This window comes from Oreochromis niloticus, linkage group LG18 (assembly GCF_001858045.2).
Source record: "Oreochromis niloticus isolate F11D_XX linkage group LG18, O_niloticus_UMD_NMBU, whole genome shotgun sequence".
Lineage (NCBI taxonomy): Eukaryota > Metazoa > Chordata > Actinopteri > Cichliformes > Cichlidae > Oreochromis > Oreochromis niloticus.
Window position 1 is genome coordinate 37,166,382 of NC_031982.2, and position 60,031 is coordinate 37,226,412.

At 41.7% G+C, this 60,031-nt stretch overlaps 2 gene segments (V, D, J or C); both read right to left on the reverse strand.

Moving 5' to 3' along the window:
• Positions 1-35,609: 35,609 nt before the first annotated feature.
• Positions 35,610-36,370, reverse strand: LOC112842800 (T cell receptor alpha variable 3-like). The segment is given in 2 exon segments: positions 35,610-36,044; positions 36,129-36,370. Coding segments are annotated over 2 exon segments (435 nt in total).
• A 4,097-nt stretch (positions 36,371-40,467) lies between these two features.
• LOC109201760 (T cell receptor alpha variable 38-2/delta variable 8-like) lies at positions 40,468-41,208 on the reverse strand. The segment is given in 2 exon segments: positions 40,468-40,864; positions 40,955-41,208. Coding segments are annotated over 2 exon segments (429 nt in total).
• Between the last annotated feature and the right edge of the window lie 18,823 nt (positions 41,209-60,031).

Below are 60,031 nucleotides of genomic sequence, written 5' to 3' on the forward strand. Positions count from 1 at the left end.
GTCTGTACCAATAAAGCCAAGGATCACTGTAACTTGTCTCATAGCTACATGTGAGTTTGACAGATTCTCCTTCTGTTTCAGTGACTTCAGTTCGTTGAGGAGTGATTGAGTCTCCAGCTGTGAGTCCTGGAAAAAGAAAGAAGAAAAGTAGTGAAATGCAGTCTGTATATCTGCTTAATGCAGCAGCTTCAACTAAACTTTAATCCCTGTTCTTAAACTCACCTATAATGTGAGATAGAAGCAAAAAGAGGTGCAGCAACATGTCTTTGGAGTTATTAAAGCCAGACAGACAGCACATGAACAATGTTCTTCCACTGCAGCACAATGACCAACAAATAATGTCATTGGATGAGCTCAACTTCAGTGGGCGGGGCCAGTTTAGTAGCTCAGCCAATCAAATAGTTTTGTGCTTCCACAGCAGCTCTGTCTCTGTCTCTGATCTTTACTGCTTCATTTCTCTGTTGTCTTTGTCATCAGTCCAATGACACAAGAATCAGAGGTTTAACAGTGTGTGGCTCCCTCTAGTGGATGTTGTGGAGTATTCTGTTGTCTTTGCTCCAAAGGTTTTTGTACAGAGTTTTGGTGTTTCCTGTCACTGTGGGCCTCACAGCACAGTAGTACACAGCAGAGTCTGTCACTGCAGCAGAGGAGATCTGAAGAGTCATCAGTGTTTGATCAGCGTTCACTTTCACAGACAGTCTATTGACTGGATCTGATGTCAGCTGTCCTTTGTCTGAGTGAGAGATCAGGAACTCTGGAGATTTTCCAGGATATTGTCGATACTTGCTTCTCCAAGGGACGATAGTAACCGGGCGTGTCAGGTACTATTGTGCCCTCGGCCGCAGAACTTTCCTCCTCCTCAGTGTGGCGCAGGGCTGCAGAGGCCATACTTCTGTTTTTGAGCTAAAAAAGGTTTGAAGGAATGAGACGACGGTCTTCTTTTTTAAATAACAGAAGGGGGCGTGATCTGGAAGTGGGTTGATCTTAGAGGGCTGTTAGGAGTTGCAGCAATTTTCAAAAACCGTAGAGTTTCGGTCTAGCAGGAAAGATTTCAACATTTCAATATGAATGAAGGCTGAAAAACTGATTAGATTAATTTTCTGTGGTTCTTCAAGTTTGTAACACCGAATATATTAAAGGATGATTTAAGGCTGTTTTGGGCTTAAGGTTCACAGGAACAATTTAATTAGACAGCCGTTTACTATTTTTCTTTATTTTCTTGCTTTCATCACTGACATGTTCAATATGATAACTATATCAGATGAGAAAATAAATCCCTGTGTAGTTAAAAAAAACCTTTATTTTAATCAAACTGAAATGTTGCTAAACTCTAATGGACATGTCTTTTAATCTTGTCAACAAGACTACGGTACCAAATCAACTTGATGAAGATCTCCTTTGAAAAATACATACTCACGAGACAAAGTAAAAGCAGATCCCTCACAGCTGGTAGTACAAAACACAGTGACAACTTGTGTATTAGATGCCCTCACTCCAAAAGCATATATCTATATATATGGAATCTCCAAGAATATCATCCTAAAATGGCATTCAGAGGTTGTTACAGTAAAATAAAAAATTTTAAAAAGCAGAAAAACTTTCATCTGAAAAAGTTGAATTTTAGTAAAAACAATGCTATGTAGCTTGATACTGTCGTTACAGACAAAGTGGATGTTTAAAACTCTTTTGTATAAAGCGTTTGAAATGCAATACGTGTCCTTATCAGCTGGAAATATTAATGCCAGGACTTACAACACGATACTTTTTACTTCATGTACAGGGTTTCCAAAATAACTTTTATTTCAAGTAAACAAACTAATACATTTGATTCAGGTAAAACAGATCATCACATTTATTCTTGTAAAGGGTTTTCTAAAAAGTTTTATTTCATGTAAAGCGTTTCCAAGGCTGTTAGCCGCGTTGCCCTGTATTGAACTTATTTACAGTGTGTCAGTAAAGGGTGACATGCACTTCTGGCCCCTGTGTTGAAGGAGCCCATGTTGGGCTTGTGTATCTTTGATCTTCCAACTTTATCTTTCTGTTCTGGTTTTAGAGACTGTGTATATTGAGTCGTACTTTGGGAATCACCCTGTTGTGAGACAAGGGTACGCTGGGAGAGAATATGGCATTATACAAGCAGAGTGTTTTGGCTGTATCAGTAGATCTAAGAAATACACTTGTTATAGGTTATTAAAAAGAGTTAGCTGTGGTGCAGGTTTAATTTATAATTTTTGCATGAACTGTTAAAGAATTACAGACAGCTTTATACCGATAGTGCAGGCATTTTTTACTTAAGTAGAAGTATAGCTGCTAGTGTCAGAAATACTCAAGTAAAAGTTTGATAATGTATGGGCTCAGAAATGTGCTCAAAGTAAGAAAGTCAAAGTAGTAACCTAGCTGAATATTGTCCTGTAATAAAATAATATTAGTAGGTGAGATGAGACTACAAACTTAGTCTGGTGGTGAAAAGGCACAAGAGGCTCAGAGGCACATTTGGCAGCCGGGGTTAGAGCTCAGAGACCCTGAGCCTGGTGGTTGGGCTAGCAGCATGGTCTGGTGAAAGAGTCTAACATCCATGCATTACATGGTGTTGCGCCTGATAAAAAACAAAACAAACAAACAAGCAAAAAACCTATAAACTAACCCCCTTCTTTAGAGGTGATTGTCAGTTTGCTGGGTTTTTTTTAGAGACGCTGAGAGTGAGAGAGATCATGTTCTACATTACTTTAAAAGTGATTTTCAGAGCTGTTGATGTATGAAACAGTGTCCATAGAGACATGGATCAACTCTGTTTATGGCATTGAGTGTTAAATTGTGACAGTTTCAATAAATCCTGCAAAATTCTTGCATTTATACTGGGGAGCAAGGAAAAGTTAGACGTTGGTTGTACTATTGAAAATCAGTTTCATAAAAACCAATTAAACATATGAAGAAGAATGTGTTTGTAAAACTAGCGGTAAAGTATGGGAACTATAGGGCAGACTGTTTCTGCTATCAAAACAGTTTGTGTTGTTAATCCTGAATGATTCATGGGGACAGCATTTTACTCCACACACATTTGGAAAATTGCATAGTTTGACAATAAATATCCCAGTAAAGCTGCTTTATTTCTTAACAAATATGCAGACGGAGTGATCTTTATCAAAAGTAGAAGTTATATCTGTAGCTAAACCGTTGTACACAAGAACTTTAAAAATCTATAGTGTGTGTGAGACTGGTAGCTGTGTTGTCCAGCAGTAAACTTATCTACAATGTGTTAGTAAAGAGTGACGTGTACTTCTGTCACATTAAGCAACGGTTTAACAAATTTCACTGCAAACTATAAAAGGAATCTGAATTTTAATAGAACATAGTAGTGATGGATTAAGTGCAGGAAACACTAGTATAATGTGTCTATGGAACAAATCTCCTTCAATGTTCACAATGACCAAAGTGAGGACTACAGACATTTCTCTCAGTCAGCTGATTGTGTTTAGGAAAAAAGCAGCCAAATACACTGAGATTGGTCCACACTGTTAGTGAGTTAACTCTGGATGTCTGTGGGTTTTGTCAACTTTGGGTGAACAAAAGCAGAAAAACGGTAAAAGATTCAGACATTGAAAGTCTGGTTTATTTCATGAATACAATGAAACATTTTACAGTCCACAGAGCAAAGTAGCATACATGATAATGGATACTACAACATAACAGGCACAGTGAGAAGTAAAACTCATCGTCTTACCAGCTCTTATATTCTTTAAACTTAAAATAAACCTTTGAAATTAGAGTTTATTGTTTTAAGTCATGTATTTAAAAAAAAAATTAAAAAAATGAGTCAACACTTGTTTCTCCCAGCAGCATTACTGAAGTGACACTTTAACAATGCTTATTTTCACAGTCTTTATGATGAAAAACATGTTCTCTCATTAGCAGATGTAGCAGAATACATTTATTGCAATGTATGAGCTACACTTCTTGCAAAAAAAAAAAAGCTCCTGCCCTGCCTTGACCTTCCTTCTGCGAACACACACACACACACACACACACACACACACACACACAGAGAGAGAGAGAGAGAGAGAGATCATTAATACAAAGGATTGCAGCAGCTTTTGGATTTTCACTCTTTGATGGCTTTAATATGAACAGCCACATAAAATTCATTCAGATGTTTTGCCTTTGCTTCAATTAAGATGTGTCTTTAAATCTACAACACCTTTCTTGTTCAAAAAGTTTACTGACATAGTAAAGAAGTAGCTAGGGAACTCTGTAAGTATGAGCAGCAATAGCTTAGGGACACTTTCTCAAATAAAGAGGAATTCATCATCTGCAGTTCATGAAAAAAAGTGCCACATTAAAAACAGATCAATAGATCCACAAATTATGGATACAGACTCTTTTCAGCTATAGAGGTAAAGGTATACTTCATGCACTTATCAACATACAGTTTAAAGGCGTGCATTAGAGTGCATTGGTGCACATTTGGGTATCGTTTATGGTTATACCATTGTGAATTTTGCTATATAAATATGCTCAAGAGTCTATCATATGTTTGACATCCAACTAAAAATTCGAAAATATATATTTTTAAATCAGTAACTTTGCAAATTTAGAGGAAATGTTTTTTGGACAACAAATGAGTCACGTTTTAAAAACAGTTTGAATAATCTGCGCTGACAGACAGACATTTATGAAGCGCTGGCTATAACACACATGCTTACCGTGTGAAAGGACCACGGATGTCTTGGAGCAGAGAACCGCGTTGTATTGTTGCTTTTCTCTTATGCATAAGCAACGCCGGCTGGTCAGAAACGCTCTGTGTGGGTAGAAAATGGTCTGCACCGGCGCTGGTCCTGACGCGAAATGTCGAGGGTCTCACGCTCTGAGAAGCGGTTCATATAGGACCGGGTGCTTCCAAAAACAATAGATGCGGTGCCTATAAACCTGGGGTCGATACAGCTGCAGGGCATCACCTTGCTGTGCAAGTTTAAAACAATGAGGGTGGGGCACGCAGGTGCTGAGCTCCGGTGTAACTGGCCAAGATAGGCCTAAGGGTCCGCTGTTGCTGGCTACTTCAGAAAATAGGCGAGACCCTGCTCGACTGGTACATCTGCGGGGCTTTTACCTTCTCGAGGAATTACAAACGAGCCGATACCGGCCACTTTAAACAATAGGTCGGGTCCCCGCTCGACTGGTACACCTGTCGGCTTTTACCTTTTCCTAAGGAATTTCAAAAGAAACGATACTTCAGACAATAGGTTGGGCCCTTGTTCGCATGGTACTCTCAACAACTAAGTGATACACTTATCTTTGACTTCCTAAGGAATCACAACAATTAAATGATACCCTCAGTGGGCTTTTGCAATCCTGATGAAAATACGGAGCGGGTCTGTGCGAGTGGTTTTGGTAGTATCACTGCAGTGTTTATTTTCTAAAGGGCTGAATGTTATTTGCGACCATCTGTTGTGTTAAAAACTACTCTGAAACCATGAAACCCCTTACGGAAGAAAATGATCCGTTTTTAAATAAATAAAAGGCATGTATCGCTGCATGCTGTGACATCAGAATCACAAAATGAGTGTGATTAAAACAGGATTAGTTTGAAAAGAGCGATACTGGTTGCTTCGGGGGGAAAGGTGACATCATGTGCAACGTGTTTTAGAAGTAGGCCTATAGCATTTATTTTCTAAAGGGACTTTATGTTATTTGTAACCATTTACTGTGTTAAAAACTAGCTGGCTCTGTCTCCCTCTTAGTTCAACATTCCGAAATCCCGATTTTTAAATAAAATGATCGCATCAACCCGTCAAAGAAACCCCAGTACATGCGTAAAACTAGTTAAATTAAAACTAGTGGTTTGATTAAATGAAACGCTTGTGAACAAGCTGAAATTACCCGTACAGAAGAAATTCCCGTTTATACCGTTTTTAAAATAAAATGGCATGCATCACTGCATGAGGAGACATTGTCAGAATCACAAAATGAGTGTGATTAAAACACAATTAGTTTGAAAGAGTGATACTGCCTACTTATAGCATTTATTTTCTAAAAGGGCTGTATGTTATTTGTGACCATTTACTGTGTTAAAAACTAGCTGGCTCTGTCTCCCTCTTAGTTCAACATTCCGAAATCCCGATTTTTAAATAAAATGATCGCATCAACCCGTCAAAGAAACCCCAGTACATGCGTAAAACTAGTTAAATTAAAACTAGTGGTTTGATTAAATGAAACGCTTGTGAACAAGCTGAAATTACCCGTACAGAAGAAATTCCCGTTTATACCGTTTTTAAAATAAAAGGCATGCATCACTGCATGAGGAGACATTGTCAGAATCACAAAATGAGTGTGATTAAAACACAATTAGTTTGAAAGAGTGATACTGCCTACTTATAGCATTTATTTTCTAAAAGGGCTGTATGTTATTTGTGACCATTTACGGTGTTGAAAAAACTAGCTGGCTCTGTCTCCCTCTTGGATCAACATTCTGAAATCCCGATTTTTAAATAATGAAAGAAGCCCCAGTAGATGCGTAAAAACTAGTTAAATTAAAAACCCTATGGTTTGATTAAATGAAACGCTTGTGAACAGGCTGAAATTGCCCATTCAGAAGAAATTCCCATTTGAGCCGTTTTTAAAATAAAATGGTTGCATCGCTGCGAGCTGAGATATTGTCAGAATCACAAAATGAGTGTGATTAAAACACAATTAGTTTGAAAGAGTGATACTGCCTACTTATAGCATTTATTTTCTAAAAGGGCTGTATGTTATTTGTGACCATTTACCGTGTTGAAAAACTAGCTGGCTCCATCTCCCTCTTAGTTCAACATTCTGAAATTCCGATTTTTAAATAAAATGATCGCATCAACCCTTGAAAGAAACCCCTGTAGATGCGCAAAAACTAGTTAAATTAAAACTAGTGGTTTTATTAAATGAAATGCTTGTGAACAGGCTGAATTTACCTGTACAGAAGAAATTCCCATTTGAGCCGTTTTTTAAAATAAAATGGTTGCATCACTGCAAGCTGAGACATTGTCAGAATCACAAAATTAGTGTGATTAAAACACTATTACCAACACTTTTGACTAGATGTAAATAAAAAGCATTTGTTAATGCTCACTGTGAACAAAACGCCTTCCACCCCAACATGCCAAAACAAAGAATTGCTCTTAAGGACACATATGTCTGCATAAATGAATGTTGAGACACGCCAAAGTGACAAAAAATAGTTTAATTAAAAACCCTATGGTTTGATTAAATTAAGTTAAAAACACATGAACTCATATAACCTCTCTGACGCCCTGTGTGTTTCCACACATGAACTCGCATACCCCCCAGCACCTGAACGCGCATGCGCACACGCACGAAACCGGTCAAACCGGTTCTCAAACCGGTTTGGTTGGCCGCCATCTTGGATAGCTGCCATCGTATTACTACTCTGGTCTTTCTGTCTGCTCCAACCAGTCTGATTGTTCTCTCAGAGTTCTTTCATCATTAAAGAGAGCTCACTGGTTCTGTTTTCACATTACTGAATGATAGTCATGGTGAAAGTTCAGGAGATCAGCAGCTTCAGAAGCACTCAAATGCATTTCACTCTGTGTGTTAAGCAGTCCTGCAGTTGAGAAACACTCAGGCTGAGTTTTACTAGTCCTTCTAGCTGGCTTGGTTTAGGCTGGGATGAAGAAGAGTGAGAGATGCTCTGACTGGGTATGCCTGCTTTAAACTCAAACAGATGTGGCCCAGTGTGAGGAGGAGCAGAGGATGCTGCTGAGCCTCAGCTGGAACCAGAGCACATGAGAATTCACACAGGGGAAACTCTACATATGTAACACGCCCCAAACGATTGTATTATGGCTCTTCAGGACAGTTTTACTTTTCTATTAAGCAGACCTAACAACTGGCTTCCAGCACTTGGAGCACCACCGAAGCATCATTTCTGATGGGGAACACTAGAAGAAGATGTGTGGGAACATATCGTTTTCTAGTGTTCCCACCAGAAATGGTTCTTCAATAGTAAGATTGTCCTACTTAAACCAGGATGGCAAGAAAAGTTGGCACTATTGACCCATCTTATCACTGTGGCCCAAAACAACTCTGAAAACATCAATCCTACTCATACAATACACTGTAAAATCTAATTAGTTCCCAGAACTCAAAAAAATTATGGAAACTCGTTGCCTCAAAAGAATTGAGTAAAGCTTAGCTAAAAATGACTAAGTTAGGACAACTTATTTACTTTGAGTACTCTGTACAAGCTCATTTGTTCCCAGAACTCAAAAAAATTGGATCAAGTTTACGTAAGATGACCAAGTTAGGGCAACTTACCCATTTTGAGTACACTGTACAGCCTTGTTAGTTCCCAGAACTCAAAAAAATTATGGAAACTCGTTGCCTCAAAAAAACTAAGTAAAGCTTACTTAAGATGACTGTTAGGACAACTTATACATTGGAAGTCTGCAGTATTAACAATAACTTGATATTTCTGACTGTACAATACTAATTGTTTACCTACTGACAAACATGTTAAGTTCAACTAAATGAAAAAACAATTTGTGGTAACCTGAATATGATTAAAAATAATTAACAACAATTTTTGTAATGATGTTAAAATGAGCCCAACTGTTATTTTCAAACACAACAAAGTATAACAGCCAACATACTGGACACTGTTCTGCTGAACAACAAACAATTATAATCTTACAATGAAACAAAGTCTCAGATGTAATTATTCTGAAAATAAGTTTAGGCCTACCACAGTTTGTTTTGTACTACATTACTTATATAATCAAAATAAAATATTTGTTGTTCTGTCACAAGTGCAGTCTCTAATTTAAACAACACATTTGTTTTCCATTCCAACACAGGAGCTGGAATGTTGTATTATTTTAAGGATGCTTGTTTCCAGTCCAGGCATTACTGCCTGAATGACTGTCATGGATCGAGGTGATCCAAATGTAGGTGCAGAAGAAAGTCTTTAACTTCCCTTAAGTACAGTGGCAGTGGGTGTGGGTTGGAGATGCAATGAGCTTGAACCTGCAGGCGACCATCTTCACTGACCACACCATCTGTGACAGAGGACTCATCTCTCCTGTTGTCCTGCAAGCAAACAATCATATTTTTTGGAACATGAACTTAATTGCTTTCTTAAAACATTTTTTTCTGCATTTGGTATAAAACAGACTCCAATTTAGACGATCTCAGGCTCCCTCCCCACCGGAGAGGTGACATTCAATGTCCCACTTGTCAGTCTGGATAGCTGTGACCACCACCCAACACACAATAATGTCATGAAAGCATCATTTTAAAAAGGGCTATGCAAACATGGGCAATAACTTTCATTCTAATGATGTGCAAAATGATTTTGGGCACAAAACAGATTTTGCTGTTAGAAAACTTGCAGACTTCACTATATACAGTGTAGACCCTCTAAACTAAGTTTGGGGGATGTGATCTTTCAAGAAATGCAGACCAAACTGTTGTTGTTTGTTTACTTACACAGCATGTCTTGTAGAATTAACTGGAGTCACCAGCAACAGCATAGTGCAGTCACATCTCAAGTCTAATAACAGAAGACAGGAAAAGATCAGTAAAGAAACAACTTCCCCAAACCAAAGCACAAATAAAACAATAAGTAAAACAGGCTGATCTAAAGTATGATTAAAGTTCAGCCTGATTAATATAAATGTCACTGACAGTTGCTAATATATTGGAAAACCAAAATACTTACCACTGAGTTGATGTCTTTCTGTCCAACAACAGGAGTGCTGGTCCCGATCGGCCTCAAAGACAGTAAGAAGCAAGCAGAGGGAGAAAAAACAGAACATTTTTCAGAAACTGATTTGATCCTTAATGGCTGTGCAATCATTGTAACATAGAGTTTGCTTATGTTGTTAAATAAAGGCTAGATTTGACATTAATAGATGCCACAGATGTTCTAAAGCTGCCACAAAGCATGAAAAAAAAATAGACGTCTCCGAAAACGTCGGAGCATTTTTGCAAATATGTGATGTCTTGACAAATCGAGCAGATATTTGAAATTTACACAGCTACATTCTCGCCTGAAAATATCTTAAAAGTTTATTTTGTGACCCAGAAAAAGTAATAAGTTTTTCAGCAGCGCTCCTCCGCCATTGCCGCGCTTACAAGTACGCACAGGCTCCGACAACCGTGGCCGACAAATGCGATCAGACTACCCTTTCTGGGTCACAAAATAACCTTTTAAGATATTTTCAGGCGAGAATGTAGCTGTGTAATGCTCAAATATCTACTTAATTTATCAAAATATCACATATTTGCAAAAGTGCTTCCACGTTTTCGGAGAGCTCTGTTATCCACCCCCCACATCCCACACCTACCCCACCCCTAACGGCTGCACCTCCCGAAGAATTTTGTCTGGGCTCTTATCTCACTTATTTATTTCAAACAATCAACAGAAAATTTCACCACATATTTTTATATAAGGTTTTTAAGGCTGTGGTGTTAATTTTTAAGTAACATGAGCCCAGCGGCAGCAGCAACGCTAGGCTAACACTAGCTAGCAAGATTTTAAACCTGGTGCTAAACTAAGAGAAGCCACAAAATCAGTTTGAATAAGAGTAAACATTTACTCACCAAGTCAGTGTATCAGGTAAAGATCCACAGCAATGACAACAATAATATCTTGAGCTGACGCTTCTCCAGGTTTGCTCAACATATTCCATAAAAAATGCACCGTGAACATGCGGACTGATCCGAGAGTGAGGAGGACGGTAGTCACGCGGCATTTTCAAAACACATCTTTCATCCTTCCGCACTGAGAAGCAAAACTTCCAGCTTACTTAGTTTTTCTAAGTTAAGACAACTCAAATAAATGGAGTTTATCAGCGTTTTTGCATAAAAAGTACTGGTAACTTATTTAAATTGAGTTCTAATAACAAATTGATAAAAATTGAGTTCAGCCTATTTAATATTTTTAATTAAACACAATATTACATTTTACAGTGTAGCACAGTTAAAATAATTGTTTTATTCCAAAATATAGAGAGTATCAGTTTCACAGGTGTGTTACAGTATCACACCTGTGAGAAGAGTGATGATGTGCAGTGTTGGGAAGGTTACTTTTAAAATGTATCCCACTACAGATTACAGATTATATGCCCCAAAATGTATTTTGTAACGTATTCTGTTAAGTTACTCAATGAGAGTAACGTATTCTGATTACTTTGGATTATTTAATATATTATCATGCCTTTTTACAACTATATGAATGTACTATTGAGGTGTGATTATTACTGAAGGTTACTCGCCATACCAATACCGACTAGATGTTTAAATCTTAATATATAATGAGTAACAGTAGGTGGACATTAGGTAAGGCTGTGCTTTTTGCAGCGATCTCGCATAGAAAACTATTCCGCGCATATATAAAACAGGTCAGCGGCTCCGAACCGTAGTAAAGGGACCTCTGGCTAATACGTCGGGTTCGTGTCAGGCTCGTAGCTGAAAACTAGCTTTACTTTATTGTCTGGGGCAACTTTGCTAGCGAGAGACAGAGAGAGGCGTTGAAAGGCTGCTCCAACTGAACTTATTGTTTCGGAGGAAAACACGAACACAGGGTACAGTCGAGGCTTAATAGCTTACTTACAACTGGCTGCAGTGGTTATTATTATATTTACTTTTTGCCTCTTTCATCTCTATCTGAAGATGGCGCCGGATGTCAAGGCACGCCGTCTCTCGATTCTGCAATGTTTATGTTTTATGTTCTTAGTGGTGTCCCTGCTAGTTTTAAAAACCCACTCCCTGTTGGTGTATGAGCGACAGACGCTGCTTAATATCTGTGACTCACTACTGAAGCTCCCCAGCGTTAGCGAGCGATGTGGAGGACTCCCGCCGCCTCTGGCGTTGGTACCGGAGGAACTGCATCGCCGTGATCCCCCCTGGAATCCTTCGAAATGGATGCGCTGGAGAAGTGGACGAATGCGCGGCATGCGCTCTGGGAAGCGTGTTTGGGTCAGAACTTGGATGCGGCGGGTCCTTACCATCGGCGACCCTGGCTGTTTAGGACTTTATTTTCGCCTCAAACAGCGCAGCTTTCTTCCTGTTTACCCGACGTCATCTTAGCACGCTCACCCGAAGCTGCTTTATTGGTCGCCATGCCGACGGGATACGAGGGGAGGTGGAGCAAATATGAACAACCTACAAATACTGCCTGCTACCACGGATGGACAGAAAGTTAAATTAGCTCTCTTAAACGCAAGATCTGTATCAAATAAAACTTATGTTCTTCGGGACTTTTTTGGTACTCATAAGCTGGACGTCATGCTCCTAACTGAGACATGGCTGCGCTGGTGAAGTGGCACCTGCTGGAAATTTGCCCCACTGATGCCAGCTTCTTCACCTCCCCCAGGTTGTCTGGGAGGGGAGGCGGGGTAGCCTCTATCATTAAAGACTGTTTTAAATGCAAACAGATACAAAGTCCTGGTGTTTTTACCTCATTTGAGTCCCAACTCCTGACTTTAGGCTGTCCCGCGGTTCTAATTATAGTCATCTACCGTCCACCTAAATATAATGACTTGTTTATTTCGGAATTTTCAGACTTCTTGACATGTTTTATCGCTCACTATGAAAGGATTCTTATAGTGGGGGACTTTAATAATCATCTGTGTTGTGAGGATAAACCCCTGGTCAAAGATTTCTTAAATGTAACCGATTCCTTAAACTTCACACAATTTGTGTCTGGGCCAACACGTAAGGGCCACACCCTAGACCTTGTCTTGGGCTACGGGCTGAATGTATCAATGACTGAAAATTGTGTTTTACCTATTCTAGACCACTCCGCAATTTTAATCTGATATTTTAATCCCTAAATCTCCAGCTTCTGAGAGGGGAAACTTGCCCCTCAGATCACCTCGTTATATTAGCCCCGAAGCATTGCTTGGAGTTAAATTACATCTACCTGATGTGTTGGACCCTATTTTTACCCAGGAGTTATGTGTGGACAGTTGAAGTGTCAAAAAAGGAACCCTATGCCTTGGTTAAATGAGGAGCTCCTGAACTTGAGAAGAAATTGTAGAAAAGCAGAGCGTCACTGGAGATCTTCCAGACTACAAGTATTTCTCCAGGCTTGGAAGGACTCATTGTCTTCTCTTCAATCAGCGATGTCGACAGCGAAAGCAAATTTTGTCTCAAATCTCATCATGAGTCATAAACATAACTCAAAACTCCTTTTCAACACAGTGTCGCAACTTACAGAGAGTAAGTCAACTCTCTGCTGTTTTAATTTTATAGCTCACGACTTTCTTAAGCTTTTCAGAGACAGGGCTGAAACACTTAGAAATCAGATTACTCCCTCCTTAAGCTGTTCGTCAGACTACTCGGCTGCTTTGCCTGTTGGTGCTGATAAACTGTTCCGTGACTTCAAGGTTATTTCCCTCTCTGGATTAACTAAGGTTGTAAAAACAGCTCGATGTACAACCTGTTCTTTGGATCCTCTACCAGCCTGGGCTATAAAGGAACTGTGGTCAGCATTAGGACCCTACATTCTGTTTCTTTTAAATACTTCATTGACGACCGGAGTCTTCCCTGAATGTTTTAAATCAGCTGTGGTAGTGCCGATCTTGAAAAAGCCTGGACTCGATGTTGACATGGTCACAAACTATAGACCCATCTCACATCTGTCTTTTTTATCTAAGGTCTTTGAAAAAGTGGTTTTTAAGCAGCTCACTGAGTATTTGTCAACAAGCATCTGTTTGAAGCATTTCAGTCTGCTTTTAGACCAAACCACTCGACAGAAACAGCTTTAGTCAAAGTGGTAAATGATCTGCTGGTAAATGCAGACAACGATCGCACTTCAGTTTTATTACTGCTGGATCTAAGTGCTGCGTTTGACATTGTGGATCGCTGTATTTTAATGGATAGGCTTGAACATTTTATTAGAGTTACAGGAAATGTTTTATCGTGGCTGAGATCTTATCTGTTTGGGAGATCTGAGACTGTTAGTTTTAAAAATGATCTCTCCAAGACTTGTGCAGTGAGGCATGGGGTCCCTCAGGGCTCCGTACTTGGACCATTGCTGTTTTCTATGTATCTGTTGCCTCTTGGTGTCCTTTTACGTTCTTTTAATGTAACCTTTCATTGTTACGCTGATGACGCTGATTCCAAACCATTGGAAATCGTGCTGAAGTCTCTAAACTAGAATGTTGTTTATCTGCAATTAAGGGCTGGTTATCGGATAATTTTTTGCTCCTAAATACTGATAAGACAGAGTTGATGGTCATTGGACCACAAAAATTTCAGCACTTCATTATCATCTTGAAAATTGATCACAGTGTCATAAATTGCAGGAACAAGGTAAAAAACTTGGGTGTGTGGTTCGCAACACGTTCTCACTCCCTAAGCGTAATATTTTACGCCATGTGACAAATCGTCAACATATTACGCTTTCGGACACCCAACACGTTCCTAAATGACGAGATCGGCAAAATGAGAAAACATGAGAACCGTTTGGACTCAATCCATGGATGTTCGTTCTTTTTCCTAAAATCGCTTTGGAAAACACTATTTCATGTCATTTCTGTGATGGTTAAGGTTAGGAATAGGGTTATGGTTAGGGTTAGGGATAAGGTTAGGCTTAGGGCTGGAATACATGGCTGGAACGTATATTACCACGGGACCGTCATTCCACTGGAATTCAGCCATAACCCGGCGCGTACCATCAGAACGCAGAAGGTCACCTTTCGCGTTCCTGAGGAACGCCGCGGGACGTGACAAAACGTCGGCATGTTACGCCTCGGGAGTGAGAACGGGCTGGTGGTTCGACATGGTGCTCTCCTTTGAATCTCATGTAAAAGAGATAACAAAAACCGCCTTTTATCATTTGAGGGACATAGCCAGAATCAGACAAGTTTTGTCAAGCGACACTGCAGAGGTTCTTGTCCATGCATTTGTGTCTTCCCGTATTGATTATTGTAACGCTCTTCTTTCTGGGCTACCAAAGAAAAGTTTTAGAGGTCTACAGATGGTGCAAAATGCAGCTGCTCACATTTTAACAAGAACTGGGAAATTTGAGCACATTACCCCTGTACTGAACTCTCTGCATTGGCTACCTTGTCAGGTTCGAGCAGATTTTAAGGTCCTGCTGCTCACCTACAAGGCTTTAAAAGGATTGGCACCTACATACCTCTCCGACCTTTTACACCTTTATGTTCCATCCCGTGCTCTACGATCTCAGGACTCTGGCCTTCTAAAAGTTCCTAGAGCCAGAACAAAGAGAATTGGAGAGCGTGCTTTTTCTTTTCGTGCCCGGTTTCTGTGTTGTTCCACAGTGTCATGATCCTGGGTCTTTTGACCCAGCGTTTTAAGTTTATTTTGATATTTATGGTTTATGTTTAAGTTCATTAGGTTATCTAAGTTCATTTGTTTATTAGATTCCCCTTGTGTATCCAACCCCTGTTAAGTCTCCCTTGTTCTTCATGTGTTTCATGTCTGTGTTTCTTATGTTGTCATGTTTGCGCTTCATTATATTTACCATTTTATTTTGAAAGAGGTCCTGTGTTCCTGTATTTTGTTATGGCGTTGTTCTGTTCTTGTTGTGTCTACTGTGCCTTTCTGTCCCATGTTTCAAGTCCCTATGTTCTGTCTCCCCAGTCTGTTAAGTTTACAAAATCACAAAAAATAAAGAATCTGAAGCACTCAGTCCAAACACAAGGGCTTAAGAGTCCGAGACCCTGTTTCAGGAGGGCGACCATGATCTCGGCAGAAAAGGAGTTCATGGTGAAGTAGTTCAGGTGGCCGTCCTGGAGGCCGATGGCACAAGAGTCCAAAGTCAGGCAGATCAGGGGGCCGTCCTGGAGGTCGACAGCATAGCAGTTCATAGTTCAATGGTTCAGGGGGCCGACCACGTGGAAGGTGGCAGTGGCGAAGCAGGTATGGCTGGCCACACTCGGGCGGCTTGGCTGGCGGCCGGCGGCGACGTGGGCATGGACGAGACCTGTCGGGCGGCTTGGCTGGCGGTCGATGGCGTAGACAAGACCTCTCAGGTGGCTTGGCAGGTGGTCGACGGTAGTGTGGATGTGGACGTGACCCCTCGGGTGGTTTGGTGGGTTTTCGTGGACAGGCTGTTTTGACAGGGCCCGGAAACAGCCATGCTGGACGTGGCTTGGCAGGCGAGACGAGCAGAGGCGTGGCGTTGACCTCTGGCTGGGTCGTGGCAGGGCCAGGTGAGGCAGGACCAGGCGAGGCAGGACCAGGCGAGGCAGGACCAGATAATGGCGCTGCAGGCGACTGCATGGAAACTACTGGTGGTAGCGCTGCAGGCGACGGCGTGGAAGCCGCAGGCGGTGGACCAGGTGGTGGCTGAAAGGACTCACCAGAGCCGTTAGCGGAGATGGAGAGATACTGGACGGGCGCTCCAGAACCCTCAGCTGATGAGGCATGAGGCTGGACGGGGCTCCTCGGGCCCTCCAGCTGACGAGGCATGAGGCTGGACGGGCTCCTCGGGCCCTCCAGCTGACGAGGAATGAGGCTGGACGGGCTCCTCGGGCCCTCCAGCTGACGAGGCATGTCCCTGGAGGGGCTCTCCTGGGCCTCCAGCAGGAACAAGAACGGGTGCAGGCACCTGCCGGACACTAGCCGCTCCCACCCGAGGAGTAGGTACGGGTGCGGAGACGGGCTGTATCCTGGCTGACCTCACCCTGGGGACCGGCATGGGTGCAGGGGTTGACTGGTTCACAGCCCCCCTCACCCTGGAAGCCGGGACAGGCACCGGCAACAGCTGGGCAGCTGCCGTTCTCACCCGAGGAGCTGGTATGGGTGCAGAAACTGACAGAGCCTCAGCCGGCCTGGGAACCGGAGCACGGACCAGCTGGACCTCAGCCTCCCTCACCTGAGGAACTGATACGGGTGCAGGGGTACGCTGGGTCCAAGCTGCCCTAGGAGCAGGAACACAAGGAGGCAGAGGAGGTGGCTCAGAAAAAACAGTCTTTTGAGGTGTCATATGAGCAGTGTCAGTGGAGACTGGTACAAAAACATGGTGGGCTGGTTTGAACATAAATGGCTGTGGGACACAAAACTTAACTTGACTGATCAGATCCGGGGCACAAACTCCAAGTCTCTTAGCCAGCTTAAGTATGTATGATGGCACCTTGTCATTAACTGAGCATGAAACAGTCTTATTAGGTGTTGATGGTGGTGTTCTGTTGTCACTATCATTTACCAACTGAGGCAAAGATAAAGTCACGGACTGAGAAATTGGTGGAGAAACATAAGGTGTCTCTGCAGGCGATGGCATGGGAGTCGCAGGTGGTGGAGCAGTTGACGGCTGAATGGACTCACTAGAACCCCCAGCTGATGTGGCATGAGGCTGGACGGGCTCCTCGGGCCCCCCAGCTGACGTGGCATGAGGCTGGACGGGTTCCTCGGGCCCCCTAGCTGACGTGGCATGAGGCTGGATGGGCTCCTCAGCCCCTCCAGCTGACGTGGCATGGTGCTGGACGGGCTCCTCGGGCCCTCCAGCAATGGAAGAAAACTGCTCCGCTGCTCGGGATCGCTGACGGCGTGGACGCCGTTTTCTCCGGGAAGGAGGAGGAGACGTGCCAGCCCGCGAATCCTCCAGCGGACCGGGCTGAACCTCCTCCGAGTCTTCATATTGGAGAGGCAGATCCGGGCGGACGTGTACGGTGGAAACGAGGAAGTCCTGGATGGGAGGGTTTAGCGCGCCAAATAGCCAGGGAAGTCCAGAAACCATCCTCTGCAGACGGATGGCTAACTCCTCCTGGTATTCTTCAAATGGCAGCGCAAACCATTCCTGGCATAGAAACTCCACCGCATAGATCATGTCCTCCCGGAGCTCAGCAGAGGGATTATGAGCTGCTGGGTCCATTGTCTGGTTGCGTCCTTCTGTCACAATCCGGCTGTGTGCAGGCAAGAGTAGGACCCAAATGCAAACTCGCAGAGACAAAAAGTAAACTCAAAAAACACAGCTTTATTGCTGGCGTGGAAGGGAAACAAAAAATAAGATAAGATAAGATAAGATGGCCTTTATTAGTCCCACAGGTGGGAAATTTGTTTTGTTACAGCAAAAGTGCAAAGTTATGTAGCAGAAATTAGAAAACACTGGAATGCAATAAAATACAATAAAATAAAATAAAATACTATATACAATAGAATAAAATAGAATAGAATAATATATACAATAGAATAAAATAGAAATACAAATACTATATACAACTGAGTAGGAAAGAAATACAAATACTATATACAACTGAGTAGGAAATACAACTGAGTAGGAAATACAACTGAGTAGGAACTTGGGTGTGTGGTTCGCAACACGTTCTCACTCCCTAAGCGTAATATTTTACGCCATGTGACAAATCGTCAACATATTACGCTTTCGGACACCCAACACGTTCCTAAATGACGAGATCGGCAAAATGAGAAAACATGAGAACCGTTTGGACTCAATCCATGGATGTTCGTTCTTTTTCCTAAAATCGCTTTGGAAAACACTATTTCATGTCATTTCTGTGATGGTTAGAATAAAACTAAACTGGGAAAACTAATACTAAATCATACATGGAAACACAGGGAGAATCACACAGCTATGTTGGAGGACGCAACACTGACAAAGAGAAACATGGGGCTAAAATACACTGTGGGATAACGAGGGGGAATGAGCCACAGGAGGAGAGCACAGCTGGGAGTAATTAGGCAGGACGAGACAAGGGAAGCAAAACTAGAAACATTAACATAGGACACAGACTGTGAAAGTAAAACAGGAAACACACTGACTGAACTCAAGAAATGTAAACTTAACAGACTGGGGAGACAGAACATAGGGACTTGAAACATGGGACAGAAAGGCACAGTAGACACAACAAGAACATAACAACGCCATAACAAAATACAGGAACACAGGACCTCTTTCAAAATAAAATGGTAAATATAATGAAGCGCAAACATGACAACATAAGAAACACAGACATGAAACACATGAAGAACAAGGGAGACTTAACAGGGGTTGGATACACAAGGGGAATCTAATAAACAAATGAACTTAGATAACCTAATGAACTTAAACATAAACCATAAATATCAAAATAAACTTAAAACGCTGGGTCAAAAGACCCAGGATCATGACACTGTGGAACAACCTCCCTCAAGATATTCAGCAGGCATGCTCTGTGGAGGTTTTTAAAACTAAGTTGAAGACACATTTGTTCACCCCATCTTACATGTCTTAATTCTATGGCTTTTAGGTTTTAAATTTTTATTGTTTTTAACTTGTATTGTGTCTTTTACCTGTATTGCTATGTATCGCTTTTATTTTATTTATCTCTTTAGTTGTACACTTGTTTGAAAGCGCTTTATAAATAAAGTTATTATTATTATTATTATTATTATTATCATTATTATCATTATTATTATTATTATTATTACTACATGCTTCCAGCTCCCATTTCTGCTTGGTGACACCTCGTACTTTTCCTTTCTCTCCCTCCCTCGCTCACAGACACATAACGAGTATGGCAGTCCATTCTCCCTGCAGCACGGACTACACTGCCCATGATGCTACATTCTTTAGGGCTATGCCTGTAACACTCTGCCCATTGCCTTCATATTAAATAATGTTTTGAATAATAATTTTAAAAAATGTTTCTTCACATCATTATGTAGAGGTGACATGGGCCATGAGATTGAGACACAGGCATTAGAGCCTCTTAATGCATATTTTGTTTGGATTTCCACTAGAGATGGACCGATCCTATATTACGTATCGGTATCAATACTGACCCAAATTACTCGATCGGATATCGGAGAGAAATAAAACATGCAATCCGATCCATTAAATATAACACAAACATCTCACAAAACTTGCGACATGGCGTTGATAAGCTGTTGTTAGAATGTATTTAATATAACTTTCTACACCAGGATCCTTTTCTACGTATGTGATGTAAAATTTATAGAAATCCGTTATTGTATTTAGGAACTATTAAGTCTAAAATACCCTAAGCTATAGTACTTTTTCTTTGAGGGGGGTACCAACTGTGCAGTCTGCAATTCTGTTGAAGAAAGATGTTGAATCTATTTAATTATTGTTAAAAAAAAAAGAAGAAGATGAGGAAGATCGATTGCTGTGCATTTATTTTACATGTGCATTAAATTAAAGTCAATTATTTTCATTAAGCATTATAAGGTGGAGGGTGGGGGGTGGTTCCCTATGTTATTTGCTGGGAGGTGGCAACCCTGCTAGTTAGGTTGTTTAATATTTCCGCTAAGTATTGTTTAGAATGCCAGAATAGGGAGGATGGTTTCACGGGTTCAAAATATTGGGGATGGATACATGGAGGAAAACCAAAATAACCACGCTGGTCCGGCCGGGTCAAGTCAAACGATGATTTTAATGCACACGTGTGGGAGATCGGACACTGCGCGCAGGCAGCACCATGTCTCTCACCGAAAACCACACAACAGTAGTTTTTATGAAAATCAGGGTATTGGAACGCCCCCTCATGCGTAAAGTAGGTACAATACAATCAATGTTGACAACTTTTAACACATTAAAAGAACATCTTCTTCTTCCTGAGGCCAGATCCTTCCCAGTAATCTTCTAACTCTGCTTATCCCCTGGAACAAACAGTCTCTCCTGCAAGCATAATCAAACAGCTACAAGGCCTTGCAAACTATTATTTAAATATTTGAACTCTCCCCTACACATGAGTTTAACTACTGCTTGTGTGTGTGCGTGTGTGCCTCGACCTCAGCATTCACTCTGTCTATAAGGACAGAGGCCAACTCTGCATGTGTGCAATAACCTAACTGAAACCATACATGTAGTCTGTTGAATAAATGTTCTAATCAAATGCCACTACTCAAAGCTTAATAAAAAGAATATAAATGAATAAAGGATAATGATGAATAACATGATATATGTGTTTTGTAAGCATGTTCTTTCTATAGCTCAAGATCCTTAACACAATAGATTGTTCAGTCCTCGCGCCGAACAAAGTTTCCGACCCTCCACTAGTTGACCGAGCCCCCTCTTTAGCAAGAACAAAAATACAATGCATGTATATGAAAAGAATTATCACTGCACCTGTAATAGAAAATGTTAATATGGAATCATGACAATACGTGTAATACAAGTTGTAACATAAGGCCGACAGCCTAAAGAAATTCTCTAATGAAGTAACACTTAATGATGATGCATAAATGAACTAATGAGTAATTATTGCCAATACACACTACTTAAAGGTTAACAAAAGATATATCTAAATAAAGGATCATAAAATAACATGATGTAAGTGTTTTGTAAGCATGTGCGGCCTTCTACGCTCTGCGTCACTTCCCTCAATAGATCAGCCAGACATCCCGCTGACTGTAGCTTTTAACCCTTACTGACGTGAGCACAACTCCATAATAAGCACCAAGCGGCAATATGTATAAAGATGATCATGGTTACACCTGCAATGAAAGATTATATGATTATACCAACACCTGTAAATAGAAGATTAACATGAGGTTATAACAATCACTGTCATCCAAACGTTAATGTAATGTCAATAGCTTCAATAAATGCTTTAATGCAATGCTTATTATATGATTCTGATGTAATGATAAAATAACAGTAAAATTTCCCTTCTCATTTCCTCTCCTGACCTCTGGATAACATCCAGAGGTCACCACAGTTATCGCCGTGTCACACCCTCGACCTACACAGCCACTTCCGTGTCCATCACCGGCATCATGGACATCGGAGTAATCACTCCTGGGTCCACCGCCCTCATAATTACCTTTTCCAGCAAACCTCTGGTACAAGGAATGAGACAACAACCACATGTGACCAAAATACCCACCAGAACAGAGAAGGAAAGCATGACCGAGACCACAACCCCTTTCCACCGTCCGAACACCGAGGTCAGCCAGCCCTCCAGCGGATTATCAATCCCCAAGTGTTCATGCATGGTTGTAGACAGACTCTTCAGGGCCTCCAGAGCTCGAGTTACTGACCCATCTGGAGCAGTGTTCTGCTCCGCTAACCCCTCCATGGCGTCTCTGGTAAGGTTAGAGAGTCTCAGCACATTGTAATGAACATAATTTATCCTGTCTACGTTTTTGTTTGGGGTCACTGGAAAGAAGGCAGAGATTATTGGAAGATTCTCAAAACCGGCTGCTATCTGATCAGCAAGTTTATGTTCATTTGGAACTCCCCTGGGCACTCTAATGGAGTCGATCCAGGTGGGCGAATCCATCCTAGGGTCATAGGCGTGTGTTCCCTCGCCACCCCTTTTAACCAAAATGTGTCTCCTGCGCCTAGCTGTCAATGTGCGTGTGTTGTGCTGTGGAATCGCTTTTACCTGGTCTCCCATTAGCGTAAGAGGCGCTCCTAGTCTCACCATTGCGCACGTCCCCACGCTTCCCAGAGGAACACGAACCAAAAGAGTCCTGTGCCCACAATAATAATACCGCCCACTCCTAGCCCAGGTTCCAATTAGGGTGTTTGCATCACTTATATTGTTTGTGGTCCTCCCCGACCGGGTGACAGAACACCAACTTGGCTCGATATCTCCCCTTTTGCAATGTGTACTCACTGAATAGTCCCAACAGACCCACACGTTATATCCTCTCCAGCTACTGCTTGCTCCCTTACAATTAAAAATATCACACAGATCAAAGGTAAAGGAAGTTGTGGAACCGTTAACATAGTTCAATTCCAATCCACCATATGTGCTGAGACACTCATCCTTTTCACCTGAGACCTCGCGTTTTGTTCTTGCCCACGGTTCGACTCCACTAAGCGGTGTTTCGGATGGTGCTGGACTGGCATGACCTCCGTGCTCAGACAGTTTGCGTGGGCCGGTCTGCAACAAATAAACCAAAAAACATACAGCTGTGATTAATAGCATAACCGACATCAAACATATGATACTAAGTAATATCTTGATAATTTGTGTCCCATCACGGGTTTCTGATCGTTGTGATGGCATTGTGTTCTAATGAAAAAGTAAAAAGTAATCAAAGTGATAAAGTAAAAATCATAAAAGTTCAAAGCTCTTTTGTTAAAGCCTCTTTCTCAGATGTTCACTTTGGCCCCGCTCCTTTTTGCAGGCGCAACGATTTCCTCCTCGGCTGCTCTTCTTTCTTCGGCCTTCCGGGTAGACCACCGGTCGGCCCGTTGCACAGGTGAGAGGATTTATTCTGCCTCTGATTTTCACCTGTGATGGGTGGAGGTGGATTTTCCCCCACCAAGCTCTTGTGTGCCGCTGCGCACTGCGACCAGTGGTACCAGGTGTCGCCTTTCCCTTTCAGTTGGACCGCTGTAGCTGTCCGGGCCGTTACTTCATATGGATCTGTCCAGCGGGGTTCCTTCCACTTGCGTTTAATGACTGTCAGCCACACCGCCTTTGCGTCCGGGACCTCTCTTTCCCCCTTGGGCCTTTCGCAAGCCACCCGTTTGGTGAAACTGGACACAAGTGCTTTTAACTCGTTCCAGTAGTCTGCGTGGGACCTGTTCCCCCTTGTCTCCTGCTCCACCGAGACCCCCGTCCAAGGTGCCGGAAACTGTCTCCTTTGTTTCTCCACACCCCCTTTTCCTCTGGTGATGCCTCCTTACACTCGTCAGACCCGTCGTCCGGTGTCCATTCCTTTCTCTGTAAGAGACAGAAAACCAAAGCACCTCTCTGCCTAATCTTCACAATCTAATTTTATTGTTCATTGTTCTTCCAGTACTGCAAATTTGGTTTAGAATATCATATTCAGGGCTCTCTGACCCAGGGACTTATTCTAATCATAGTCTATGTGTGTGTAAGCGTGTTTGCCTTTAGCCCTCTGCACTCAAGGCATTTTCTACACTTTATCAATTCGGACATCACGCCGAATGAAGCTTATGACCTTCAAAAGACACCGAGTGCCAGCTCATTATGAGCACATTTGCAATGTGTGTATGAAAATTATTAACCACTCATTTTAATCAAAGACAGCAAAAACAAATTAACCATACCTGCATTATTAAACACACAAGTAAAGACATAGAAATGTTCATAAAAACATTGCTTGATGTTAAAACTCAACTTCCCCCCTTTTGACACACTCCCTTGTGTCAATTCATCCGAGCTGGAAAATTAAAAGAAAAGGTTAGTGACATCATATCTCAGAAAGCATCAGAAATTCTCCTCTCCAGTATCGTTGCTCCAGCCTTGTCATCCTGTGCTAGGGAATGAAATCAATTTAGTTATCATGTGAGATCTGTTACACTCTGGGCTCTGCCCAGAGCCTGCGTCTGCAGAATTACCTAGAAACAAAACCTGTATTAACATGAACTTCACATATAAAAACATCTTTTTTAAATTTTATTTTCCCCCTGGTTTTCCCTCACTGACCACAGCAGGGGAATCCATGTCTTAATTCAGCCATGAATCCAGCTCACCTGATTCATCACTGAGCCCCACCGTCACTGGCATCTGATAGTGTGACACCGCATATTCTTCTCTTAGTGTCACTATCTTCAATCTGTTAATTACAATTCTTGAACATGAAGTAGACTGTGTCTATAACAAGTCAGTACAGCTGTAAACGTGGCCAATTATCAATCAATTAACATTCAATACTGAAATGATAGCTTTCGATTTATGCATGTTTAAGTCAACCACCTACCCAGAGGGTTCTTCAATCCCAGAAAATTCCTTCTCCTCATTTAATAAAGTCTGTCATCCTCCCATGGCCTGGTAACTGGTCCATCCAGAGCTGTATCATTTTGAAATATACATACAACAAGCCAAACCATACCTTGGTCACACCAACCCTTCTCCACCCTGAGGATGTCCAACGCCATCCTAATCTGAACAGTGAAAGGTGACTTTAACGCCGACTGTTTTGACAATCCAGTTTACTGCATTCCCTGGTCAGATTAGCCAATGTCTGCACACTAGTATAAACATAATCAACATGGTCAACATTTTATTGCATGTTATTTCACAGTATTATAGACTCCAAACCTCCATCCTTCTGTGGTTCGCTAAATTATGTTTATCCAGAACTCCGTTCTGTCTCTAAATTTTGGAGAATCTTATGCTTGTTGTCAAGATTTGAAGAATCTTGAGACATGCACATTCTTTCTCTCACACGGCGCCTAAGTAGCGGCCTTGGCTCCCGTTTTATCTCCTCCTGATGAGATGGGGCAGAAGACCTCTCTGGTATATTCTGCTCTCTTCTAATCAGCCAAATAAGGTCATAACTCCCTGAAAACAGTATTTCTTATAACTCAGCCGTATAATGCATCATAAAACAATATCATTCATACACAATAAATCAGCAGTCCAATGTAATACAAATCTGTTTAACAAATGTAATAGTTATCACCTTCATCTAATTCATAAGAATAATGCAAACTAAAACTACATAATAGTTCCACAATCTCTAATTAGGGGTATAACGTGACATAAAACGATATAATAATCTTACAATTCCCCCTTTGATCTCTTTTTAAAAAAAAAAAAAAAAGAGATCACCTACACCTCATAATCCAGTTTAGCGAGGTCCATTGCTTCTTCCTAGTCCTAAGGCCCTCTGTCCCCCTTTAACGAGTGGACCCCATGTATAATGACTTCTATGTTAGCACATATCAGATGCCACACAAACTAAATTTACAACAACATCGCAGTTTTTAAGAAATGTTATGTTTGGTGTCAAATTATAAGAATTCAATTCAAATCTATGGTTTTATCACCCCCATCGGGGCTTACCTTTCTCACTTTTGATAATATTCCTCCCTCAAATATTCGCAATTACCCTCCTTTTGGTGGCGAAAAGCTGTTGGTGTGGTCAAGTGGGCGCTATAGGAAACAAAAGCTCAGGACAGAACAGTCACCAGTCATGTACTTCATACAGAATTTGCATATATCATGATTTCATATTAATCCTCTGAGTGTAGTGGTACCTTTTAATTCGAATTTATCCAAACTAAACACAATAGTTTTCTCTTTCTCTAGCTTGCTCTTGTTCTTATGCAGCACCACATCCTATCACATACCCCCGTCGGTTATATTCTACTTTTTAAAATTCTGACTATTTCATGGGTGAACCTAAATCACATGGACCAGTGTTTGTTATTCCATATCTCTATTCTGAATGTGAAGTTTTCCATTTCCCTGTTATTCATACATATTATTAAAGTTTTGGCTTTTTCTCTATAAAAGTTAATTGACTTTTTACAGTGGCCTGCTATGGTTAATAATAACATGTTCAGTCATTAGTAAAATCAAACCTTTTCTTCACTGTAGCCTTTGACATTCCCAACCATATAATGTGATACCCTTAATCAAAACACAGCTAATAAAACACAATTTTCTTAATGCAAACATCAGTAACTCAAAATTAGCAACCAAAGGGTTAAGTCTGCAGTTCCACACTCTCATGTGAAGCTACATTCTCCCCCTCTGCTCTCTCTTATCCTCCTGCTCCTGCAAAAACAAAACAAAACAAAGTATCCACCCATCTGTTGCAGGCTGGGTGAATTGTTGCTCCACATTTACTAATCCTAAAGTCTGTGTCGTTTTGTCTCAGTATCGAGTCAGTCAAAACTTTTAGTCGTCAGTCTATCACAGTCCAGTCACGTGCATACCATCACACACATTCATACCAGATGTTGCTGATAAGGGAGTCTCACGCGCGACCTATTCGAGCATCCATCACCAGCAAGATGACGTCATCATTTTAAAGGAAAACAATTCCTTGTTTTTTGGACTGGATTGACTCACGCAATCCTTTTAGACTCAGGACTATATGATGTAATCAGTGTCCCATATAAGTGAATTTCTCCAGAGCCCATTATAATCATGGAGAAGCACACTTTGCAACTGTTTCCAGTAAGAATATTTCATAGCGCTTTAAATTTCAATCTGTTAGGCCTGGTTTAAAGAGCTGATTGTTAAATCATGAACTCACAAAATATCAAAATATCACCACCGGTGGATCACACCTCCCCGATTTTCTTATCTCAGTGCACTGTAACAAAAGCAAAAACAAACATAACCAACAAAATACTAATAAAACAACACATACTAGGGCCCATTGCAGACATGTTCAAGCATAAAACCATCTTTCTCTCTCTTAGAGAAAGAAAACAATCCAAACCTCACTGATAAAATCAACCTAATGCTAAGCAAAACCCAAAAATCAACCAAAAAGTTTTTCTTCCTCCCGGAACAACATGGTGTGGGAATGAGAACCTCAGGTGCTGTAACACCTTTTGTTCCTCCTTGAATTAAATCTCAATCACAAAAAATGCGGCGCTCCAAAATAAAACTCACACCGTTACTTCATCATTTTCACTCTGTACCACTGCTCCTCATCAGGCTGTGTCAAGCACAGTAAACAATTCATTCAAGGCCTTGAGCCATAAACAGACATCACGCACAAACATTGTTTTCATAACCAAACTGTTTTAGACCTTGTCCCTTAAATCTACATACATGCAATCTGGGTGACATAAAACACATTTAACCAATAATAAAACACATTCTAAGTAATCGATGGCTTCTTATAACAAATTCTGTATTTGGATGTTTGTGTGCAGCATTTTGCGTATCAGCATAAACATTTGTTAGCAAAGCATTCTTCATTGCATCAGCGTGTGTGTGTGTATCACTCTTCATTGCACAAGCGTGTGCATGTGTATGTGTGTGGATCACTTCTCAGTGAATCAGCATTTCGATTTGTGTGTGTGTGTGTCATTTCTCACTCAATCAACGAGTGCACATGTGTTCATGTGTGTGTCCCTCTTCATTCTGAGTCAGTGTATGTAGGTGTGTGTGTGTGTGTGTGTGTGTGTGTGTGGGTTTGTGTGTGTTTGTGTTCATCACTTTCCTGTTCTGGTGTTCTGGGTAAACCACGGCCTGAAGCGTGCCCTGGGGTCCTGCCCTCCTCCTTTTCAGTCCGTTTTCGACCATTGCTGCTGCTGCTCAAAGTTCAGTCCGTCCTGGTTCTGGCCCCAATTGGGGAAGTCCTTTCTCCAGTGTCCATGTTCATCGCAGGTGAAACCTGCATCTTCCTCTGTGTTTTTGTCCATTCTGAGGTGCCTTTTGACCTCAGTTGCTCCTCCTGTCTCTGCCACGCCCTTTTTGCTGCCCGATCAGTCGTGTTGGTCCATCACTGCAAAAAGTTATCAAAGTCAGCATTATGTTGCTCAGTCTTACTTTTCCTCTGGGCTTATTGGGCGTCTCGTCACAGCTCCGTCAGCTGAAGCTGTCTGGAAATTTCCCCCGTGTAGTGAAACGGGCCTTGGGTTTAACGCTCTCCGTCTTCACTGCATGAGATCCTTTTCCTGCAGCACTGTTGACATTTTCAGATTGTTGTTATGGGTCCAGCTGTTGCAGCATTTGGTCAGGGTCACGTCAAAGATGGTAGAGGGGAGAGCAGGAGTCCAGGTCAGCCTCGACTTTCCAGGCTGGCAAAGCAGCCTGTAATTAAACATAAAGAGAAAAACAAAAACAAAAACAAAACAAAAACAGATGAGCAGGACAATGATGTTGTGTTGTCTGTGTGATTCAGAGAGGGGAGAAACACCGGGCCAGGCCCTGTGTCAGCCTTCTCTCCCCCTTTTTTTGTTTTTTTCTTACCATATAATCAACTCATAACCCACCAAGTTGACAGGACAACACAGGTACATATTAAAATTCTTAAGATCATGTTTAAAAGCCCAAAAAAGGAATTTTCCTTCATTCAGTAATCACTTGTATTAATCAATCAGCAGAAAACATCTCACAATTTGATTCTTAACCACTAAATTTGTTGTTTCATCGCTGGTTGGTCATACCAGTCTTTCTTTTTGAAGTTAAGTTGTTGTCCTGCAACCCAGAAAGTTTATTTGTTAGTAATGGATAAACTTAACATACACCTGTTGTTGAATGATGAAGTTTCGCTGCTTTAACCTGGCTGGAAAATCTTCACATGTTCATGAGTGTAAGCTGTTTCTTCATTGCGTGTGTGTGCATTTGTAGGCGGTTTATTTTTTTTACTTTCTTCTCAAGCAAGACATTTCTCTAACAGGTGCCTTTCTCTCACATTTCTCTGCTTGTGTGTGTTTTTGTTTCATCTTTTGTTGCGATGCTCCGGACGCCTTCCCAACCTCCACAAGTCTGTTGGCCCCAAAATCCAGCCCAATTTTATGTGCTCTTAAAACCTTCATTTCTCCTCTAATTCTCTCCTCGCTGCTGTCTTTTCCACAGCTGCTAATTCGTGCTGGGTGTGGTTCCCATTACTATAATTTTGCTTCGGCCGCTGTGCTTGTGGTGGGCAGTTGGTCCAGGTCCGTAGCCACCTGTATTAACACACTAAAACATACAATTAGTATTTCTTTTCTTAACACGTCCATTCGCTCCATCTGCCTAGATTTCACTCTCTGTCTCGCTGGGTTCACACTTCACACAGTCAGGCAGTTGCCTTTTATGGGCATGCAGAGTTCCGGTCATACACACACAGCTACTCACACCCAGCGGCTGCAAAACAGTCTTCACATTATCTATGCACACACTCAGCCACAATCATCCGCTCCTCAATATAAATGTATAAAACCAGTAGTCATTATCCCTAGAAACACACACATCCTCAAGAAAATTCACTGTATTTTAAATGTAAATGCTTATATTATTGAACTGAAAGAATAACCACTTAAAGATCTTATAAAATCATGCTTCACACCACAAAAATGAACCAAATCATTTTATGATTTTATCAATTTCAAATAAAATTTTCTTTAAAGTCTGTCTGTAGGTACAAATCAATTTAAACTTTTCACCAGACTTATGTTAAACTGCCCCTAACAAGTCCACTTTATTGCGTGCTCATAGATTTTATTTTATCAGAGTTATTCACCAAATGTACTTTGTTTAAGCTTATTGATCTGTCACACTTATTAGTGGCTCATGACTGCTCAAAGCCTATGTCTTAACTTGACCACAGAGGCAGAGCATCATTCAACCCTCCAGAATGACAAACTCTACTTTCTCTGTATCAAGATCGCTCATACTCTAAATACACCATACATTATACTAAAATCAAAAGGTAACTGCATTTTTCAAACATATCTATCTATGCGTTTTCAAACTGAAAGAAAAGAAGCTTAAACTCTTATAGCATCACGTATACATTGCTTGAATCAAAAGCATTTTCAAACTCTAAAACATCCAGCTTTGCATCACAAGAGAAATATGCCAACCACAGCCATCAATCATATATTCACAACAATAAATCAAAACTCATTTTTACTAATATGGTGAGCAAAATCAGCATCTTATTTACAGGCTTTTAACAATATTTGCAAATCATGATTATAAAATTCAGTAATACGCTAAACAGGAAGTACAAGCCCTCTGTGCGGCTCCCACCAACCACCTCATTTGCATGTTCACAGACATTCTAAAAATAGCTCACACAGAGCCTCCTTCCACACCAAACACTCTTATTCTATATTACAAAGACGTCTTTTATTTACAGCTGCAGAGATTATCAGGCCTTTTCATGCCTACACAATTTCGACAAATTTAAAATTAACGGTCCAACCGATAAACTCCCCGAGTTTTTTGCGACCAATTTTAGCCAGTATCCGCCCCCGACGGTGGCCCGATTGCTAGTGCCCTAACTGAATTTAAAAGCGTTAACCAACCCAAACTTTGCCTGAAGCTCTATTTTTGGCATTTCACAGCCAAGGCTTTCTCGAAGTTTTAAGTTAAAGCTTCACGCCCGAAACCGGGTTTCTGTCGACCAAAAAAGCGCAAAGAAAGAGCCTCAGACTCTTAGCTTGTTCCAGGCTGCCCTGTAATCTGCAGTCAAGCCAACTGTGTTATCCCTATTCGCCGATAGGTCGATGGTCCGCGTCCGAACCAAAGAGGGAGCACAACCTCCGGGCTTTGCGCTTCTTAGCAGCCCCGCTGCCGTTCTTAAAGAATTTATAATAGTTTGAAACAACAGTCAACACCTCAGAACAAGTGTATGACTGACGCAGGTCCGACCTTAAGACCAATGGGGACTCTAACCCACAAAATAACCAACTCCCTAACTTCTACGTGAGACTCTAACTCACTTTCACTGTTTTCCTTTTCCTTATTCACTTTACTCAATACTTGGGACTCTAACCCACTTTAAAACTTCCATTATTCTTATTTCAACTTCAACTTCTCATGAGATTTTCACCAAAATCAAAACAGACATTCACCAGTACTTTCAGTGAGCAGACTTTTAATTTTGTCAATGTCCAATTTGGCACACTTTGGAATAATTCAACAGGTCGTGCCTCACCTTTTAGATGTGCCGGCTTGCCCACTCACTTCAGACCACTGGCTCGCGCCTGTCCGTTCAACCACCTTGGACCGTCCAAGCCTCCAGATTCAATTTCCACCCCAATACCACAGGACGAGCCCCCAAAACTGTCACGGGTTCAAAATATTGGGGATGGATACATGGAGGAAAACCAAAATAACAACGCTGGTCCGGCCGGGTCAAGTCAAACGATGATTTTAATGCACACGTGTGGGAGATCGGACACTGCGCGCAGGCAGCACCATGTCTCTCACCGAAAACCACACAACAATAGTTTTTATGAAAATCAGGGTATTGGAACGCCCCCTCATGCGTAAAGTAGGTACAATACAATCAATGTTGACAACTTTTAACACATTAAAAGAACATCTTCTTCTTCCTGAGGCCAGATCCTTCCCAGTAATCTTCTAACTCTGCTTATCCCCTGGAACAAACAGTCTCTCCTGCAAGCATAATCAAACAGCTACAAGGCCTTGCAAACTATTATTTAAATATTTGAACTCTCCCCTACACATGAATTTAACTACTGCTTGTGTGTGTGCGTGTGTGCCTCGACCTGAGCATTCACTCTGTCTATAAAGACAGAGGCCAACTCTGCATGTGTGCAATAACCTAACTGAAACCATACATGTAGTCTGTTGAATAAATGTTCTAATCAAATGCCACTACTCAAAGCTTAATAAAAGAATATAAATGAATAAAGGATAATGATGAATAACATGATATATGTGTTTTGTAGGCGTGTTCTTTCTATAGCTCAAGATCCTTAACACAATAGATTGTTCAGTCCTCGCGCCGAACAAAGTTTCCGACCCTCCACTAGTTGACCGAGCCCCCTCTTTAGCAAGAACAAAAATACAATGCATGTATATGAAAAGAATTATCACTGCACCTGTAATAGAAAATGTTAATATGGAATCATGACAATACGTGTAATACAAGTTGTAACATAAGGCCGACAGCCTAAAGAAATTCTCTAATGAAGTAACACTTAATGATGATGCATAAATGAACTAATGAGTAATTATTGCCAATACACACTACTTAAAGGTTAACAAAAGATATATCTAAATAAAGGATCATAAAATAACATGATGTAAGTGTTTTGTAAGCATGTGCGGCCTTCTACGCTCTGCGTCACTTCCCTCAATAGATCAGCCAGACATCCCGCTGACTGTAGCTTTTAACCCTTACTGACATGAGCACAACTCCATAATAAGCACCAAGCGGCAATATGTATAAAGATGATTATGGTTACACCTGCAATGAAAGATTATATGATTATACCAACACCTGTAAATAGATTAACATGAGGTTATAACAATCACTGTAATACAAACGTTAATGTAATGTCAATAGCTTCAATAAATGCTTTAATGCAATGCTTATTATATGATTCTGATGTAATGATAAAATAACAGTAAAATTTCCCTTCTCAATGGCCATGTAATCCATTTATTTCAACAAAGTAACTGTATCTAAATACCACCTTTTTAAACTGTAACTGTAACAGAATACAGTTACTCATATTTTGTATTTTAAATACGTAACGCTGGTACATGTATTCTGTTCCTCCTCAACACTGATGAGGAGCATAGAAAGTGTAGAAGAGTCCAGTGACAGCATGTTGGAGGAGATGTTTCTGATTTCTGTTGAATATTTCAGTTTTTCTCTCGTCTGTAGTTCAGTAACAGCTCGGCTCCTCTCTGAATCTCTGAGAGTCCTTTATAAGCTTCATGTTCACGTCTCTGTTTCACTTCCTGTTGGTAGTTTCCATTTCAATTCTACTTGTGTAGGTTGAGCATAAAACACATCCTGAACATCATCCAAAAGTTTGGATTTGACATGAAATAAACCAGCAGTCCCATGTTTTACATTATAAAGTAATATGTTGTCAACTAAAAAGTAAAAATAGCTTATAAATAACTTCTTTAAAACAGAAGAGATTTCCCAGGATTGAAGCCTCTGATACACCACAAGAAATGAGAATCCCCTTAGACACTGAGTCTGCTAACAAACCAACAAAGAACAAAACAAAAATGAGCAAAAAATTATTTACACATGAAAAAATCACAAAGAAAGAACAATACAGTATCCACATCTGAACCAAATAGTAAAACAGTGAAATGTGGATTATTAAATATTAGGTCTCTCTCCTCCAAGTCTCTGTTAGTACATGACTTAATAATTGATCAACAAATCGATTTACTCTGCCTTACAGAAACCTGGTTGCAGCCGGATGATTATGTTAGTTTAAATGAATCAACACCCCCGAGTCATTCTAACTACCAGAAATCTCGAAGCACAGGCCGAGGGGGCGGTGTGGCAGCAATTTTTCACACCAGCCTATTAATCAACCAAAGACCCAGACAGACTTTTAATTCATTTGAAAGCCTGATGCTTAGCCTCGTCCACCCCAGCTGTAAAACTCAGAAACCAGTCTTACTTGTTACCATCTATCGTCCACCTGGACCTTACATCCATCTCACAGACGTAACATGTACAGCTACTTTCAATATAATTGATATTTATTTAGACTCTTATGCTCTAATTCAGGGGTGTCCAAACTCCGGCCCGCAAGTAATTTTATAAATAGAATAGAAAATGGCCCGCACTTCAACTTTTGCTTGAGTGTATTGCACTTCTTAGTTTTAACACCAGGGGGAGCTACTGTTGATCAAGGCAGTTGCTCCACCAAAAAGGACAATCACAGAAGAAATTTACCCCAAGTTACGAAACATGGCAGAACCAAAGAAGCGAAAGGTAGAAAGTGAGTGCAGAAAATTTCAGACAGGGTGGGAGAGTGAATATTTCTTCAAAGAATTCAAGGGGACGTGTCTGTTTGATCTGCACTGAAACTGTGGCAGTTATGAAAGAGTATAATGTACGACGTCATTATGAAACCAAACATCAGGCCTATGCATCCTGATGCTGAGCGAGAGCAGAAATTAAAGCAAAGGGTAGCTCTCCTGCAGGGTCAGCAACAGTATTTTTTTCGTGCTCGAAAAGGTCCAAGAAAAGGCTCCAATAGCAGCTATGAGGTCGCCCAACTCATCGCAAGACATGACGAGCTTTTTTCAGATGGAGACCTCATAAAACGCGGCCTCGTTAAAGTCACCGAAATAATGTGCCCGGAAAAGTGCAGGACTTCAACAACGTCAGCATGTCCAGAAATCCAGTTGTGCCACGCACTGAAGACTCGTCAGCCAACATTAAACTGCAGCTGTCCGATAAAGCTGTGCTTTTGATTTTTACTCCATCGCATGCGATCCGAGCACCGTTGCCACAGACACCGCACAGCTGCTAATTTTTCTTTGCAGGGAGTGGACGAGAGCACGAGCGCTTTAGGTTAGTAAAAATATATTCCACAGTACCCGTGTGTTAATGTGTAGGTACACATGCTTCAAATATCAATAATGCGCATCAATTCTGTCACTACCCTGCTTTTGCGCACCACTTTCTTATATGCGTTTTTCTTGTTAACACACAGAGTACACACCGCTGTGCACAGCGCACGCACACGCAAAGTCAGCTGATCTCATCTGATGCAGATCTGCTCCTTGATCAAGTGACATTTGTCCAGATTTTTGGCACGAGTGGCGTCAGACCAGCATCGCAGCTGGATGGCCCGATTTACATACCCAGCGCAGCTGATACTCACCAGAATAATTTACTAAAATTATATGGACTCATGTTATTAAGTCCAGTTCAGTCTGTTAATGTTGATAACCGTTTCAAACGAACGTTAATAGGTGTGTTGCTAAGCCTAAGAACTTAAATAACAAGCTTGAAATGTCCCCGTCCCATTTTCCCCTTTATTGTTTTTTCTCTGTGCTGTAAATCTTCTGTCCAAGAAGAAATCTGCTGCTGTTCTGAGAATGAGCTACCAAAGCTTTTTCTGAATAAATCAATAAAGATCCATTTATGGAAAGCTGTGATGAAGGCAGTTTTGTCTTTAATTATATTCAACAATATAACATATTTGACCACTTTTAAGTGATTTTTCTAACTTTAATACACTACAGTTAAGGTTATATACCTAATTTCTAGTAAGTGGCCCAGCCCCTCCTATATTTTTATGTATGTGGCCCTCAGTGAAAAAAGTTTGGACACCCCTGCTCTAATTGATCTGTTAACTTAAGTAATTTTGCTTTAAACATTAAATATTTTGATCTTTTATCTTGAAGCTTTTCTGCTGTCAGAATTTGACTGACATTTGTGTTTTTCCAGGTAACTAGGTTTACACTGATGTTTTCCTATGTTAAACTATTCAGAGTGGATTGTAAAGCGTCTTGAGGCGACTTTTGTTGTGATTTGGAGCTATATAAATTGAATTGAATTGAATTGAACTGATTGTATCCAAAAGAACGAGAGAGGTTTAACAGTGTGTGTCTCCCTCTAGTGGATGTTGTGGAGTATTCTGTTGTCTTTGCTCCAAAGGTTTTTGTACAGAGTTTTGGTGTTTCCTGTCACTGTGGGCCTCACAGCACAGTAGTACACAGCAGAGTCTGTCACTGCAGCAGAGGAGATATTGAGATCGATTTGTTTTTGATCATCCACAACTTGAACAGACAGTCCAGAGATTTCTTCTTTCATTACACTTCCTGATCCCAAATGATAGATCAGGAACTCTGGTGGTTTTCCAGGATATTGTCGATACCAGTAAAACTCGTCACTTCCAGTTGCCTTTTTGGAGTATCTATAGGACAGAGTAACTGTGCTGCCTTCTACACTGAACACTTCTTTGTTGGTTGGAGTGAGATCTTCACAGCTGACACCTAAAGGAACAGAAACATATTTGATACTTTTATAAATCATCACAATTCAAATGTATTTCTTGAAACACACAGATTGTAACGTACCTGTTAGAATGGTGAGAATCAGTAAAGAAAGTGCATAATAGTCCAAAGACAACATGTTGAATGAAGGTAAAGTTTATGGTTTGTGTGCTGAACTCTGTTGAATGTGGAGGTTTCTCTCTCTTCTAGTTCAGTAACAGCTCAGCTCCTCCCTGAATCTCTCCTCCTCCTCTCTGATCTGGGTTTGAACTTCTCTCACTTCCTCCTCTTTACACACTAGTAGCAGCATTTTCACTTTCAGGTGGAGCTCATATTTCATCTCTGTGCTGCTTCAGTCCACAGATGATTCATGCTGTAAATATAAATCAGTGAGGGGAGGCTCAAGACTTTCACTCAGTACTGTACAAAGTACTGACAGCCTCACATTAACCTGATCTCACATCTACACAGACACTAACCTCATGCCTGTAAGTCAGGCTGAAATGTCTGTATTAGGCAGTTAGTCTACTAACTAGAAGGTTGATGGTGCAATTCCCTGCTCCTTCAGTCTGAATATTTAGTTTAACTCAGTTTTATTTATAAAGCACTAAATCAAAAAGCACCCCGAGGTGTTTTATGTCATAAAGACTCGACAGCATTACAGGGAAAATTCCAACAGCTGATTCCCTGAGAGCAAACACTTGGCAACATTGGGAAGGAAGAACTCCCTCAACTCCTAGAAAAAACTACTAATACAGTTACAAATACTGGTACTACAATAATACTACAATTACTTCTGCAAAGAATAATGATTATTATTGACATGATGTGGAGCTGGAAACATTGAAGATTATGTCTATATGTTCATCGTCTATGACTGAATTTGAAAGTGGAATAATGTAATTGGTTGGTTTAATTTCAATGGGCGGGGCCAGTTACCTCTTAGTACCATTAGTTTTTGTAATTTCATCTCAGCCAATCAAATAGTTTTGTGCTTCCACAGCAGCTTAGTATGATTAACAGAGAATGGTACTCATGACCATTGATCAGTGGATGTTGATCAATGGTTGTGACAATTTGCATATTAATGATCATAAACTGACCTCACAGCCCATTGTTCATTCAGTGGTGCTGGTTTCAGTCATTGTGCAAAGGTCAGCTGAGACTGAAGACGTCACCTGATGATAACGAAACGTTTCTCCAACTGAAAACATCCAGATGAACAGAATCAGCTTTTTAGGATTTGCTTACCTGGATGACTGAGCGTGCATGTTGGTGTTCCAGGATATTGTTAATATCAGAAGATCATTTATACTCATTGAAGGGTTTTTTTTTTAGAGGTATTCATGAAATTGTTCACTTTGCCCCTTCATGTGGCAGCCCTGATATCACACCATCATCTTCACACAGGAAATATTCATATTAATTTCTCTCCACTACGACTAATACATGACTTAAATCACTGGAGCAACCTCTCAGTGTCATGATTACAGGAATGCATCGACTCTAAAGCAGCCCACATGAGGCTAAAGCTTTACATGCTTTTATTTTGAGAAGGTTCAAAGACAGAGGGGCAGGTAAGTAGGTTTCCTGCAGAGGGACAGAGCAGGGAGACACCAGAGAACTGCCCGAGAGAACGACTGCTGAGTGTCAGTGCAGTCAGAATTGCTTATATAGTATTTATTAGAGTCCTTTCTTGTGTTTCACTTTTAGAGTTTCTGTGTCAGGGAGGTAAGTGAAGGTTTCAGAAGGCTGAGTGGGTGGAGAGTGGATGGGCAGGTGAGTTTTCCAGGTGAGTTTTCCAGCTCTGTTACAAGTAAGTCCTTTCCAAACAGCAGACAATGAGAGAATCCTTCAGGTTTCAGGTAACTCAAGTCCACAGAGCTATGAGCAGACACAAGAGAACATGGTGAGGTAACAGAAGCTACAAGCACAAACTCATAAGTCATAAATTAAGAGCTGAATTTCCACCAGAATGAAGACAACAATCTGACAAAGAGTGGATGTTTCAGCTGGACCTTTCATTCCCCAAAACATGAGGAGTTAATGAGATCTGGTTAGGAGGTCACCAACACTACAAGCACCAACCAGCTTGCAGCCAAAGCTCTGCACAGCCCCATCAGCACTGAGTCCCCAGCCTCACTCAGACTGCTGCCAAAGCTCTGCTGGAGGTGGGAGTTGAAGATCACCTGAACCACTTTGATACGCCAGGCCTGTCCAGCATTCTCCCCCACCACCTGACTCAACTCACCCCCAGATGGTGATCAGATGACAGCTCAGCTCCTCTCTTCACCAGAGTGTCCAGAACATACTGCTGCAGACCTGATGATGCAATTACATGCTTTGGCTTTGTGGTTAGTGTCATGGTCCGGGCGAATCTGAGTAACTTTCCACAGCATCAGCTCTCCTCCTCTGGGTGGAGCCCTTCTTGCACCTCCCCGTTCCTCAGCTGCAGGCAATTATTCTGGCAGTATTTAGGAGCAGCGCACACAATGAGTCTTCGCCAGATTGTCTGCTAACCTGAGTTAGTTCACAGCCTCATGTTTTTGTGCATCTCTCAGTGTGTGTTACTTACCTCCCTTTTCCTGTCTCCTAGTCGGTACCTGGACTCATCATCCAAACCCTGCCATAGCCACGCTTCTGGATTCTGGTCAGCTGCTGCTTGATCCTTCTCAGGCAAAGGGCCATTCACACCTGCCTGCCTCCCTGCGCACCCGTAAAGGACTCAGTACTCGCCCGGACCTCGCCTCACCTCCAGCTTATCCCCGCCTGCGAACACGTAAGCCATCTCAGCCTATATACTGGGAAACTCCCACAACTCCCTGGACCGTTCTGATTATCCTCTCCTTCGTTTCAGTGACCCTGGTCTGCCACAGCTTCCACCTGCCCCACTCCAGCCCTCAGCAGTTTAGTGATCTGACAGTTCCATGCTTAGCCTAAGCCCAGCACTCACAGACACCACGCTTTTGCACAAAGTTAAATCTTGTTATTGTCTTGACAATCTCAGTTAGGAATTCTGGCAAATAAAAGTTTTTGTTTTTTGCAAATCACTTCAAGCCTCCGGTCTTTTGGTTCTGAGCATGAGTCCTTTCCACTTCACGGGCCTCTGAGCCATGACAGGTTAGCACACAAGTCCAGTAAAACAGAAACCACCATTCTGTCACTCTGACACATAAAGTCCTCAGAAGCACAATAGAGTTACCAGATGATGCAGCGTCCAGGATCCTGCTTAGAGACCTCAAGAAGGCCAGGCACAAAGTACCAGAGCAGGACAATGATGAAGGAGAGCATCATCATCTGATGTGATGAGTTCAAAGAGAATAAATGGAATAAGCATGAGATGGTCTTCCTGGTTGGACTGTTAGCTTCATGTGAGAGATTTTACCTTAAAGAGATAAACCTCTGTTACTCTGTTTATTTGGCTTCTGCTGCATTTTTGCATGTCCTCATCCACTAAATATAAAATAGTGTAAATGAGCAGCTTTGGATGTTTGACAGTTTTTATTGTGTCTGAAGGTTCCTACAGTTGGTTTGTGGTTGATGTGGATTTGCTGCTCATGTGAATCCTCCCACAGTGTTTCATTAGCAGCTGTAACCACAGTGACTCTGATAAAACAGGAATTAGCAGAATCCATCTGATATGAAGCTGTGCTTTGAATACCACTTCCCTCCTCTTTGAAGAGTAGTCAGATATCTGTGTTCAGGTTTTTGTACAGCCTCTTCTACACTTTGTATCACTGTGTTTGTAGAGCACAGTAGTAGAGAGCTGTGTCTGCCAGGGTTAGGGCTGTTATGGTCAGAGTAGTTGATGTATCTGATGTTGTGGACTGATATCGATTATCAGGAATATATTGAGCTGTCTGTAATTTTCCTCCTTTCCAGAGTATAAACTGAGGAGCCTGAAGGTCAGAATGATGTCTGTACCAATGAAGTAGAGGATAACTTGCACTTGTCTCATAGTTACATGTGAGTGTGACAGATTTTCCTTCTGTTTCTGTGACTTCAGTTTGTTGAGGAGTGATTGAGTCTCCAGCTGTGAGTCCTGGAAAAAGAAAGAAGAAAAGTAGTGAAATGCAGTCTGTATATCTGCTTAATGCAGCAGCTTCAACTAAACTTTAATCCCTGTTCTTAAACTCACCTATAATGTGAGATAGAAGCAAAAAGAGGTGCAGCAACATGTCTTTGGAGTTATTAAAGCCAGACAGACAGCACATGAACAATGTTCTTCCACTGCAGCACAATGACCAACAAATAATGTCATTGGATGAGCTCAACCTCAGTGGGCGGGGCCAGTTTAATAGCTCAGCCAATCAAATAGTTTTGTGCTTCCACAGCAGCTCTGTCTCTGTCTCTGATCTTTACTGCTTCATTTCTCTGTTGTCTTTGTCATCAGTCCAATGACACAAGAATCAGAGGTTTAACAGTGTGTGGCTCCCTCTAGTGGATGTTGTGGAGTATTCTGTTGTCTTTGCTCCAAAGGTTTTTGTACAGAGTTTTGGTGTTTCCTGTCACTGTGGGCTGCAGAGCACAGTAGTACACAGCAGAGTCAGACAGCTGAAGCTTCTGGATCTTCAGAGGAACTGATCTGATGCTGGAATCCAGTGTGGATGAAAATCTGTCTCCAGCCTCTGTTTTCCCTTCACCAACTTTAAAGCGGCTCAGGAGGAATTTGGGGCTGTTGTTTCCATCCTGTTTGTACCAGTAGAGATAATGATTTGATGAGCTGGTGTTATAGAGACAGTCAAGTGTTACTGTGCCTCCTGCAGCAGCAGTCTCTTCTCCTTTTGCTTGCAGCACGTTGTCTTTTTGTGCTCTGCATTCTGTAAAACACCAACAAACAGTATCAGTGTGCTGTTAAAGAATCATGTCAATGTTGGATTGATATCAAAGAAACAGAGTTGTGTTCATACCGAGGCACATAGCAGCCAGCAGCACTGAGATGAACAGAGGCGTCATATCTGCAGTGTAGAGTAACTGTGAGCTACAGCAAGTATAAAGAAGCTGTGATCTCTCTGTTTAGTCTTCATCAACACTAAGTTGGTGGATTAGAAGGAGGAGCCTGATCACAGTGACAGGACTCATTCACAGCCCTGTGTTATTCCCCCTGCTGACAGCTTTACACTCAGCACGTCTTTCTGCTGCTCTGCTTTCATTGGATATTTGCTCCTATTGCAGGAAGCAGGTTTAACTGACTGAACTGTGAGTCGAGAAACAAGCACAGGATAAATAAAGAGCAGAGGCTCAGTTTTAATCCAGTGAACCAAAGAATATGAATGTGTGTCAGTGTGGATCATGATGTTCATCTTTAAAAACTGAAGAAGAGAAAACAGTAGAAAAATCTTCTTGTATCTGCCAAAATGTTTCATGACTGAATTTTAACACTGGGAATTTGGAGAGTGAGGAGTCCTGATATCCGGTGTCGTGGTGCAGTGTGGGCAGAAGAATCACTAAGAAGTGAAACATTGTTGGTCTTTGCAGGTTAAAGTGAAGCTTTGAGACTTAAAGTGACTTCAGACTGAACTTCAACAACGTGTGAAATGGATCTGATACTATCAATGATGGCACTGCTTTAAATGTCCAATCAGAACACAGAGGAGAAACTGTACCTATGACATCATCGAGAAATCACACAAAGAGGTGATTTTTATAAAATAAAGGAAAAGTTTAAACCATGCAGGAGAAAATGTGAGAATACCAAAGTAAATATTTCAGCTGTAAAACATCATTAATGCACCAACAATGTTGGGAGTTTATTACTAGTTACTTTGACTTCTGATGCTTTTTTACACACATCATCACTAAATACAGGGAGTGCAGAATTATTAGGCAAGTTGTATTTTTGAGGAATAATTTTATCATTGAACAACAACCATGTTCTCAATGAACCCAAAAAACTCATTAATATCAAAGCTGAATGTTTTTGGAAGTAGTTTTTAGTTTGTTTTCAGTTTTAGCTATTTTAGGGGGATATCTGTGTGTGCAGGTGACTATTACTGTGCATAATTATTAGGCAACTTAACAAAAAACAAATATATACCCATTTCAATTATTTATTTTTACCAGTGAAACCAATATAACATCTCCACATTCACAAATATACATTTCTGACATTCAAAAACAAAACAAAAACAAATCAGCGACCAATATAGCCACCTTTCTTTGCAAGGACACTCAAAAGCCTGCCATCCATGGATTCTGTCAGTGTTTTCATCTGTTCACCATCAACATTGCGTGCAGCAGCAACCACAGCCTCCCAGACACTGTTCAGAGAGGTGTACTGTTTTCCCTCCTTGTAAATCTCACATTTGATGATGGACCACAGGTTCTCAATGGGGTTCAGATCAGGTGAACAAGGAGGCCATGTCATTAGTTTTTCTTCTTTTATACCCTTTCTTGCCAGCCACGCTGTGGAGTACTTGGACGCGTGTGATGGAGCATTGTCCTGCATGAAAATCATGTTTTTCTTGAAGGATGCAGACTTCTTCCTGTACCACTGCTTGAAGAAGGTGTCTTCCAGAAACTGGCAGTAGGACTGGGAGTTGAGCTTGACTCCATCCTCAACCCGAAAAGGCCCCACAAGCTCATCTTTGATGATACCAGCCCAAACCAGTACTCCACCTCCACCTTGCTGGCGTCTGAGTGGGACTGGTGCTCTCTGCCCTTTACCAATCCAGCCACGGGCCCATCCATCTGGCCCATCAAGACTCACTCTCATTTCATCAGTCCATAAAACCTTAGAAAAATCAGTCTTGAGATATTTCTTGGCCCAGTCTTGACGTTTCAGCTTGTGTGTCTTGTTCAGTGGTGGTCGTCTTTCAGCCTTTCTTACCTTGGCCATGTCTCTGAGTATTGCACACCTTGTGCTTTTGGGCACTCCAGTGATGTTGCAGCTCTGAAATATGGCCAAACTGGTGGCAAGTGGCATCTTGGCAGCTGCACGCTTGACTTTTCTCAGTTCATGGGCAGTTATTTTGCGCCTTGGTTTTTCCACACGCTTCTTGCGACCCTGTTGACTATTTTGAATGAAACGCTTGATTGTTCGATGATCACGCTTCAGAAGCTTTGCAATTTTAAGACTGCTGCATCCCTCTGCAAGATATCTCACTATTTTTGACTTTTCTGAGCCTGTCAAGTCCTTCTTTTGACCCATTTTGCCAAAGGAAAGGAAGTTGCCTAATAATTATGCACACCTGATATAGGGTGTTGATGTCATTAGACCACACCCCTTCTCATTACAGAGATGCACATCACCTAATATGCTTAATTGGTAGTAGGCTTTCGAGCCTATACAGCAGGGGTAGGCAACCTTTTTGATGGCGAGTGCCATCTAAAATTTCCTCAAAGGTCAAAGTGCCATATCAACCGTTGCATTAACAAGAAATTTATTTACAACAATAACAATTGCATTAACAATATGTAACAGCATATCAACAGTTACACACCATAGAATAACTTTATAGAACTATATTTGCTGACAGATGTTGGCAAAGTGCAGATCAGCTATTTTCAAAAAACACTTTTTATACATAACAAAAACACCATAACAGCAAAGGAACTGTACAACAGAAAATGCAAATCCTGTTTATGGTCTCCTCACAACAGTGAAAAGAAAAAATAAACTGGGCTAATATGACATTTGTTAATACAGGGATATGCATGTTAATGTGATCCCTGTCCCTGCTTTGTATTTGCCAGTTGTGTTATCTGGGGATCACATTTAGTAACTTTAAGGAGCACACAGGTCTCTGAGTGTCCAGCAGTCAGACGGCAACGGGAGGCGCTAAGGACACTCTTCATGTGAGAGAAAATTTGCTCACAGAGATAGGTAGAGCCAAATACTGTCAATAGGGCCTGTGCAATGTTCTTAAGACAGTTAAACTTGTCTGGTAGTGATGTCCAGCAAGTGTAGATGCAAGCTCCATGATCACGCGCAGCTGTGGATTCTAGCTGCGTTCGTAGTTCTGCGAACTTTGTCACCCACAGAGTCGAGCTTTTCAGTTCAATCAGCTGCATTTCCATGTCATCTGTGTCCAGCCATTTAAAAAGAGACAAATCCAGCTGCTCATTAAAGCTTTCTGGCTTGATAAGAAAAGAAAACATCGGTCCATACACCTGAAAGTCCCGAAAACGCGTTCTGAATTCTTTCTTGAGTCTTTGGACGTACCCGTGTATTTCCGTGGTGCTGATGCTGCGCTGTGCGGACAGCTCCCTGAGGCGTTTGAAGTAGCGGAACGTGGAAGTTTCAACATCGCTGGAAAAAACTGCCAGTTTTTGAACGAAAGCTTCCCACGTGTCGCGCATATCTAAAACAGTTTGTCCGGATCCCTGCAGTTTGAGATTAAGCTCGTTGAGGTGTCCCGTTATATCAGCGAGAAAGAAAAGTTTTTCAACCCACTTCTCGTCTTCGAGTTCGGGATGGCTTTGCCCCTTTTCTGCCAGGAATTTTTTTACCACATCAAAACAATCCACAAATCGTTCCAGAACCTTTCCACAGCTAAGCCATCTGACCGCACAGTGGAGCGGGATGTCTTTGCATGAGCTATCCATCTCCTCAAGCAGAGACTGGAATTGGCGGTGAGTCAAAGGAGATCGCTTAACTATAAAGTTCACGACTTTTGCCACTGTGGCCATGACTTCATGAAGATCTGAATTTGACATCTTGGCACACAGGTTTTCTTGGTGTATTATACAGTGTAGTTTCATGATGGGATGGCCGACTTGTTCCTCAATTAAGGTAACAGCGCCCCTGTGTTTCCCAACCATAGCGGGCGCACCATCAGTTGTCACAGCAAAAATCTTTGTAATGTCAATGCCTCGCTCATCAAAACACTCCTTAAAAACTTTGGCAATATCCTCACCTCGCGTTGTTTCAGGCATCGGGGTTAAACAGAAGAGTTCCTCTTGTACTGCCACATCACAGTATCTTACCATAACAGCCAAACGTGGAACGTCATTGATATCAACGCTTTCGTCCAAAGCTACACTAAACACCTGGGCTTCTTTCAAACCAGCTGTTTGTTGGGCTTTGACATTGTCACCCATTTCCTGGATGCGTCGTTCCACAGTTCTGGCTGATGCAGGTATGTCTTGTATCCTTTCTTTAATTGCATCTTTGTTTGGAAGCCCAGTAAATAACACTTCTGGGCTTGAGAGAAAAGCCTCCTTAACAAATTCTCCGTCTGTAAACGGCTTTCCATGTTTAGCAATACAGTGTGCAATACGATAACTTGCTTCAGTTCCATGATGTTTTGCAGCTGTTGTAACAACCCTTTTGGGTTATAGCACCACTAGGGGGGGTTGCCCTACTATTGTAGTAGTTGTGGGAGTCTCCTGGTGGGTGGGTGTTGTTAGCGGCAGCCATTCTATGCTGCTCATGTTCTTTTCTCTCTGAGAAACCTTACTGTTGTGACCAACTGGCGACGGCGACTACCGATCCCCGCACATGTATGTACGGACAGAGTAGAGCCGTGGAGACCTGGCTTATGAGGTGTAATGTTGCCACACCAAATAAAGGTCTGTTATTGGATTTAACCGACTGGCTTCGGGTTATTCGGCTAACCTCCACACCCCATGCCCGCTGGACCTGCTAGCCGCTCCCGCCTCGCCAGACTGCTGTTACAAAGTGGCGCCCGAACATTGTTCTCTGGATCTTCATCGTCATCCGGACCGACAGACGGTGGGCTCGGATATTTTTCCCGTGTTTTTCAACGATCGACACTTCGGCTGAGGTGGCGTGTTTTTTTTCTCTTCGTCTGGCTGTATTGGCCGGGCCGATAGGACGCCGTGAAGGAGCCGACTCCCGCGATTTCAACTATTTACAGGCACGGAGGAACACCGACTCATCGCTTGACACGCTCGCCCGCCGAAGGAGAGTACTCCGTGAGTAACTGTACGGTCCGTCGGGCCACCAACGCAGTGCTATTGGACCGTTACGACATCGGCGGCGCTAAAGCTAAGGCTAACGCTACAGTGACCTTGACTCAGTGTTCATTCAGAGGGACGTGTTGTCTTGTGTGACACATTGAAGCATCAGAGTGTGCATGGACGCTCTCTGTCTTACTGATATTAACGCTTAGGTACTGTGTCTGAACGCTCTTTCACTTCGCTATAACTTTTGTGAGAGAGAGTTGTTTCCACACTTAAAATGGCGTCCCGCGCAGACACGGGGAGTGAGGAAGATGGCTGCGACCCGGATGCTGAGGCGCCTGGCCTTACAAAGTACATCATCCCTCACTCTACGCCTCTTGACCTCAACCTTGCAGTGGGAAACTTGGAAGGAGATGTCGAGAAGCCACGAATTTGCTTACAGGATTCACTGGAGCCACAAAGGAGCCTGCTGGAGTGTTTGGATCATGGAGCTAGGGGAGAGCCGGGAGAGTGGCCATCTCCCCAACAAACCCCGCCGGTGCCCCGTAATGACCGCTGGTTGGACGGGTACCAGGTGGACTAACCGTTATCATACGGACAGACTCAATGTTGACTGAGGGTTGGTTTCATACATGTACGTGTTGTAATTATTCTGTTCATTAGGGATGATTACTTGTTCTGTTCCACTGAACCCTCCATCGCGGCCGTGAGAGGCTTTTGGTTTGATTTTCTATCGTACTGATTTAAGCAACGGGATGTGTTGTATTTTTGTCTGTTTTTCCCTTGTCTAGGACCATCTCCAGAGGATGACTAGCCAGTAACACTGCATATTCTGTATTGTTTGCTTCGATTACTCATTTTGTTTATTGCCTGTACCGAGGCTGGAAGGGTGTGTAATATTTCCTCCATAGCCTGCTTACTACCTTAAGTAGCTATGTATAGTGAAATGGGGTAGCGGGAGGAGGGTCACCTGAGGTCCGGCTGAGGACAGCCTTCTAATTGCCGCGAGCACTAATTTTGTTTATTGATTGTATTGACTGTACCAATGCTGTATAACAATTCCTCCACAGCCTGCTTACTACCTTAAGTAGCTATGTATAGTGAAAGGGGGTAGCGGGAGGAGGGTTGCCTGGGTCCGGCTGAGGACAGCCTTCTAATTGCCGGGGGGGTGATGTAACAACCCTTTTGGGTTATAGCACCACTAGAGGGGGTTGCCCTACTATTGTAGTAGTTGTGGGAGTCTCCTGGTGGGTGGGTGTTGTTAGCGGCAGCCATTCTATGCTGCTCATGTTCTTTTCTCTCTGAGAAACCTTACTGTTGTGACCAACTGGCGACGGCGACTACCGATCCCCGCACATGTATGTACGGACAGAGTAGAGCCGTGGAGACCTGGCTTATGAGGTGTAATGTTGCCACACCAAATAAAGGTCTGTTATTGGATTTAACCGACTGGCTTCGGGTTATTCGGCTAACCTCCACACCCCATGCCCGCTGGACCTGCTAGCCGCTCCCGCCTCGCCAGACTGCTGTTACACTGTAAAAATTTTTAGAGTACTTGCTTGTTTAGCATATCTTGACACAGCACGTGTAATTGATTCAACTTTCTCTGCGTCATCCTTGAAGGATTTTTGATGTTTCGTCTCAAAATGTCGTTTAACACTGGAAGTCCGGCAAACAACACTCTCGAGGCAAAGGGCACATACAGCACGATCTTTCTGTTGCACAAATCCCCAGTCTTCCGTCCAAATTGGCATAAAAGACCGGGAATCATCTTTTTTGGCTCGCTTCGAGGCCATAATTCACAGGACTGGCTAGCTAGCTACATCCCTCTCGTCTGTGTAATTTTTAGCCAGTTACAAGTAAAACAAGGAGGTGGGGCTTTACCGTTACCAAAAAAAAAAAAAAAAAAATCATTGGGCCACCGAGCAAATGCCCGATGGCCAGTCCAGCTATGGTTGTGCGTGCCATCAGTTAACCCTTCGCGTGCCAACGGTGGCACGCGTGCCTAGGGTTGCCGACCCCTGCTATACAGCTTGGAGTAAGACAAAATGCATGAAGAGGATGATGTGGACAAAATACTCATTTGCCTAATAATTCTGCACTCCCTGTAAGGAAGAAAATGTCTTTATGTGTGTGAACGTTCCTACAGTTGGTTTGTGGTTGATGTGGATTTGCTGCTCATGTGAATCCTCCCACAGTGTTTCATTAGCAGCTGTAACCACAGTGACTCTGATAAAACAGGAATTAGCAGAATCCATCTGATATGAAGCTGTGCTTTGAATACCACTTCCCTCCTCTTTGAAGAGTAGTCAGATATCTGTGTTCAGGTTTTTGTACAGCCTCTTCTACACTTTGTATCACTGTGTTTGTAGAGCACAGTAGTAGAGAGCTGTGTCTGCCAGGGTTAGGGCTGTTATGGTCAGATCAGTTGTTGTAGAAGATGTTTCTGATTCATATCGTTTATCAGGAATATATTCACCACTCAATGATCCTTCTGCTTTCCATAGTATAAACTGAGGAGCCTGAAGGTCAGAATCATGTCTGTACCAGTCAAGACTAAAACCATCTGCAGTTGTCTGATAGTTACATGTGAGTTTGACAGATTTTCCTTCTGTTTCAGTGACTTCAGTTTGTTGAGGAGTGATTGAGTCTCCAGCTGTTAGTCCTGGAAAAAGAAAGAAGAAAAGTAGTGAAATGCAGTCTGTATATCTGCTTCATGCAGCAGCTTCAACTAAACTTTAATCCCTGTTCTTAAACTCACCTATAATGTGAGATAGAAGCAAAAAGAGGTGCAGCAACATGTCTTTGGAGTTATTAAAGCCAGACAGACAGCACATGAACAATGTTCTTCCACTGCAGCACAATGACCAACAAATAATGTCATTGGATGAGCTCAATTTCAGTGGGCGGGGCTAGTTTAATGACTCAGCCAATCAAATAGTTTTGTGGAACAGCAACCCTTCTGGTTCACTATAAGAAATCTCTACCTAATAGAAAATCACAGAAGCTTCTTCCATAAAAATTACAATCAATTCCAACAAAATCTTATTTTACATTTACTATTTAATAACAATAATGTAACATAAGGTAAGACTGAGCACATGGAGGCCATTGTTCAGCACTCACAGCTCCCGTGTTCAGATGCTGCTCTGTGTCACATAATTCAACTTTGTCATGTTTACAGGATCATTGATGAGGAGTAAAAACTTTCCAGTTCTCGTTGGTGTAGCTGAGAATGATCTGATGCTCAAAGAAACAATAGATTTAACAAACTGTGTGCAGAACATCAGCTTCTGTCAGATCCAGGCTAGTTTCAAAAGACCCAAAAACAAAAGAAGTTTCTTATGAAACTCAGCAGAGTTTTTGTTCTGAACAAAGGCTGATGAAGGTTTAATACACCGATGAGAACTACCTTCTCCACAAACTAACTGGCTCTATGGGAATCTCCACTGATACACACTGAGCAAGAGGACACGTACACGAGAGTCTGTAGTTTGAGAAACAGACGCCTCACAGATCCTCTGCTGGAAGCTTCAGTAAAGGTGCCAGTAAGAGAAAGATTGTACTGGTTTAATGGGAGATTTACACACTTTTCATTTCTTTCAATATCCTATAAAAATACCTCCAGTTTCTTCAAACAGGAACACTCTGATGCTTCTTTACTGTTTCCTCTAAAACTCTTTCTTCATGACTGTCTGATGACTGAAAGCTCCCCTAACTCCATCCTAACAAACTACAGAAGTTTACAACCTCTGATTCACACAAGAATCAGAGGTTTAACAGTGTGTGGCTCCCTCTAGTGGATGTTGTGGAGTATTCTGTTGTCTTTGCTCCAAAGGTTTTTGTACAGAGTTTTGGTGTTTCCTGTCACTGTGGGCTGCAGAGCACAGTAGTACACAGCAGAGTCTGTCACTGCAGCAGAGGAGATTTTCATGTTGATTTTGGTTTTCCCACCACTTGAATCTTCAGTCCAAGAATTTTTTCTACTCCTACTGCTCCTGAAGGTGAGTGTGAGATCAGGAACTCTGGTGTTTTTCCTGGATGTTGTCGATACCAGAAGAAATAATTAGCACCTGTGGTGTATTTGTAGGACAGAGTAACTGTGCTGCCTTCTACACTGGACTCTTCATCTTTGACTGGAGTGAGTTGATCACATGTGACACCTGAAGGAAGAGAGAAGGTTTTTCAATAAATAATTGACATTAATGAATCGTTTGAATTGAACATAGTTTCCTGTGTAGGTGAGCATACCTGTGAGAGTGAGAAGAATCAGAGGAAACACACAGTGATGTAATGACAGCATGTTGAGGAACATAAAGTTTGTTTTGTGTTGAACTCTGTTGAATGTGGAGGTTTTTCTCTCTTCTATAGTTCAGTAACAGCTCAGCTCCTCCCTGAATCTCTGCTCCTCCTCTCTGCTCTCAGTCACTCCTCCTCCTGTGGTTAACACACTTTATAACCAAAATGACTTAAGGGAGCCGTGTGACACGTCACACAAGCAGAAGTCACATTAACGATGTAGACAGAGTCAGAGAGTCGGTGATACTCACACAGTTAAAAAGTCTGAAACTTGAGACATTTGGAGAAAAATGTGTAAGAAGTCCTGAATTCAAGAAACATCTCAGAATAGTTTGTGTATGTTGGGAAGGATTTTTGTTCACAACTGAGCATCATCTTATTTGACTGGATCTTAAAACACAAACCTGAGAGACGACATGTCTGTGGATACGACATGCAGGATTGTTGTGGTTTTTTGCAGTTTATGTAGTCTTGTGTTGATTGTCATGTGTCGCCTCAGGGTCTCAGAGGAACGATGTTTCTCTGTGTACTGGACCACTGCACATGGTTGGAATGACAATAAAGGGGCGATCATGGCTCAAGAGTTCGAAGTTCTTCTTGTAATTGGAATGTTGCCGGTTCGAGCCCCGGCTTGAACAGTCTCGGTCGTTGTGTCCTTGGGCAAGACACTTCACCCGTTATCTACTGGTGGTGGTCAGTGTCCGGCAGCCTCGCCTCTTTCAGTGCGCCTCAGGGCGTCTGTGGCTACAATGTAGCTTACCATCACCAGTGTGTGAATGACTGAATGTGTAAAGTGCTTTGGGGTCCTTAGGGACTAAGTAAAGGTCTATACAAATACAGGCCATTTACTGCAAGTAGTTTAGAAAATATGGGGCTTTCACATCTTTCACTTTGTCATTAAAGGTAGATAATAGTCCTTTTAAGCAGAGTTTATGAACATCAATTTTTGTGGCTTTCCACAGGAGCTCAGTTTTATGGCAAATTCGCATAAGATAAGATAAGATAACCTTTATTAGTCCCACACGTGGGAAATTTGTTTTGTCACAGCAGGAAGTGGACAGTGCAAAAGTTGTGAAGGAAAAATTAGAATAAAATAAGATAAGAATAAATACAGTACACAACTGTACAGAATAGAATAAAATAAAATAAAATATACAATAAGATAAAAATATAATACAAATGCTATATACAACTGAGTAAAAATACAACGATGCCAGAAAAGATTATTGCACATTAGTATTATTGCACATGTGTGGATGTGTGTGTTTGATCAGTCAAAGTCTTTGTTGTGGAGTCTGACAGCAGTGGGGAGGAAAGACCTGCGAAATCTCTCCGTCCCACACCGTGGGTGCCGCAGTCTCCCACTGAAGGAGCTGCTCAGTGCTGTCACAGTCTCATGCATGGGGTGGGAGATGTTGTCCATCAGTGATGACAGCTTAGCCACCATTCTCCTGTCACTCACCACCTCCACTGGGTCCAGAGGGCATCCTAGAACAGAGCTGGCCCTGCGGATCAGCCTGTTCAGTCTCTTCCTGTCCCCAGCAGAGATGCTGCCGCCCCAGCAGACCACACCGTAAAAGATGGCTGAGGCCACCACAGAGTCATAGAAGGTCTTCAGGAGTGGGCCCTCCACTCCAAACGACCTGAGTCTCCGCAGCAGGTACAGCCTGCTCTGCCCTTTCCTGTAGAGGGCGTCTGAGTTATGAGTCCAGTCCAGTTTGTTGTTCAGATGAACACCAAGGTACCTGTAGCTGTCCACAGCCTCGATGTCCATACCTTGGATGTTCAGTGGTTGCAGTGGAGGATGTTTGTGCCTGTGGAAGTCTACCACCAGCTCCTTGGTTTTACTGGCGTTGATCTGGAGGTAGTTCAGCTGGCACCAGTCTACAAAGTCCTGAGTCAGTCCTCTGTCCTCCTTTTCGTCCCCATCAGTGATGAGGCCGACTATTGCAGAGTCATCAGAGAACTTCTGCAGGAAGCACTGGGTGGAGTTGTGGGAGAAGTCTGCAGTGTAGATGGTGAAGAGGAACGGAGCCAGAACCGTTCCCTGTGGGGCTCCCGTACTGCAGACGACCCTGTCCGACACACAGCCCTGAGTCCTCACATACTGTGGTCGGTCGGTGAGGTAGTCCAAAATCCAGGTAGTGAGGTGATGGTCCACTCCAGAGTTCTCCAGCTTGTCCTTCAGAACCGAGGGAAGAATAGTGTTGAAGGCACTGGAGAAATCAAAGAACATGATTCTCACAGTGCTCCCAGCGGTCTCCAGGTGAGAGAGGGAGCGATGTAGGAGGTGAATGACGGCATCATCCGCTCCAATGCCAGGCTGGTAGGCAAACTGAAGTCGGTCCAGTGATGAGCTCACCAGGTGCCGAAGCTGAGCCAGGACCAGCCGCTCCAGGGTCTTCATCAGGTGGGATGTCAGAGCCACCGGCCTGTAGCTGTTGAGGTCCTTGGGCCGTGAAGTCTTTGGCACTGGTACAACACAGGAGGTTTTCCAGAGCTGTGGGACTCTCCCCAGCCTCAGGCTCAGGTTGAAGAGGTGCTCCATCACACCACACAGTTGGTCCGCGCAGGACCTGACGACCCTCGAGCTGATGCCATCTGGACCCGCTGCCTTCTTGGCTTTAATCCTCCTCAGTTCCCTCCTAACCTGGGTGGTTGAGAGAGACAGGCTGGAGCCTTGTGTTGAGTGTGTATTGGATGCTGTTGTTGGGGGTGGGGAGGAGTGAGCAGGGTGAGTAGAGGAGGTGTGAAGTGTCTGAGGTGTCAGAGGTGGAACAGCAGCAGTGGGGGTGGGTGAGTCTGCAGCCGATGTTGGAGACTGCCTCATGGCTGAATCAAATCTGTTGAAGAAATGATTCAGTTCATTTGCCCACCTCACATCCCTCCCAGGCAGAGAGTTCTGATGTTTGTGGCCTGAGATTGTTCTGAGGCCTCTCCAGACTTCACCAACGTTATTTTGCTGAAGCTGGTTCTCCATCTTCTGCCTGTAGCTGTCCTTCCCATTCCTTATCAGTCCCCTCAGCTCTCTCTGCACCCTTTTCAACTCCTCTTTGTCTTTGGATTTGAAGGCCCTCCTCTTCTGCCTGAGGACAGCTTTAATTTCTGGGGTAATCCAAGGTTTGTTGTTGGAGAAACACCGTACAGTCCTGGTAGGTACGGTGTTAGCCACACAGAAATTAATATAGTCAGTAATGCATGTAGTAAGGCTGTCGATGTCCTGTCGGTGGCATAAAGCTGCCACCGTTGTGTGTTGGCCCAGTCACATGTTAGGTAAGATTAAAAGAGTCTACGAGATTAAGACAGTCAGAAGCAGCGTGGCATGAACTGTCAGCCACATGGAAATGAAAATCCAGCAGCAGAAGGATTCTTTCCAGCTTGAAGGTGGAGGATAGAAAGTCCTCAAACTCCACTAAGAAACTCCGAGCTAATCCCGGTTGGTCCTATTTTTCCTGTTGGTGTTTGATCCAACAGGAAATAACTCACATTGATGTTACTTTAACTTACTTTGCAGTATATTGAAATGCTTCACGTATATTAAACTATATTATTGATAAGGCATATAGTATAGATAGATAGATAGATAGATAGATAGATAGAAAGAATTTAATTCGAACATGCAAATATAATTGAAATAACAACAGAAAAAAACAAAAGTTAGCAGTCATCAAGTTTTCATGTATATATCTGTCTACAGAATACGTGTGCTCGAAAAAGAGTAGGATGAAGTTTACACTTTTCTTGTTCCTACCCCCTTATTTCAAATGTCATTGCTTACAAATCCATATCCAGGATTCAACATTAATTGATCATTTATGTTTAACTGTGTACAAGTCTAACACATGAACATACACAAATAAAACCATTTCCAGCACGTAAACCAGAACAACAACAAACTACAGTTTTACATAATCTAATCACCCCGTGTTTAACACCAGCTTAATCTCTGAGTTTATTTTATATCTATGTGACAAACACCTTAATGAACACTTAAGCCCGGGTTACTCAGGCCTTGATCTATAAAAATGAGGACACAATGAGACGACTCAGTCACTGAGAGGAAGATTTCCTATATTCATGCACTTTATTATTTTTGAACAATCATGTGAGTTTTTGTATTGATGCACTTGTCTTGATTTCACCTGTACAGGTGTTCCACACACTGACTCCTCTGACTGTAATGCTGTGATATTTTACATTTGTCCTTACTACTGGCTGGCTGAACATTCCTCTCAGGTCAGGAGTATTTGGTCTTATTTGGAACAAGTTCTGAATGTTGTGGAACAAAGATTTATTTGCTGGTTTGTACATTGTTTGTTCAGTTCTGAGGTCGACTAAATCTTTAAATTTGAGAATATTTAATTTGATAAAAAGTGGATTTGATGGTTCTCTTGAAGTAGTTTTATTTATTATCCTTATTGCTCTTTTTTGCAGATTGTATATTGGATGGGTGTGTTTTATAAGTGTTTCCCCACACCTCCACACAGTATGTCATGTACAGCAGTACAATAGAACAACACAGAGTATATAATGATGTTTGATTTATGAGATCCTTAACCTTGTAGAGAATTGCCAGAGACGTCGATATTTAACCTTTGATATGAGTAATGTGGGGAATCCAGGATAGTTTGTGATGTATTATCACACCAATAAATTTGATCTCAGATACTCTTTTTTTTTTTGTTGTTGTTGTTTTTTTTTTTTTAACCTGTCCCGTTTGGTTCTTTTGCCATCAGAATTATTGTCTAAAGGTGAAGAAAGATGCCCAACGGATTTACTTTACCAAATGGACCATCCCAGCCTTGCCGTAATGGTCCATTTGATTCACCTTTTATTGTTTATTTTATTTTCACTTGCTGAATACGGGACAGACTTAACTGGGGGAAAGAAAGGGGAGAAAGAAAGAGGGAAAGAAAAACAGCGGGGAAGAGGGACGGGGAAAAAGGGCAAAAAACCAAAAACCAACAGAATAAGCAGACAAAAAAATACATATATCGATCATCTGGATCACCTGTTGAGAAAGAAAGAGAAAGCAAGCAGAAGAAAATGAGAGTAATAAACAACATCACAATGATATATGGGAATATGACAGTAAATACTAAATGTTAGATGTTATTGTGCAGCACGTAAGATCGACAGCGCACAGTGTGCTTTGAGGTAGGAGCCAAAAAGGGTGTAGTTTGTGTGTGTGATCACCTGTGTGTACACCTGTGAGCATGGACGCGCTTGTTTTTTTTGTTTGTTTGTTTTTTTTTTTTTTAAAGGTTCCTTCATGTAATGATCTGCTAGAGGGTGTGGGGGGCCACTGCCCCGTCCTCCAGGACATGATGATCTCAGATACTCTAATTCTGTGTTATTCATTGTCAGTTTACTGTTAATAGAATATGTGCGATTCCCAAATATTATGAATTTTATTTTGCTCAGGTTCAATGTTAATTTATTGTGGTCAAAGCAGGTCTTCTGATTATTTAATTCTTTAAACGCTGACCTAATTTAGCCTTTAAACCAGGGGTGGGCAACTCCAGGCCTCGAGGGCCGGTGTCCTGCAGGTTTTAGATGTTTCCTTGATCCAACACAGCTGATTTAAATGGCTAAATGACCTCAACATGTCTTGAAGTTCTCCAGAGGCCTGTGTAACCCAGTTCCTAAAATCATCTTAAACAAAAAGAGAAGAAAAAGTAAAACATTTAATGTTCATTGTTTCTACTCTTACTGTTCCTGTTTAATGAAAATGAAACGAGATCAAAATATTTATTTAAATAAAAAAGGGACACAGATTTATATATTTGCTCTGGTTAAACAAGGGTTAAGTTTCTCCGAGGGTTGATGAGCTCTGATGAAAGCCTATTGTTTTACTCCACTCCTCATTGTCAGCCAATCGGTGAAGCTCTAGGCAGCTCTTGTCCCTCCTTAATGCTAGCTCCCAAGTTTTCAGTCTCTTGCTCCTGCAGCCGAACAGAGCAGGCGGACTAAAACTTTGTTATCGGTAAGCTGGAGAAATTAACCTCTAACGAGTTTAACCCTAGAACACTATCGCTATAAATAGTAACACAATCACTAATGCCGGGTGATTTTTACCCGATATAATATAACCAATAAAAAGTAATCAAATATATCAAAATATGACAACACATGACAAATTAGAGTGGTCTTTTTTACTTTCAACTGTGCCATGTCTAACAAAATGAAAAAAAAACCTCCTAAAACAAAATAATGACTCTGGAAAGCTGGTCTTTGGTCCACCCATTCCTGGGAAATTTGAGACTTCCCTGGTGAAGGCACAGGCTCCTCGACACGCAAACAGCTGCAGGAGAGAGAAATCATGTAAATGTATTTGCTCGGGTGTAAATCACCCAGCGATAGTGTTCTAGGGTTAAAAAAAACCCCCAAAAACTTTAAACTGATATTGTTCACAAAATAAGGTTTTGCACTTGTTGTCGTAGAGGACAGAGCGAAACCGGAAGGTTTACTGAGCTGTGGCTTCACGTAAAAGCTGAGCATCCACTCAGACGGCGGTAAGCTAAATGTGGCTAATCAGACACGCGATGTGCGGAGCGTGGGTACAGTTGTTGGGTGTCTCTGAAACGCACTGTTGCTATGCTAGTTAGATCCTTAACCAAGTCATTAACATGTGAAAAGTGTAAATGGTTAAAGCAGCTGAAAATAAGTTTATGAGAGATAATTGTAAGCAGACTTTATGCTGCTTCCTGCTTAATTTTTTGATGTCAATCTGTTGTTTTACAATACTTAATATTGAATACTTGGAGGTAATTTTTAGTGTATTTCCACTTGTGCTAGTAGGCCTATTGTACAAGCGGGATTAAGCACATCTACTTTAATACTCCTATTCGTAGCCTGAGTCCTTGTGTTTACATGTTATTGAAATTGATTATTTGCACTTTGTTCAGTTCTGATAAGCATTTCTGTATTGCTCCATTTCTTAAAAGGGGTAATATACTTATTTATTTGTGATTTTATATATATGTACCGTGATATGTTGATGGATGTAATGAATGTTTACCATGAAAAGTGAATTATATGGTGACTATAATTCCTGAATGTTTGAAGACTTGTAGATAATCTTTAATCTTACTGCAAGTTACACACAAGTATTGAACCTTGATACTGTGAAATTTTGAACATTGATACTTTGAACTTTGAACCTTGACATTTTAACGTTGTACAACATGACTGAACTGATGATGATTGAACTGATTGAAAAGCTAATTTGTGAGAGTTATTCTTAAATTGTTCGTGACATATATTTGACCATTGTTTATAGGTCAGGTTTTTTATATGGGATGAATCCAAAGACCAGGTCAGCGATTCCAGAACCCAGAGTGTTCCTGGATGGCGAGCCAACCCAAGATCCGAGAAGATATATATATATATATATATATATATATATACACAAACTCATTTGCACACACTCCTCATTGGACGGACTCTATTGCAATACACCCGTTTGTCATGGGCTCCACCGGTACCATTTGGACTTAAAAAAGACTAATTCTTTTACTTGTGCACAATTTTATTTTTATTCTATTTTTTGCTACTTTTGGGGAAAATGTTATACTTGAAATTCTGTTAAAACCTGTTGTAATACTGTGTGGTTACAACATTCTTTTTAAAGTCTTAACATCACTAAAGTACTTTTAAGCCACACAACTGTGTTGTCTGGTTTCTCTGCCATTCATGTACCAAAGCTCTAAGAGTCGTTCTTAATCTTCTGACACTAGTCCAAATTACTCATTACTTTGGTAATTATCCATTGGTACTTTATATAACTCCACGTAAGTGCTACACCTGGTAATGAACTAATCATTTGATTCAGGTGTGCTGACCCAGGGTGACATCTAAAACCTGCAGGACACCGGCCCTCGAGGCCTGGAGTTGCCTACCCTTGCTAAAAATGCTAACCGTCACCGGTGACGGGTTAGGGTTTAAAGGGTTAATTCATTTTCTAGTTCATTCAGAAGTTGTTCCAAGTTACTTCCACAGCACAGTAAGTTTGTATCATCTGCAAATAACATTATTTTCTTTTTTTTTTTCTTTTTTTTTGTCTGTCCCATTTGGTTCTTAAGCCGTCAGAATTGTTGTCTGAAGACCAACAAGGATACCAAATGGCTTTATTTTGCCAAATGGATCATCATGGCATTGCCGTATTGGTCCATTTGATCAACCTTTGTTGTTATTATTTATTTTATTTTCAGTTGTTACAGATGGGACAGACATGACTGGGGGATAGGAAAGGGAGAAAGAAAGAGAGGAGGGAAAAGAAAAACAGAAGGGAAGAGGGACAGTGAGAAAGGGCACTTACAAAGACAAAGAGAAAGAAAAAAAATCTCCTGGATCACCTGTTGACAGAAAAAGAAGAGAAAACAAGCAAAGAAACCCAAACAAAAACAAAGCAACATAGGGGAGACCGGGGATAGTTGTAACATTTTTGACATTTCTGTCTGTAACTTGGAGCTCTTTTAAGGTAGTGGATTGAAAATTTAATGCAAAGTATTTACATGTCTCTGCTATTAAATAGTGCAGCTATTTTCTCTGCAGCACAATTACCCATTGCATGGTATGGTCTCAAACACAAAGAGTGAAATGTTACAATTAACCCCATAGTCTGGGTTAGTTGTAACATATCCTGGGGTGAAATGTAACACAATGAAATAAGGGTACTAACAAAACATTAACATGTAATCTTTGTTTATTCAACACATGAATGCACTTAGAGCCATTTGTGTAGCTATGTGTGTGTGACAGAATGCAGAAATCTAGCTTTTGAACATATTCCAACCCCCCCAAAAAAGACAAATGATGGAATTTTTTGCAACTGAATATTTCATTAATTTTGGTTGGTCTTCCTTGAGTTTGGCCTGATTGGCTCAGTGGGCATTATAACCTACAACTCTTGCACCAACTTTTGAACATAACAATGAAGCTGAAAAAATGTAGTTGTGCACCAGCATCGCAATTCCATTACTTTTTATCATGGCTTACCTTGGTGTGGTTTGCAAAGTGCTTCAGAAAGATGAGAAAATCTGTTTCTTGCACCCATCCTGATTTATTTCCACTACCAATACTTCCTACTGGTCCATCTCTGACAAAGTGGTCTGCATAATGTATGCGTGGGAACACAAACAGTGGAGGAATTGTGTTGCCAATGGCATTAACCACATATACAAAGGCGACCAGTCTCTGCTGATGTCGTTGCCCCAACTTGTTTAATATAAGTTAAAGTAATAGTGTGGTAAGTTGTAATATCTGCATTATTGTTACAACTAACCCAGACTGTTGTTGTTACAACTGACCCAGACTCCTATAGCCATGAACTAGCTAACATTACAGCCAACGGCTAAAACATTAGCACAGGAGACCTACACAGAATATATCCCCATAGACATACAAATAACATAATTTAAGTTTGATGCATTTAACTGCAAAGCAGATAATGCTATTAGAAATTGAAATAAAGTAGAAAAACTTACTTTTTGGCATAAAAATTACTTTTTTTCGTATTAAATTTTCTGTGTTTGACAAAATGTGCTGATTTTTCACATGTGATAGCAGAACTGAATTGGGCATGCACAGGATGAATCACATCATTTGAAACTTAGCCCTGATTGGAGAAATTGGAAGTGTTACAACTGACACACGTTACAACTATCCCCGGTCTCCCCTACTAAACACAACACCATCACGTTAATCTAGCTAAGTGTAAACAGCAATAAATACTAAATATTGAATGTTGTTGTGCAGCACGCAGGACAGACAGCGCACAATGTGCTTTGAAGTAGCAGCTAAGAAAGGTGTAGTTTATG